We start from the raw sequence: 72,089 nt of genomic DNA on the forward strand, positions 1-72,089 counted from the left end.
AGGGTCCATAACTTAAGGATAGTAGAGGTAGTCTTGAGAGGTTGATAGTTTTCATCCCATTTAACTACGAACACCAATTCATGGGGAGATTGTACGTAATGAATGGTAGGTTGTGGACGAATACAATTGATTCTTTGTAATTGGATATTTAATCAACTTTAAAATGGATTCTAAGGGAGACAATACTATTATATGGGTCACAATGGTCCACTCTTGGTTCACTTATGTGCATAAGGGTGTTTTAGTAAGTATGCAAAGTTACATAGGAGTTAGCGAATATCATCTTTGGATTAGGCTAATTAATTAATTAGATAGCCCTATTGAGTTAATTAATCAATTATGACTCATTTTAGGCTAGTTAATTAAAAAAAACAGTTTCTACTAGATTGCTCAAATACATGAACCGATTGTGGACAACTTATCTACTTACAAGGAACCCATGACTTGTATCTTTTATGCAACTCCTAATGCACCCAAGTCATGTACAATATAAGAGACATGAGTTGAATGCTCAAATCAATGTCAATACACCACCATGAGAAACTCATTACATAGGGTGTTTTTTTATTCTTATTATTTATTTATTTGTTATTTCATTTTCTAAATTGAATAAGATGATAAATGAATAATGGTCTTTTTTATTTTCAAAATACTTCAATAAACCATTTTTTAGTAATAATAAGGGTGAAACTTTTTTTAACAAAGATTTAATTACTTTTTAGGGTTGTTTGGGTAGATAGGCCAAAAATAATCATCAAATTGTAAGAATGACTTGTCTCCTTAATTTTGCTGAAAGATGACCCATTTTGAACTCTTTTACCCTTTCAATTTCTTTCCCTCCAAAAGCACGTCTTCCCATTTATTTTGTTCATTTCATTTTTTTCCTACTCATTTATCTTCCAAACTTTTTTTTTTTTACTTTCCCACTCTAACATTGGTCCCAACACATTCCCTCTCACTACGTGACTTCATCTCTAAGTATGACTTTAAGCTTTCCTTCTTTCTCATTTCATCAGCATCCATTATATTTTTAATTTACTTTATTTTTTATTATTAATTTCTTATGAAGGATGTTCACTTTAACTGCACAGAGTTAAGTTTGGTCTACAAAAAAACCTAAATAAAGTTAAATTTTTCATCATAAAAATAATATGAACTATACTATACTTAAGTTTTATTTAGAAAAAACTTAACTAGTGTTAAGTTTCCTTTTCATCTATAGAGAATTTTATTATAATTACATAAGATGTTTTGTGGTTAAGTTTTCATTTTATCTACTAATCTTAATTAAAATGTTCATCTATTTGATCTCATTTTCAAAACTCAATCCTAATAAAAAAACAACTACAAAAAACTCCAACCAAAATTCCAACAAAATAAAAAAAAATCTAAAAAAAAAACTGTAAAAAAACTCCAACCAAAAAACAACAATAAAAAACTCTAACAAAAAATATCATAAAAGTTAAAAAAAAATGAAAAAAGAAAAACCAAAATAAATAAATAACCATAATTGAAAACCCAAACAATGCAAAAAAAAAAAAAAATCTTCAACAAAAACATCTACAAACCCTAAATGCAAAAAATCTCAATTAAAAATAAGTGCAAATATCCCCAATAAAAACAATAGCAAAAACTGTTAATAAAAAGCAACCACAAAAATGGAGAATGATAATCTTGAAGAAGAAAGAAAGATGAAAGAATTTTTGCAACTGATTTTATCCTTTGATGGAAGATTTCTTAAGGGAGCAGAGAAAAAAAGGGAGGGTCTCTGTTAGGTCAGAATAGGAGGGAAATGGATTGGGAATAAGGGATGATGTCATTTTTGCTGAAATAAAGAAGGGTGAAATTGCTAATAAGAGGTTAGTTTTTTTAAAAAAAAAAAAAAATAGATGAAGGGAGATTATTTTTCCAATTTTAAAACTATTTCAAGTCTTTTAACCAAATATCTCTATTTTTCAATATATATTTTTTTTATAAATAAAAATTTATAACTTTAATAAGTCAAAAAATTTTGTCAACAAATCTATAACCAGTCATTTTAAAGAAATATATATACTATTTAAATAAATTTTAAGTCATTTTCTAAATAAAATGAAACATTTTTTTATAATAATATAGTAAAATTATTTTTTTAAATAAAACCAAAAATCAATTTTTTTTAATTAAACCATTTTTTAATAAAAGGAAAAACCATTTTTTAAAATAAAATTGAAAACCTTTTTTAAAAAAAAATTAGAAAAAACTACTTTTGTATAAAATCGTCTTTTTAACAAAGAAAAAAAAAATATGAAAAAGCTTTTTGAAAAAATAATTTTTTTTCCTAATAAAATCAAATAGAAACCTTTTTTGAAGAAGTGGATTGAATTTTTTTTTTTAATAACATTATAAGTTTTTTTTAATAAAAAATGGCAAAAATCATTTTTTAAAAATAAAAATGATCTCTTGTAAATAAGAAATTGGGTTGAAATATTTTTGTAAAAATCAAATTTTTAATGATAAAAATCAAGCAAAGATCCTTTTTTAAATAAAAATTGAATTAAAATATTTTTTTAAATAAGTTTGTAAAAATCATTTTTAAAAACAATATATAAAAATCCTTTTTTAAAAAGGTAATTTTTTTTAAGTAAATTGTAATATATATTAATGAAAGCTAAGAAAAATGATTTTTTTTAAGATAAAATTTTGATTTTTTTTAAAAGCCAAATTCTTTCTAAGAAAATTGTTAAATTCTTTGTTTATAAAAGTCAAATTAGAATACTTTTTGTAAATAAAATTATGATTATTTTTTTTTAACAAAGTTGGATAAAAACCTTTTCTAATGTTGTTTAAATAAATTTGAAACATTTTTTTAATATTAAATTTGATATATATATATATATATATATATATATATATATTTTATAGAATCAAGATAGTTTGCAAAGTTCTTTTAATAAAATTGAAAAACTTTTCCTTAGGCCAAATAAAAAAAAATCATTTTTGATAAATATTTTTTATAAAATCCAAAGAAAATCATTTTTGGTAAAAGGGATAGAATTTATTTATTTTTTAATCAGAAACAAAAGATGTATTAATTAATGTGAAAAAAATATGAGAAGAATGATAAATCCTTCCCATGAAATATAAACCTAATCAAAAGACCAAAAAAAATAAAATCGTTTTATAAGGAGATTTGTATAAAAAGAATAAAAAATATTATGTAAGTATTACAACTCCAAAAGCTCATCTAGGCTCCTCACAATATAGGCCCAACCTTAAGGAGCACATACCAAAAGCCAATTGAGCTGAAAGATACTCAAGTGAATGAGTTTAAAAACATCAGTATAGTAGACCCAAAAAGAAATAAATAAATGAAGCAAGTCCCACATCTCAAGTGTTTTCCATGTATCTTGAAAAGCACAAGCATTCCTCTCTCTCCACACAATCCACATCAAGTAATAAGACAAGTAATCTTTCAAAGAGTTTTGCCTCTAGTAGAGTTCCCAAAACACATAAGGGAAATAACCATTATATTGCAAACACTCCTTAGTTGAACCCACACCATCCTAGTTTGTGAGAATAACTTACAATATAAACCTAAGTAATCCCATAATGTTGGAAGAGATGATCAATCATATTTTCACTCCTATATAGGATGCACCAATCAGGACTAAGGATTTTAAATTATCTTTTTAATTGTAACATATCATTGGTATTTACCTTTTTATGTGTCATTAACCAAACAAAGGTCATAACCCTATAGGGACTCTTGATTTTCACAAAAATTTAGTTGGATGGAAAGGAACTAATTTTGATAAATTAAACAAGGTTAAGAAACTTTTTTTTTTTAAGAATACTCCTAAAGAAGAAAGTACCCAAGCTTTCACATTTGGAATAGATGGAGACAAATGTACATGTGAAATAGAAGTAATAGTCTTTTGAGATTCTCAATCTCCAAATTAGTTAGGTTATGATGGAAAATAAGATCCAAAGAAAAAATGTGTCATTAGCCAAGATAATTGAAATGGAGAGATTTCTAGCTAAAACGACTCTATAAAGTCTTGAAAAATTGTGAACATAAATGTTGATCCCCCCCACTACAAATCTTCCTAAAAATGAATTATGGTCTCATCACCCACCACAAAGTGAGTGTATGTAGAAAACCCTATAAAATAAGTGCAATGGCCTTTTAGGGACAATGATGCGACCATTTGACTATGTTGTTGGCATCTAATCCATTAAGATGTATCTCATAGATACTCAAAATAACTTGCTACTAAAGCACGAAACTTTCCTTAGGATACCTCCAAAACCACTTCCTTAATAAAGCTTTATTTCCTTAAAGCAATTTTCCCAAACACTAAGCCATTGAACTCCTTAGGCCTACACATTAAATCCTAATTGACCAAATGATCCCTTTTACCCTCCTTAAAAACTCAACAATAAAAAAATCTCTTTATAGTTTTTAAATCCTTGAAACTATTGATGGTGAAATCTTGAAGAGGGATAAGAAGCAACTCAGGATGTGTGATAAACAAAATTGAATTAGAGTAATTCTACTTCTTAAGGACAAAAAAGCTTTTTTTCCAACCATCCAACATCTTAGAGGCTCTATTAATCAATGGATCCCAAAAAGAGTTTGATTTCAAATTCCCCCTAAAGGATGACCCAAATATGTTAAAGACTAATCATAGATTGAATAATCAAACATCAATGTCATCCTGGAGATTTGATTTTGATTAATGTTGATACCAAAAAAAGAGTGTTTTTATTTATATTGATCCTAAGCCTTAACAAATGCCCAAAAACCAATAAGATTAGCTTAAGAGTTTGTAACTCTTCTAAGGAAGCTCTAGAAAAAAGATAGTGTCATATACAAATTGTAAATGAGACACTCTAATCTTATTTATGCCCATTAGAAACCCCTTAATAGGGAAAATAAGATCTCCTTTTCTTAAGCTTCTAGATGCCTTAACTCAACACTTGACATCTTCATTCACTAAGAGTTTGTATGACAATGATTCTAGATAGCGCTTTTAGGCTAAAAAGTGTTTTTGAAAAAAAGTTAAGTATTTGGCAAATTTTAGGAAACATTTTCAAAAATTTGAAAAATCACTTGCAGTGTTGAAAAATTATTGATAGTGTTTTCTAGAGAAATGTTTGATATGTGATGCTCTTAAAAACACTTTTAAAGAAAACACTTCTACTAAAAATACTTCAAGTAAAAACATTGTCAAGCACTTTAAGATTGCAAAAATTTTCGAAGACAAACATTCCCTCTTCAAAGATCTTTATTTTGAGCTAAATTATTTACTTTCTAGTACATGGTCCAAAAAACCTTAATCAACATGGTCACAAACATTTTCAAAATCAATTTTAAAGACTAAACCTTCTTTTCTTGATTTCCTTTTGTCATTCGTCAACTCATTAGCAATCAAGACAACATCCAAAATTTGTCTTCCCAACAAAAGCTCCTTGAGATAAGAAAATGGTATCTGGGGACTTTACATAATCACCTTGATAGTACATTCGCTATGATCTTGTACAAACTAGTAATCAAGTTGATAAGTCTAAAATACGAGATTATGTTTTACTTTTTTTATACCTAATCTTTTGTAAAAAGTCATTTTTCTTATTAAAAATCATTTTTACTAATAAAATTGAGTTGAAGCATTCTTCTTGTAAATAAAATTATAAAAATCATTCATTTTTCTAACAAAAACAAATAAAATTATATTTTTTTTTGAATGTGGATAAACATAAATCAAATCATGTGTTGTGAATGAGTTCAAATATTTTTTTTAAATAAATAAATTGAAATCATTAATTTAAATATGTTTTTAATGTAAATACATTCTTTCGAAATTTCTTGAAAATGTGTTATAATATTAAGAAATAATCAAATCATTTTTAATTGTTTTTTCATAAATATGTTTTTTTTTTCCTAAAAGGAACTTATAAATGAATTTTATATGCAAATAAATTCTTTTTAATTTTTTTGAAAATGTGTTGTAATATTTGGAAATAATCAAATCATTTTTAATTGGTTTTTCATAGATATGTTTTTTTTTCTCCTAAAAAGAGTTACAATTGAATTTTATATGCAAATAAATTCTTTTGAAATTTTTCGAAAACATGTTATAATATTTGAAAATAATTAAATCATTTTTAATTGATTTTAATTTTTCTTAAAAGGAGTTATAATTTGAATTTTATTTCTTATTTTGTTTTTCTTTTTAAAAAATAAATTAAAATAATTGAGGATTATAACTTTTCAAAAATCATTTTTTTATAGTAAAAATAAGTCCCACTCCATTGAGTTGGGTAGGAACTTACAAAAAAAAAAGAATAATCACATCTCTTAAGTCGATTTAAACTAATCATATATCTATTTATTTATTTATTTTTAATATTATCATTAACAAGATTTTAGAAGTAGAATAAATATTATCATATATTCAAACTTAAGGATTGAAAGTTTTTTAATATTAAAAAAAGGCACGAAAATAAAAATGAGTGGTAAAAATAAAAATAAAAAAAGAAAAGGAAGGAAAAAAGGGCAAGGAAAAATGAATGGAATGATCTGGCTTTTGTGATAGAGAGGCAGAGAACAAAGCCGAGGCGAAGGCCAAGCTGTTGTGCTCATTTTCTGCATTTGGTTGCTTAGGGTTTCCTCAATTCATCCTTCTCTTCCGATTGAGGCCCACACAATCCCCAATTTCCTCCAAATACTTCAGGGCAGATCTCACATTTTTCCCAATGGCGCAGGTCATGAACATGCCCCTCGACTCCCTCGAAAAGCCCGACAAATCCCCCTCCGCCACCGCTGACGCCGTCGCTGACGATGACTCTGCGCCACCACCGCCACCACCTCCGCCTCCGTCGCAGCCCCAACAGACTTTGCCCGTTAGGCGGAGGGACAGAGATTCCAGGGAGAGGATGGACGATAGGGACGGCGATCGCCCTCGTAATCGCCGCGGCAGCGGCGCCGATCACTACGACCGGAACCTGTCTCCTCCGCCACGGGACCGAGAGAGGGACTTCAAGCGCCGCCGTAGCCCCAGCCCTCCTTACCGCGACCGCCGCCACTCACCGCCGCGCCGCTCCTCTCCGCCATTGCATTTCAAGCGCTCTCGGAGAGATGATGGCGGCTATGATAGGCGGGGAAGTCCCCGTGGTGGGTTTGGCCCAGATGACAGAAGGTTAGTAATGCTTTCATGTTTAGTTCCATGTGTTTCTTGACTGTTATTCTGATGACATTTTTGGTTTACTGGATCCTCTAAACACTTAGAAAGAAGTTTATCATGCTGCAAATATCTATAGCTTGTGGGTGATAGCTAGCAAGTTCGTGTTTTGATAAAATTTGCTCTGCAACTGGAATTTTAGGGGCCTTTTTTTTATTTTTCCTATCTTGAATGAGAATGAACAATATGACTTTTTTTTTTTCCTTCCCGTGTGTGATGTTAAAGCGCTTATCGGAAAAACCTACGTGAGGAAGTAGGCAGGGAATACCTATGGAATAAAAGAAGGAAGTACTACCAAAAAGGGAAAAAACGACTGAAGGTCTTGAGGATTAAGATAAGCAACCACCCTCAAAGAGGTCCTGGATCATGAAAACCAAGACTTTTATGTTATGTTTGGTTCCTGAAAGTATTAAGAAAAGAAAAAAATGTTGTGTTTAGTTGTACTATAAAAATAACAAAGAAAATCAATTTGATATGCATATTTTGTTGTGGTGCCAGGTCTGTTAGGAGTTTTACTTTTTTTTTTTCCCTAATAGGAATAGGAATTCCATTTTAGAAAGTAAAAGAAATAAAAATAAATTACCAAAATAATTCCTTATCAAATAAAAAGACTCTAAATAGAAAATGAGCAGCTAGTCTAGTCCATTCCATCAATACATAAATGATTGAATTATCCTTGTTGAAATAAACATATAATAAGACCTTAATTAATAAGACCTAATTAATTTGGGTCTCAAGAGGAACTTAGATATTTGTATCTCAAATTAAAACTTGGGCAATGCGACCAACATTTGTTTTCACTTTCTATAAGTCTTAAAAGGTGCTTTAAATGATGTTCCCCATTAAAAATCCATTATTCCACTTGTTGAGAATGTTAATTAACAAGGTGGATTGTGAAAGCTAAAATTGGATCATTCTTTGAGTTCTCAATCTACCAAAAGCTGAAGGCATGTGATAAGGTATTGATTGTGAGTCTTTTTTTTTTTTTTTTTATAGATATTATGTCTGCTTTAAAATCATCTTCTAAATTTAAGAGTTTCGTGTTAAGTAGATGAATGTGTTATGTTGTGTTGATTTGAGCATTAAGCTCATCAATTGCGATTATGATGGTTCTTGGTGAATTAGAATAACCTAGTGTTATAATAGTGGATTAAATAGCAAAGTTCGTATGTTATCCTTTGTATAAAGGATGTAGGTTTAAGGTTAAACCACCATAAATCCTTGTGTCATTTTTGCATGTTTGTGTTAAGCAAGTTTGAAGAGTTTGACTAAGTTATTGGCTGCTGAGCTTGGCTGCAAAGTGGGATCTCTTCCTTCCACTTATTTGGGGCTCCCTTTGGGTGCTTCGCATAAGTCGGTGATGGTTTGGGACGGAGTGGAAGAGCGGATGCGGAAGAAACTTGCCTTGTGGAAGAGGCAGTTCATTTCTAAGGGAGGAAGAATCACTCTCATCCAGAGCACTTTGGCGAGCATGCCAACCTATCTTATGTCATTATTGCGCATGCCAAGAGTGGTTAAATTAAGACTTGAGAAAATTCAAAGGGATTTTCTTTGGGGAGGGGGAGCATTGGAGAAGAGGCCCCATTTTGTAAAGTGGGCTGTCGTATGTACTCACAAAAAGATGGGTGGATTGGGGATTAGAAATCTCTCCATTCTCCATAGAGCCCTCTTGTGCAAATGGAGTTGGCGTTTTGCGGTTGAAAGAAACTCATATTGGAAGCTTATTATTAGTACGAAGTATGGGGTTGAAAGAGGAGGATGGAGCACTCGTGGGGCTAGGGAGGGCCTTGGGTAGGGCTTTGGAAGGAAATCAACAAGGAAGGTTTGTTACTGCTCAATAATGTTTCATTCTCGGTGGGGGATGGTAAAAGGGTGAGGTTTTGGAAAGACATTTGGTGCGGGAACATGCCCCTTTGTGAGGCCTTTCCCTCTTTGTTTGATTTAGCGGGTTCTAAAGATGCGTGGGTAGCGGACTATTGGGACCCAATGGGGGAGGAGGGAGGGTGGACTCTCCATTTCCTTAGACCTTTCAATGATTGGGAGGTGGAGAGATTCCTTTCGTCCATTCAAGGAAAGAGGCTGGATGCTGATGTGGAGGATAGGATGGTGTGGAAAGAGACGAAAAATGAGATTTTCACTGTAAAATCTCTTTATAAGTCTCTTGATCATAGTTGTGCAGTCTCGTTTCCGTGCAATATTATTTGGAGTCTGTATGTTCCTACAAAGGTGAGTTTTTTTGCTTGGGAAGCTTCTTGGGAGAAGGTCCTTACTCAAGATCAACTCAAGAGGAGGGGCTGGATTTTAGCCAACAGATGTTGCTTGTGTTGTGTTGAAGAGGAAACGATAAATCACATCCTTGTTCATTGTTCTAAGGCGAAGATTTTGTGGGATCTTGTGTTTTCTCTATTTGGGGTTAATTGGGTTCTTCCGTTTATGGTTAGAGACACTCTATTAAGTTGGTATGTTTCTTTTAAGGACAAGAAGCATAGAAAGGTTTGGCGGGCAGTCCCTCTTTGTTTATTTTGGACGGTTTGGAAGGAAAGAAATAGGATAGTCTTTGATAATGAGATTTTGTCGATTCAAAGATTGAAAAATTCCTTTGTTTGTAATCTCTTATCCTGGGCTAAATCTTCTATAGTTGTAGGCCCCTTAACTTTGTTTAACTTTGTGGAATGGTTGGGTTCTTGTTGAGGGCCGGTGAGTGCTTGTGTTTTTGTTGTTTTTTTTAGGTGACGCTTGTATACTCCTTGTATGCTCAGGGTCGCCCTTCAAGCACCCTTTTTCTAATATATCTTTGTGCTTTTACCTATCAAAAAAAAAAAAAAAAGTTTGAAGAGTTTGAGTGATTGCCATGAAACTAATTGATCATATCTTGCTTGGTTGATCATCTCTTCATTGTTACTATTCCTTTCTCCATAAATCGCTCAAGGTCAAACTTAGAAAAGGAATTTTTGAAAAGTCCTATTCACCTCCTTCTATGGCATTCTCTAGTACTAAAGAGGATTTCAACACCTAAAACAGGCAAGAGAAATATAGAAAAGGTCCAAATGCTTTGTTACCACTTTTTTGACTTTTAGGTATTTGGCTCTTCTATAGAGACATTGATCGAGTTTACCTAGAAGTATGGTAGGTATATTGATCCTCCTTTAGGGGTACTTCGTAGAGTTAAGGTCTTATGACATATGGCTTGTATCACTTAGGTTTGGATTATTGGTGGATTGGAGTGCCAAGAATTTTAAGGATAGGTAGAGGATGTCAAAGGCAATGTAGGATTTTGTCTCTTTGGGTTTCTTTTGCTTAAGCCTTTGTAGGTGGTCTCTCTTGAGCTTGATATTGCTAATTGAAATTGCGGTCTAAGACATTTGGTTGAGGAGATGCATATCATATGGAAACCTACTTTTGTAGGTTCTATGAACTTAAATTTTATGCGGTGTTCTTTGGTCATTTTTGGGTTTGGAGGGGTGCTTTCAAATCATGTGCTACAATGTCAAGAGCTTTTTCTAAACCTATTGAGGAAGCTTTGGCCTATTATGTTGAAATACAAGCTCTTTTGGTAGGGTAGGTGCATGCTATGTCCTTAAGGCTGTTCATTTTTCTGGTGGAGACCCAATTGTGCTCTTGTTATTTTGTTAGTATCTACAAAGGTGAAAGTTTCATGGACATTTGATGGTGGTTTTGCTGAATTATTGATTAAACTAGCGATTTAAGTTACTCTTCTTGAACATCACACTCTTGCTAATAGTGTGACTCATTATTTAGCTATGTGAGGAAAGTAGTTAGTCTCAAAGATTAATGTTTTGGTGATTTTGCTGAAATTTTGTGTTTTAGTGTGCATAGGTATGATTCTAGGGACAAAAATTTAGCCTAAGGAATTTTGTTGAATTTTTGACAATTTATTGCTTTTTTTTTTTGGGCAAAATTTTTTATTAATAGCCGATTTTTCCAATTAATTGCTGATATTTTGGCAATGTTTTCCTTGAGCTTTGCTGCATCAACGCTAAATTTAAAGGAGAAAAATTGGGTTGCTTGAACTTCAGCCTTATAATGGGAAAAGTTGGCTCCTTAGCCACTAGGGCAACTTTGCCCTTGTTGTTATATATGCACATATTATCTAACCCAACTTTGTGATGTATCTATGCACAAAATTAAATATTAAAATAAAACTTTAGTAAATAAATTAATTTTAATTATCTTATTTTTAAATTTTATTTACTTAGTTCTTAAAAATATAAAAGTTATTATAATAATCTTCTTAAGAAGTTTTTTTGTTTATTTTTATTTTTTTATTTTTTATTTTTATCTTTTGTACAATAATTAAATACAAGAGATAGATAAACTTATAAACATTTTTAAATAAAAATAATTATTTATATATCATAATTTCTTTTATATCCTTAAATACATCCAAATAAGATAGATCATCAATCCAATATTAAATATATTTTCAAGTTATATATGTATTATTGTTGAACATGAGAAATTTTATCATACATACATTGATTTTTCAATAAAACTTCTTCAATATATGTATTATTGCTTATTTTATTATTTCTTAAAGTTTGTTTCTGATATTTTTACGAGTTCTGATATATATATATATATATATATATATATATATATATATATATATTTATGGATTTTTGTATGATATTACCGATATTTCCATAAAATCCAAAGATTGAAAATTTCACATTTTCTAATGTTTTGATCCTTGGTTGGTCTCACTTATGGCAAACATTGGGAAGTGTGGTCCTAGTAAGTGGCACATGGTCTTAGGTTCAAATCTGATGATACCCTGAATTTATCTGGTGCTGGTTATTGTGAGGCGATCAATACCCCGAGGTTTAGGTCCCCATGAAGAGTCCTAAGGGTTTGGCCATGGAAGGTTCTTCGGTTGTTAATTAAAAAAAAAAATTTTTTTTGATAGGCAATACAAAAAAACCTATATAAATAAATATGGAAAGCATTTGAATCAAAGGTATGATAAAGTACACACAAAGTATACTAATGTTGCTCAAAAACAGGCAAATAGAAGGAAGAGGAAAGGAACAAAAACCAAAACACCCCTCACCCTTTTTCGAAAGAGGAGTGTTGAGTGGTTGGATTGCCCTTTTTTGGAAGAGGAGATTCACAATGCTGTGTTGCATTTAAATAAGGAAAAGACCATTGGACCAGTTGGTTTCACAATTAGTTTTTATCAAGAGTGTTGGGAGACGATTAAGGATAATCTTTTAAGAGTGTTCTAAGAGTTTCACAATAATAGGATAATTAATCAAAGCACAAATGCTACCTTGATTGCTTTAGTGCCAAAAAATAGTCAAACAAGTAGGATCTCAGATTATAGATCTATTAGTTTGGTTACTAGTTTGTACAAAATCATAGCCAAGGTACTCTTAGCGCGATTGCATAAGGTCCTCCAAGACACCATTTTTTTTTAACTCAAGGTGCTTTCATTGAGGGGAGACAAATTTTGGATGCTGTCTTGATTGCTAATGAGTTGGTGGATGAGAAAAAGAGATCAAGAGAAGAATGGATAGTCTTCAAAATTGATTTCGAAAAGGCCTATGATGATGTCGATTGGGATTTTTTGGACCATGTACTTGAAAGAAAATGGTTTAGTTCAAGATGGAGGTCCTGGATGAGTGGATGTTTATCTTCAGCAACTTTTGCAATTTTAGTGAACGGAAACACTAAGGGGTGGGTTAAGGCATACAGAGGCTTAAGACAAGGAGATCCCTTTTCCCTTTTTCTCTTCACCATTGTGGTTGATGTTTTAAGTAGGTTGGTTGTGAGAGCGGAGGAGAGATGTTTATTTGAGGGGTTTCTAGTGGGCAAAAATAGGACTAGAGTGTCTCATTTACAATTTGCGGGCGACACCATCTTTTTTTTAGAGCATCCTTGGAAGAGTTGCTATCTCTCAAGCTAATTTTGTTGGTGTTTGGGCGTTTATTAGGGCTAAAGATTAATCTAAATAAGAGCACTCTATTTGGAATCAACATTAGTCAAGACCGCACCGTCAAGTTGGCTTCTCTGCTTGATTGTGTAGTCTCTGATTGACCTTTAACATAATTAGGTCTTCCTTTAGGGGGGAACCTAAAATGGATTTCCTTTTGGGATCTAGTGCTGGATCGAGTCTTTAGGAGGTTGGATGGATGAAAAAAAGCTTTCTTGTCCTTAGGAGGTAAAATCACCCTAATTTAGTCTTGTTTGTCACACATATCGAGCTATTTTCTATCTCTTTTCAAGATCCTAGTTTCAATAACCTTGAGGATTGAGAAAATTCAAAGAGATTTTCTATGGTCGGGTTCTAGAGAGAATAAGAGAGATCATTTGGTCAGGTGGGACATAGTCTGTAAGCTTAAGGAGTCTGGTGGGTTAGGATTTAGGATAATTTCTCTGAGTAACCAAGCTTTATTAGGGAAGTGGCTTTGGAGGTATCTTAAGGAAAGTTTTACCCTTTGGCATCAGGTCATCTTGAGTATCTATGTGACACATCCTAATGGGTGTGATGCCAACAATATAATCAGATGGTCACATCGTTGCCCCTAGAAGGCCATTGCATATATTCTCCAAGTTTTTCTACACGCTTTGTGGTGGGTGTTGGAACCAAAATTTGTTTTTGGGAAGACCTATGGTGGGGGGACCAACCTTTTTGCTTACAATTTCCAAAACTTTTTAGAGTCACCACAACTAAAAACCTTTCTATTTAAGCTATCTTGGGTGATAACACTTCTTTGTCTTGGGATCTTGTCTTCAAACGCAATCTAACTAATGTAGAGATTGTGGATCTTGAAAGAGCAATGTTCTTATTTTCCCTTGTTCATTTGACTCCTTCAGTTCTAGATGCAAAAGGTTGGGTACTGTCCTCTTTGGGAATTTTCTTAGTAAAATCGTTTTTTTCAGCCTTATCCAATGTCTCAAATTCTATTCCTTTCTACCCAACTATTTTTTTGTGGAAATTAAAAGTCCTTTCTAAGGTCAGGGCCTTTGCATGGTTAGTGACACATAAGAAGGTAAATATCAGTGACATGTTTAAGTTGAGAAGGTCTTTCAAAGCCGTTAGCCTTGATTGGTGCATTCTATGTAGAAGGAGTAGAGAGATGATTGATCATCTCTTCTTTCATTGTCCGATTACTTTGGGATTGTGGCATAGGATATTTTCACAAGCTAGGATGACGTGGGTTTCATCAGACAGTATTTGTGATATGATGAGGATTTCTTCCAAGTGTTTTGGGAATTCTATTAGAGTTAAGACTCTTTGGAGGAATTTGTGTCTCTCTTTGTTGTGGATTTTGTGGAGAGAGAGAAACGCTAGGATTTTTGAGGACACTTGGAAGACGCCGAAGATGATGTGAGATTTGCTTCATTTCTATGTTTCTTTTTGGGCTTACTATATAGACGTTTTAAAACCCTATCCTTTGAGTGTAATTTAGCTTAGTTGGCTTTCAATATGTACACCCTAGGGTTAGGTCTACAGGGTCAGGAGTTGTTATACTTGTATAGGCCTTTTGTACTTTTTGTATAGCCATCCGTAGTTGAGGTTTACTTAGTTCTTTTGATTAGGTTTGTACATCATGGGGAGGATTTCTCATCCTTCTTATGTTTTTATTCTTAATTAATATATATGTTTGTTTTTGATTTTTTTTTTTTTTAAAAAGCACCCCTCACCCCTTGCCCTTACTTTGAATGAATTCAATCTACAAAGCTTATCTTAATCATGGGAAATTCAACTACATACAACCTAACCCATTCCAAAAAAGTATTCATAAAAGAGAGTTTGATTGCTTGTTCTGTTAGCTCTGAATCTTCAAACACCCTTCTATTTCTTTCCTTCCACAACTTCTAGAGCACACAGATAGGAGCAGCCCTCCAAGCTTTTTTCCGCTTCTTATCCATGAAGGAACCATGTTAGCTTAACAATTTTATCTTTTGAATAAAACACAAGATTTATATATTAATATTAAAGAAAACATGAGAAGGATGAGGAGTCCTTATAATTAAAAAATACTTGACTAAATTATGAGTAAACTTCTCCACCATACAAGGAGTCTATACAATAGGTTTAGACTACAACACAATATACAAAGATGTCATTTCCTCTGGTTTTGACGAAGCTCCTCTCAATGATGTCAAAACCCTTTTGATATACACATTGAATGCCAATTAAGTTGAATAAAATTGAGAGGAATGCCTTTAAAAGCCTTGGTGCATGAGGCTCAAAAAGAGGAATATAAGTGAAGTAAATCCCACAACCCCTTTGCCATTCTCCACTTATCCTAAATTTTTTTGGCCTTTTTCTTTTGCCACACAATCCAAAGCAATGTGAGACAAACAATTTGGCAAAGGGTCTTGCCTCTAATGGAGCTCCCTAAACCCTTATATGAAATGATCATCATATCACATATATTCCTAGGTGGAACCCAATCAATCTTGACTCGTCTGAATAGATAGTGCCTAAGTTACAAAGTTATTAGACAATGAAGAAAGAGATGGTCAATAGACTCTTCACTCCCCTTAATAAAATGACCAATTAAGTTTAAGGGATTTGAAAGGTCTTTTTAATTGTAGTATATCATTGACATTTACCTTCTTGTGTGCCATTAACCAAGCAAAGGCCTTGACTTTAGATGAGACTTTGCTAACTTAACACAATTCCTCTAATTGTTGAATGCATCACCCAAACAACACTAAACAAAGAGAAAATCAATTGCCATAGGATACTTACTATAAGGCAATGGAGGAGCAAACGATTAGCCATTGCCTTCGTTTTACACATATAACACCTATTTGGCGTACTCCATCCTCTCATTTTTAAGTTGATTGATCATTAAAATTCTGCCCCATGATTCTTCCCAAGCCAAAAAACCCACCTTCACAAGAACCCAAGGATTCCAAACACAATTTACGAGGAAAGGCTCACGACTTCCATGGATTAGTGAAGGGTGGAAGGATTTGATAGAGATTATGCCACCCTTGGATTCCTTCCACTCCAACCTATCAACTTCCTCACTCCTAATGAGCAAGCTTGCAGTTTATGGAAAAAGTCCATCACTCCATCAAGCTCCCAATCATGAAACTATCTAGAAAAGCAAGGGCTCCACCATCCACTTCCCTCACTTGCTCCCACACATCTGCAACCCAAGCAATTTTGTTTGAGCTAAAGAGAACAAAGACATAAAAGATTGTTTCAAAGACGAGTGTTTGCTCCATTTGTCTTTCAAAATTTGAACCTTCTTCCATTGCCAATAGAGAGGTGAACTTTGCCCTTGATGAAGTCCCACTTTTTTCTGATTGCCTTCTACACACCCACCCTATAACCATCTCTTACTCCCCTTGAGTACCATCCCCCTTCTTCTTTCGCAAATTTAAGGGTGATAACTCTTTTCCAAAGAGATTCCCTTTTAGTTGCAAATCTCCAAGAACACTTGCCAAGAAGAGCTTTGTTTAGAATAGAGAGATTTCTAATATCAAGACCTCCACTCTTTTTGTCCAAGCAAACTCAAGGCCATCTAGCAGGATCGGATTTTTATGCAAGCTCTACTCCGCCCTGCCTTGTAGGAATTCTCTTTGGATCTGCTCCAACCTTAGGCTTATCACTTAAGGGGGATTTTTTATCCTTCCTTACTAGTGTTATGCAATTCTTCAATTGCATAGGTTGCAAATCCATTCTAATGTGAATCTTGTTTTGCTTCATATGGGGCTTACTTTTTTTCCCTTTTATTAAATTATGTAAATTTTGAGAGGTTTTTCTTCTTTTTTTAAATTACATTTTCAATGCAATGATTTGTTGTTTTTTATTAAAGAACAAAATAAGGAATAAAAGAAAGTCACTAGTTTTTATCTTGTTACATTTTTCTTCTTTGAGAGTAGAAAGGTATTGAAGAGAGAGGGAGACAAATGTTTAGACTATGTTTGGTTCTTAGAAAATTTGAGGGAAAATGGAAGGAAAGAAAATGGAGAGGAAAAGTAAAAGGAAAGAAAAGTGAAGGAAAATTTGTGCTCTCAATTTGTTGGTTTTTATAGAGTTATTTCTGTGAAAAACCTCACTGTCTCAAATGTCTTTGGCAATTCCTTTCCACTGTCTTGGAATTTTAATTTTCGTCGCAATCTTACTGATATAGAAATTAATCTCCTTCAGAGATTAATGTCCTTCCTTAGTTCAATGCTTTTCTCTCATTCTTTGGCAAATTCAAGAGCTTGGTCTTTGTCATCATCAGACTTGTTTCTAGTGAAATATTTTTTCTTGGCCTTGTCAAAAGTCTCAAATCCTATTTTGTTCCTTCCGGCCAAGTTTTTGTGGAGTTCAAAAGCCTCCTCAAAGGTTAAGGCCTTCTCTTGGTTAGTAGTACATGGGAAGGTAAACACCAATAACAAGTTGCAATTGAGAAGACCCTACAAATCCCTCTGTCCTCAATGGTGCATTCTTTGCAAAGGAAATGGAGAATCGATCGACCGCCTTTTTCTCCATTGTCCTATTACTATTGGACTCTGGCACAAGTCGTTCAATCTAGCAGGTTTGGCTTGGGTCCCTCCAAGGAGTATTGTGGATATGATGGTTATTGCTTTTAAAGGTTTGGGGAATTCATTAAGGGGCAAGACACTTTGGCAAATCGCTTGCCTTACTTTGTTATCGATGGTGTTGCAAGAGAGAAACAATAGGATTTTTGAGGATAAGGGGAGAACGGAAGAGATGTTATGGGACTTGATTCTTTTCTATTTCTCTCTTTGGGCCTCTTGTACTGCAGCTTTTAGCGGAGTTCCTCTTAGTATTTTACAACTTAACTGGACTGCGGTTTGCGCTTCAAAAGTTTGAGAGTGTTCTTTGTTTTTAGTTTTCTAAAGTTGGGTGTTTTCTCTTTTGCTCAGTTTTGTTTTTGTGGGAAGAACCTCTCATCCTTCTCTTGTTTTCTCATCTTTCTCTTGTATCTCTTCTTTCTCTTATATATTTTCTTCTTTTAATATAATTTTCCTCGTTTCTGATAAAAAAAAAAAGAAAAAAGAAAAAAAAGAAAAGTGAAGGAAAATGAAAACTAAATTTAAAGTCAACAAATTATTTTTATATACTATTTTAAACTCATTTAACTTATTTTAACTTTTTGATATAAAGATTAAATAATTTGAAAATACGTAAGTTTCTAATTAATTTTAATTATATTTGATTTGCTTAGGTATTTTCCTTAAAAGAACCAAACATAAAAAATAATTTTTTTTAGCATTTTTTTTTCCTTAGTACGTTTTGGGAACCAAACATAACCTTAGAGTTTTCTTTTCCCTAGAGACATAAAGAAGGGGGAGAAACAGGAGATGGAAAAGAGTTTTGTCCCATTTTGTGGGGATTTTCTAAAATGAAAGCTGTGGTTATGCATCATTTTTTTGTGGGTGGCTTATTCGATGGTTAAACATGAAACTGAAGCAAAGGTTATTATTATTTTTTAATTTTTTAAGAAGGAAAAAACATGTAAAGGTGCCCCTGTTGTACACCTTGGGCCTCAACAGAAGTTATGCTTCCCTCATACATGGTACCTGATTCAAGTCTTTGCTCAGAACTGTTGGTAACACTTTGTTTATATCCAATCTCAGTTTTAAGCCCAACCCTGCTTTATTTAGATTACCTAAAAGCATGGGCCTTAATCTCCCTGTTCTGGCTTGCCACCTTTGCTACATGAGGCCCCATTGTGCCTATGACATTGCCAATTTTCTTATCCATTTAGAAGCCCATCTATGGACTTTGGTTCTTCTTTATCTTGCCCCTAATTGTTTCTCCACATTTTCCCCTTTCCTCGGAGAGGTAGGTGCTTTTCTGGATATTGCTCGAGGCTACTGTTGAATTTATTGAGTCTTTGATAGTGCCTTTGTAAACTCTTATTCTGTTTAATAGAATATGCTGGCAATATGAGATATATGTGTCTTGTTAGCCTCTTTTTCTCTAACTATTTTGAGGGCGTGTTAGGCTATAGTACAATGGATTTGTTTATTTTATTAATCTTTATTTGAGTGCCTTCTGTTCATGTTTGAATTCTGATATTGGTAAACAAATCGCACTGCTACCTCATTTTTGCTGATGATTGATTCATTGGAAATGATTTTGGAGGTCCTCCTACTTTTATTTACCTTCTAATGAGTGGTTTATACCAATTGGTTCTCATGAATGGATACTTGTTTGACAAATTTTGATCTGTTATCTGAGCTGAATGTTGAGGTGCTGCAGGTTTGGCTATGATTATATTGGTGGTTATGAACGGATGGGAGGCCGGCCTGGATATCCTGATGAAAAATCTCATGGTCGGTTTATGAATCGTTCAGGTGGCTATCAAAACATGCCTTTTGGTAATTGCTTCATTACTTTTCCATGATGCCCATTGATTGCTAACTTGGCATTTCTTTTGGGTTAATTAATCCTGTTGACAAAGAGCTTATTTTGAAAGTTTAGCTATCCATGTTCTGAGATTCTAGATTTATCATTAAAGTTGTCCAACCTGTTCTGATGGAGATGCTGTTGTGGCATGAAGGGGAATCAGAATGGTGTGGGTTTTCTTCTATCAGCTGAAAATCCAATAGATTCTGGTGATTATGGAAAATCTCAGTTGGTTATCAGGCGTGACCACTTTGGCTGATCTAGTTGAAAAAAGCTGGGCATTTGGCAATTGTAATGTCTCCATGCCCACTGGCCATGCTTGGATGCTGCATCTTCCAGCAACCAGTTATTGCTGAGTAGAAGAAATGGCATCATTCCTTATCCTTACTCCTATGTTTGACAATCAAGTAGCATCACTAGGTTGCTGCATTTGTTGGCAACAAACCATGGTATACATGAAAAGATGGCTTCAATCTTTATTTTGGGCAAGTTAACTAAACCAACTTCAGTGCTGCAATTTCCTTCATAAGGAAACCATATTAGGACATCCACTCGTTATGAGATTTGTATGTGTCTATCAAATTAACACCTTCATTAATATCTCCTTACAACATATGTAATCAACAGGTTCAAATGTATGGCCTACAAGTATCCAATTAAGGAATTAATGTGAATATGGAGTGTTGGAGTACAATTCTTGAGATTGTAGTGGTTCAGTGTTAATATATGAACTTTATTATGTTATTTTAACATTATATTTGGCTTGAAAACTGCTCAACGGACCAAGGTATTGGGGAATAACATCAGTTTCTTATGGTTCTTGTTTTTTTTTGTGCTTACAATTCTAAATGTGAAATACAGAAATCTTATTAGAATGTTTTCTTTTGTGTATTTTTATTTTTCTCTTTTCCCTTTATCATTTTGCTTGCAGATTGGGAATCTAATCGTGGTGGTTATGCTGACTTGTTAGACACAGGAAGTAAACAAAGGTTAGCTTTGTAGTCTGCCTACTTGATGTATATGATTAATTCCTTGGGATTTTCTTTCTCTTCTTCTTCTCCTCCTCATTGCTTTCAGATTTCTATAAGTGATGTGTCCGTGTGTTGGAGTTCTGGGGTCTTCTTCTTCTTCTGGCTGATTCCACTGCTTCAAGATTCTCATTATGTTTCATAGCTGTGATGTGTGTGTGTGTGTTTTGGAGTTCTAGGGGCTTTTTCTTCCTCTTTTGGTGGCTGATCTGATTTCTGGATTTCTCATTATGTTCCATATATATGATATGTGTGGGTGGGTGGAGGGAAAGAAGTTATGTTGTTATTCTTGCAACACTTGATATCTTTATATGGGATCAAAGTTTTCTTTCTTGAATCTCAAATATCACATTGATTGGACATTGCTACCCTATTTTCTTTGAAATATTAGAAACTTTTTACTGGCCATCAAAATTTTATGAAATAATAATTTATTTTTTTATTTTTTTATTTTTAGAATTATGGATCGGATGGTTCTCAATGTTTGATTAACTCCATGTTTGATGTTTGTGATACCAGTGTTATCAACACTCGAAAGGAACTAGTGTTTTGAAACTCAGATTGGAGTGGTGGTCATGTTGCCTGGTTAGTTGACCACCTTAAAGATCACATTATTTAATTGTAAGGTATATTTAAATGTTGTGTGAGATGGTCCTCAGTGTCTTATTGAGGACATAATTGAAGTGTTATTAGAGCCAAAACAAAACTAGAGTTATGGAACCCAGGTTGGACTGGTGATGTGCTGACCTGATTCAGTCGACTGCCTTAAATAGTGGTGGTGTCAAACTTTTGTTAGGGAGGGAAAAGGGAAAAATAATATATTATATATTGTATTCCCTATCTATAAATTATAAAGTAACTAATGGTATTCATTAGGTATTTTTAAATATTAGTTATGATGATATATCAAATTAAATAACTAAAATATTAGGAACATTAAAAAAAAAAGTTTTAAAAAGATTATCAAAAACATTTAAGGAAATTTTTAAAAGATTTAGAAAAATAGTGACAAAACTCATTAAAATTTTTCAATAATTTTTGTAGCAAAAAACCTTCAAAAAATTTATAAGAATTCCATAAATTATATAATAATAAAATTTGAGATTTTTTAAGTAATTAAATATAAGATAGTTGAAACTAAAGTCGTTTCTTTAAAACTTATTTATCATATATGATAATATAAAAAATACATCATCCTTAAAACATAAGTGACTTAATAATTAGACTTTGGTGAGGCCATATATTATTGTCACATCAAGTAAAATATAAATGATTAATGAAACCTTGATAGATGTTTATAATTCAAAATATCTTGCCAAGCCATATTAGCTTTGTGACTAAAACAAAACATAAACTTCTCAATGTGAATAATCAAATAAGAATAAATTATTAAAAAATTAAATGAGTATGTAATCAAGTTGTAAATTGGTTACTCAAAAATAAAAATTTTTTAAAATCAAAATAAAGAAAATTGACCATTAAAAATGATTTAATAAACCATCAAATACAACATAAAAAAAATTTCAATTTCATTAAAAAAGTTATAATAAAAAAAAATATTCATATAATTTGAAAGAATGCAAAATAAATTAGGATAATGGTTCATGAGGAAAAAAAAAGGGATAAAACTAGAATAGAAAGGAAAAAAAATATGAATATTAAAAAAGATTTTATGAATCACAAATCGCAATCTAGTTGAGTTGTAAAACACTAAGAGGAACTCCTCTAAAAGCAATAGTACAAGAGGCCTATAAAGAGGAATAGAAATGAAGTAAATCCCATAACATCCCTTCCGATCTCACCTTATCCTTAAAAATCCTAGGGTTTCTCTCTTGCCACACAATCCACAACAAAGTGAGGCAAACAATTTGTCAAAGTGTCTTGCCTCTAATTGAATTCCCCAAGCCTCTAAATGCAATAATCATCATGTCCTCAATACTCCTTGGTGGAACCCAATCCAACCCTACTAGATTGAAGAGCTTGTGCCAAAGCCCAATAGTTAAGGGACAATGTAGAAAAAGGTGGTCAATCAATTCTCCATTTCCTTTGCAGAGAATGCACCACTTAGGACAAAGGGATTTGTAGGGTCTTATCAACTGCAGCTTATCGTTGTTGTTTACCTTCCCGTTTACTACTAACTAAACAAGGGCCTTCCTTTGATGGGGCTTTTCATCAAACGCCTAATCCTCCTATTTTTCCTTTGCCTTACAAATAGTTGACCACTTCGCTAAGTGGGGTTTGTTCACTAAGGCTCTTCCCCCCCAAAGAAAATCCCTTTGAATCTTCTCTAACCTCAATCTCACGGTTCACAGTTCATATATATATATATTGGTAGATAAATTAGATATATTATTATAAGGCAAATTTTTTTAAAATTTTTGGTGTATATAAAGTGGAGGTATTTTGATCTTAGTTAGTTGGATAACCAACACTCAATATTTACATTTTGGAAGCTTATTTATGAAATGGAGGTAATTTGATTGTGATCTTTTGGATCACCGGTATTAGTAGAACTTGAGTTTTTCAAATTTGTATTTCCTAGAATTATACCCTTGTTTTTTTGTATCATCTTCTTTTCCCTATTTATAATATTTTCTATGTGCTTTTCTAAATGATTGTATATGGTCACTAAAAATAATATTCACCATGACATGTGCATCATATGTTGGTCCTATGAGGGTAAATGATTGAAACTAAAATTTAATTTTAAAAATTAGGCATGGCCTAGGTGTATCAAACAATGCATACCTGTATCTTTTCTAGTTATTTACATTAAGCATCTCCCACATGGTAATATTTGTTTTTGATGGGAGGAGATTGTTCGATTTATGAAGGTTTTATTTGAAATTTTTGAGTGCCTATTTTGGTGCCATCTTGTACAGTTTGACCTCTTAGCCTCCTTGCATTTAGCTTGAAGAATTACTCTTCCATGTGTCTGATTTTCTACCAATACAAAATCTTTCATTTCTATTAGAGGAAATGTTTTTTTACCTCTAGAATTGTAACTACAGAACAATGACTCACTTTGAGTTGTGTATGGCTTCATCACGACCTTAAAATCTTTTCTTTTAGGTATATAAAAATGTAGTTTACTTTCTTCATATATATCATTATTCCAATATATTTTTATCGTCATGAACTGGTCAATATGAAATAATAAATAAAGTTATTTCACATAAGGGGAAATTTTTTTCAGAGAAGGTTTGATGTCCTATAAGCAATTCATTCAGGAGCTTGAAGATGATATATTACCAGCTGAAGCTGAGCGCAGGTAATACAAGTAACTTGAATAGGATGTCATGTTTGAAACTGCCTACATTGCTTTATTATACATTTGTTCAAGTAATAACTCATGCATCTGATTACTCAGGTATCAAGAATATAGATCAGAATACATTTCTACTCAGAAGCGTGCCTTCTTTGATGCTCATAAGGATGAGGAGTGGTACTGTTAGTCTTTTTGATCTTGCTGATTCCTTTCGCATGTTTTTGGTTGTCTTCTTTTTCCTAATTGGGCTTTTGTATGGATAAAGGTTGAAAGACAAGTACCATCCAACAAATTTACTTGCAGTCATTGAAAGGTGAGCCCTGCTCTATCACATGTTCTTTGATGGGATACGAACATTAGATGTCCTGATGTTTGTGTACTGGTGTTATGTCTTGGTTACCATTGTTTTTCTGTTTGGCTCCATATTTTATTTTCATTTCTGGTGTATCTCTTCTATCTTCGTGAAGCTTCCTCTCTCTCTCTCTCTCTCTACTTATATATTAGTCTTTCTGATTATTCCTGTTGTTATGCATTTTATATGTAACTTATTAGGAGGAATGAAAATGCTCGACGGATGGCAAAGGATTTTTTACTTGATTTGCAGAGTGGAACCTTGGACATGTATGATCTTAATCTCTCTCTCCACCCTCCTCTCTTTCTCTCTCTCTGTGCACCTTCCACACCTTACAATGTATGCAGATGCTTCCTAGTTTGCTTTTTTGAGATCTGTTCCTACATTTTCACATTTTTTGTTCTTGAACCCTGGTGACAGCAGCTTCTTAGTTTGTAATCCAGACTTTGATGCTAATTTTTACAATTTTGTGCTGCAGAGGCCCTGGTGTAAATGCCTCGTCATCAAACAAATCAGGGCAAACCAGTGATCCAAACTCTGATGATGAAACTGAGACTGGTGACAAACGAAGACGACATGGTAGGGGACCGATCAAAGAAAGTGATCTTTCGACTGCTGCAGTGGCTCATCCAAACAGTTCTGAGCCTAGACGAATACAAGCTGATATAGAACAAGCACTGGCTCTTGTGCGCAAGCTTGATTCTGAAAAAGGGGTTGAAGATAATATTTTATGCAGTGCTGAACAAAAAAAGACGGACAGTGATAAATCTCACAGTGGATCCATGGGCCCTATTATAATCATACGAGGTTTAGCGTCTGTCAAGGGCCTTGAAGGAATTGAGCTATTGGACACAATTCTTACTTATCTTTGGCGTATCCATGGTTTGGATTACTATGGCATGGTTGAAACAAGTGAAGCCAAGGGTCTTCGGCATGTGAGAGCAGAGGGAAAGGGTCATGAAGAAAATAGTAAAGCTGGGGCTGACTGGGAAAAGAAATTAGACTCTCGTTGGCAAGACAGGTTGAGGGGTCAGGATCCCTTGGAAACAATGGCTGCTAAAGAGAAGATAGATGCAGCAGCTGTTGAAGGTTTAGATCCATATGTACGAAAAATAAGAGATGAGAGGTATGGATGGAAGTATGGTTGTGGAGCCAAGGGTTGCACAAAGCTCTTCCATGCAGCTGAATTTGTGCATAAGCATCTGAAGTTGAAACACCCTGAACTCGTCATGGATCTGACTACGAAAGTGCGTGAGGATCTGTATTTCCAAAACTATATGAAGTAAGCATAAGCTTTGCTATTTGTCTATTTGTTGTATCTGTTGTGCACAAGATTGTAACCTAGAATCTTATTATTGCAGTGATCCAGATGCTCCTGGTGGGACACCTGTCATGCAGCAGCAGCTGCTGGTATGCTTCATTTACTACTGCAGTCATTGACATACATACACTTACAATGGCAGGAGATGATTATCAATTCTTATTTTTATTTTTTATTATTACTCATCTTTTTATATGTTTGTAGAATCTACAGCAACACGTGAGATGAACTTGAACGTTTGATATTCAATGATTGCTATCTAATTATATCCCACTGAGCAGGAGCTCACTCCTGTTGCTTCCAGATTACATGCATCCACATGCTGCTTTTTATATTAGGATCACAATTAGTTTGTGCTACATTTGACATTCTTCTATCTATCTCTTTTTTTTTTTATCCATGTAGTGCATGTTCAGCTATAATCTCATTGAACATCTATTCTCGAGTTTTGCAGTAAATGACAAGAGGTTTATGCCTCCTATGTGGTTTCTTGTTCTTGTGTGATTTTCTAAATGCATTATTTGTTTACAGAAAGACAGGCTACAGAGGCGTAGGCCTGGTCTGGATAATCGATTGAAAGATGATCGTGGTAACAGGAGGGAACATGACAGGATTGAAAGAATTAACGACGGTGAACGGTTTGATAGGACTGATAACTCTCCACCCCATGATCGACAGTCCAAAGGTGGTGGCTTGGAAGGAGGAAATCTTGATGAATCCATGTATGATACTTATGGTGGGAAAGACTTGGGTGTCATTCCGCCTTTTCCCTCAGATATGGGTCCTCCTCCAGTCTTGATGCCTGTACCTGGTGCTGGGTGGGTTTCCATTTTCTTTTATTTTCTGCCCTTCATTGGAAGAAAAATACATTTAGTTTGTCTGCTGTTATAATTCAAAGATTTGAATGACTGAATTCTTGCAGGCCTTTGGGACCTTTTGTTCCTGCACCACCTGAGGTTGCAATGCGTATGTTAAGGGAGCAGGGAGGCTCATCCTCATATGAAGGTGGTAGACAAATGCGTACTGGTCCCCATATTGGGGGACCGGCACCGATCCTTGGTGTATCATCTGCTTTTAGACAAGATCCTCGACGATTACGAAGGTAAGTGCACTGCAGGACCATTTCTGTGATACAAAATTTTTATACCTAGAACGTAATTTTTGGTGCTTTCCTCTTGAAAGAAGTTGTCATATATGACCTTTTCAATGCCTATCTAGTCATTCATATATTGTGGAAGGTGAATCTCAATAATGGACTACACCTAGAGGGAGGGGGTGAATAGGTGTTCTTGAATTATAAAAAATTTTTCCCAACAAAGATTACCTAACCTTAGAACTTCTCAATGTAAATAAACTTCTCTTCCAACAACTTTTCAACAAAGCACTAAATCCACAAGCAAGTATGTATGCACCAACACTCTCCCAACAATTTATAAATGTAATTTACATGCAAATGCTTCAACACTCCTCAAAATTAATTCAAAAGAACAATTATCTCCTTAACTCATTTCAATTTACTATAAGATATCATTAACCAAAATGAACAAAAAAATTATTGAAGATATTCCCAGGATAATCACACTTATTTCAACTCATATATCTTCCATTCAACATGTGCATCCAAGAAACCAATGATATCAACAATTGAAAATAAATCAAAGAGTATAGAGAGAAAGAGACAATTGACACCGGATTTTAACGTGGAAAACCTTTGAAGAGATAAAAAACCACGGGCCTAGAACCAATCAAAAACATCCACCATGAAGAATAAAAACTGAATACAAGGTTTTACTTAGTTCAAGCCAACCAATCCTTTCCGGACCACTTGACTAGTACCTTTCACTTTCAGCTTCTTACCTTTTTTCTTTTGGAGCACACTTGGAGTCCACACCAAGCTTGATCTCGACCTCTTCTTGAATTCACACAAGAAGAAAATGGGTTTTTGCACTACACCAAGAGAATGAGAGATGAATGTTTCAAAACTCAACCCATGTTCATTTTCATAAAATCCTTTTTAAAAAATTTTATTGGAAAACTTGGATGGATTTTCTTAGTAGGCAAATATCTTCAAAATGGTGAGGAAAGAAAAACTCTCTCACGGCTACTGCAATCACCACTTCTAGAAATGGGAGAAATTTGATTTTAAATGAGAAAGAAACCCTTAATCCAAGGGCTAAAAATTGATCTTAAAAATAGGTTAGTTGGACCGATTTGCCCCTACACCTGGATTGATCCAGAAACAGGGGAACAAAAGCCTTTCAGCAAAAATATTTCTCCCTCCTTTCTTAACTCTTTTAAAGATGAAAAACAGGGTTGATTCACATTCAATCACCATACACTTGGCTACATACCTCGGTCTCTTAGCAAAGTCTTAATCTTCATAGGTCAAGTGGTATGAAGAGGAATTGGAAAACTGAGTTAGGGGACACTTGGGAATTTTGTTCGGAATTGACAACCTAGCTAAACCCTCACAGACTGTTTTCACCTGTAACTGTCTTTCTCATTCTTCTTGTATGCAAATGTGCTTAATTTTCAATTTTCCCTTTAGTGAGGAAGAGTATCTGAGGAAAATTTTATTTATGTTCATATTGATCCAAACCTCTGAGGATGATTAGGTTAACTTAATTCTGAGCAAGTGTGTTTGTTAGTACATGCCTCATATTGTAGCCTAGATTTTATGGTTCAGCTGTGTATTTCGCCATTTTCAGAGGTTGGGTTTATGCGTATGCACATACACTCTTCTAGTGGTTGGGTCCAGTAAGGGCTCAATTTTGTTGAGATGTGCATCAAGGAAATATTATCATGGCCTGCTAGATGTGGGAACATTAACCCACAAGTTTCTTGCAATAGAACCAAATAATGACAAGGAGGCACACTTGCAACCAAAATTGTAGATGGTCACAAATTTGCCAATGAACATTTTAAGATTTAAACAACATTTTTTTTAGGGAACATATCCATTATATTAACATCACATAACAAAAAAGTGGACTAAAGCATACACGGTGTATACAAAGGTACCAAAAGGTGAAACCAAGTGGAAGGAAACACAAAAAACAACTCCCACTCATCACATATAGGTCAACTAATTAATATAGTTATCCTATGTGTATTCTAACCCACTCCAAAAAAATTATATATAAATGATTGTTTGATTGCTTGATATGTTTTTCTTGTATTCTCAAATGGTCGTCTCTTTCTCTGCTTCCATATGGTCCAAAATAGTCATAAGGGAGTAGCTCTCCAAACTTTCTTCCTCTCTCTTTCAACAAAGGATCTATGTTAGCTCAAAGGGGTCGTCTTTACAGAAGAGTGCATTATCCACTCTATTCAAAACAGAGCAAAATCAGCTGCCACAAGACTACTATTTTTGAGCAGTGAAAGAGGATGTGATGAAAGTTTCTTCTTTTTCTTTACACATATAGCATCTATTTGACATGATCCATCCCCTATTTTTGAGCTAGTCCAACATCAATATCTTTACCCACACAGCTTCCCTATCAAAAAAAAAAAAAACTGATTCTCAATGGAACCAAGGGTTCCAAACAATTCTAGAATGGAAGACCTTCGTACTTCCATTGGACAAACAGGAGTAGAGAGATAGAACTAAAAAATTCCAGACTTCGAGTTCAGTCAAACCATTTTATCCTCAATATCCTTGTCAATTGACCATGATTGCAATTTCCTAAAAAGGCCTCCACCTCCTATAGCTCCAAGTCATGAAGCTATCTTGGGAAACAAGGGTTCCAACATTCCCCTTCCCCTCTTGTTTCCATACCTCAACTGCCCATGCATATTTGGTATTGGCTATAGATAGTAGGAAAAGCCTTCCCATGGGACAATTCACCATGCCACTTATCCATCTAAAATTTCTCCTTCCTCCCATTGCTCATCCTAAACTTGATCCTACTATTGAAAGTCTCTTACCGACTTCTGATTGCCTTCCACACTGCCACTCCATACATTTCCCTTGGAGCACCATCCTCCCTATTCCTCACTATGTTTCCCCATGTAGTCACTTTCTTCTAAAAGGATTCCCTTTTTTGTGGCAAATCTCCAACACCATTTACTTAAAAGTGTTTTATTGAGATTGGATAGAGTTCTAATGCCCCAACCCCCTTTACCCTTATTCATGCAAATTGTTGACCAATTTACTAGATGAGACCTTTTCTCTATGGCACCTTCACCCCCCTCCACAAAAGGAAATACCTAGTCCAATCTTAACCTTTCTTGGGATTACAAACAATGACATGAAATGAATAGGTAAAGTAGAGAGTGCTTTTTGTTAATGTTAGCCTCCCCCCCTTTTCTGAATTACTGTCTCCTTCACACAACTAGTTGTTTTTGAAATCATTCCTCCACCACATCCCAAACCCAAGAGTATCAAAAAGGTGTTTCCAATAGTTGACCTAGATAATTGGTGGGGAGGGTGCCCGCATTACATCCTACAACCTAGCAAGGTCCTCTATAGCAACAATTGACCTCACCGGGATCAATTCACTCTTCTCCAAATTTATTTTTAATATGGAGATTGCCTTAAAGCACATAAGTGCCCAACTCAAATGCTCCATATGCTCCTTATTGGCATCACAAAGGATGAGTGTATCATTAGTAAATAGCATGTGGGACACCTCCACATCTTCTCCTCTTCTACCTATCAAAAAACTTGCTAAGAAACCTCCTTCCTTAGCCCTTCTCGGGATATGGGAGTGCTTCCATGTCCATAATGAAAAGATATAGGGATAGTTTGTCTCTCTGTATTAAACCTTTGGAACTTTGAAAAAATCTTGATGGGGTCATGTTAACCAATCCAAAGAAGTGAGACGTAAAAATGCACCATTTAATTCACCTTATCCACTTGAAGCCAAATACAATTTTTTCTAAGGTTGGCGGCACAAAAAATCTCAATTAGCACGATTGTGTACCTTCTCAATAGCCAGTTTACATATGACTCCACTTTTTGAGTTCTTCAGCCTTGAGTCAATTACTTCATTTGCTATGAGGTCTACATTCAGGATTTTTGTCTACCTTCCATAAATGCATGCTGAGTAGCCGAAACCACCTTGCATACCACTTTTCTTGGTTTGTTAGCTAGGACTTTTGCTAGAAGCTTGTATGACCCATTTCATGTGGAGTAGATCATTCCCCATCCATTTTATTATACTGGGTTGTGTGAGACTCTCTTTCTCTATCTCTCTCTCCTCTCTCTCCTCTCCCTCCTCTCCCTCCTCACCTCATTTTATTATTCTGGATTGTGTGAGAAATACTGGATCTCTCACTGTTTCCTCACTTCATTTATCATACTGGGTTGTGTAAGAGAGAATTATCCCATTCATTGCTTACCTCATTTTATTATTCTAGATTATCAGAGAGAAATGCTGGTTGCGAGAGAGATAATCCTCTCTCGCATTCCTTACTTCATTTTATATTACTGGGCTGTGTGAGAGAGATACTGGGTTGTGTAAGAGAGAATCCTCTGTCCCTCTGTCATCTACCTCTGTCTCTCTGTCTCTCTGTCTCTCTCCCTTATTTTATTTTTTAATTTTTATTTTGGGGGTGTATTTTGGGGGAAGCAAAAGTCTAAACCTGGTACTCTCTTCGAACATCCCAGCTCATCAGGTTATGGTGTAAAATTCTATTCTCAATTGAATAAATTCTCAAAGAATGTGTTGGATAGGCAAACCCTCTCTGTGGTATCATCAAGACTTGCAGACCTGTGCAGGAGTGTAAATGTCCAAACACCACTCATATTCAGCAAGAAGCTAATCCCTTTGAAAAACTATGTTTGGTTAAACCTTCCTAATCCAAGAGGAAAATTCTGAATTGAACTGGAATGGATCCTACATTGTTGATTGGCTTTCCAATGCTGCAGTTCATGGTCTAGCAGTGAACAAGGGGTGCCAGTGGCAGGTTTTTGTCCCATATTATGACAGAACAATATAAGGTTGTAAGCCACCGTGATCCTGTCTTTAGAATGCAGGGTCAAACATGTGTCATTGGACACTTCACCATCACAGCTATTCCAGAGAATTTCCCACATCCGGATGGCAAATACAATCACTTTCATGGATAAGGATCTGCTGAAGAAGGTTCAGAGTCATTATATCTCAATTTTGAGCTCTGCCTTCTGATATCCAAAGGGGAAAAACTCTACTTCAACTCCAACTTTCAGTAGGAGGTTTCCACCTGATATATTTAATTTCCTTAAGTGATTTCTGACACCAGAAGTTGGTCATATTCGACATTTGTTTTCTGTTGATTTGGTTAATTATTGCTTTGTTTTGGACTTAATTAGAACTTTTCATTTGGCTTTTATTTATTTAATAAACCATTTTGAGGTCACACCTGCCCCTCATAGAGGATTAGTGATTTTGATATGGAAAAATGCACTTTATTATTATTATTTTTTTATCTTTATATTTATTTCTTTGTGATGGACCATTCTGATTCTCGGTTTTATCTTCTTTGTTCTGATCCTGCTTTAAATTTCATACAGTTATCAAGATCTGGATGCCCCAGAGGATGAAGTGACCGTGATAGACTACAGGAGCTTGTAGGTATTAGAGGGTTTTTTTTTTCTCCAAATGCATTGATCATCAGATGGGTTTTTGTATGTGATAAACAGTTGTTCCTTTCTCCTGGTGTAGTATGCCATTGTGGGCTGTGAGGTTTCTTTACACTCTTTTTGAGGGCAAAGGCTTAAGTGACTTTTGTCGGAACGATTTTGGCTTTTAGGATTTTATTACAGGGCGGAAGGGCATTGGAGTTGCTAAAAGACTTTTATTTACTAATTGGCTTCCAGTCAATGTGGACTCTATTATTTGTACTGCTTCATTGCCGGCTATGTACTGAAGAAGAGAATTTACTTTTAGAATGGGAAAAGAAAGAGCAAAAATCTTTGGGCAATAGTTGATACTGTGAACTAATGTTTAACGGATGCCGTGTTACAGTTGGGCTAGTTTTGATTGTGGCGAACTACATTTATCATGGTAATCACCCAGTTCTGACAAATTTTTGATGCATAATTTTGTTTTCATTAGACTGGGATTTCCTGGTGTATGAATGGTCCATTTGGAATCCATCGTGTCCATGAAAATAAGCAAATGAAACATTCACTTGAAAATGTTTCTCTCGCTTTTGTTGGTTGGCATTCATCGTTTTCCTTGCTTATACCCCATTTGTAGTGACTGGTGATTACTTTTCTGCCTGTTTGATTACAACCCACTTCCACAACAAATTCATCAAAGATCAATCATTCTAGTTGTAATCTCAAGTCAACTAGAGTTGGTTCGAAATAATCACATCGTGTTGCATAAATGTACCGACTTTGTACACATTGTAAGTGGCCGTATGCAAGCTGTAGACAAGACTCTGGAGTCGGATGTTGAGAATTACCTTCTGGTGGCCCAGGATCTCTCACTCTCTTTGCTTCACCATCCTGAGTCAAGCTTATTTTGTGCTTAGACATCTTTCTAACTGTCTTTTTGAGCGGTCCTTCCTACACCTTAACAAGAAGCACAATGTAGAATTAAGAAATAGGAACAAGGAACAGGCATCGACTCTGGAAACGGCTTCTAAAGTACAAACAAATTCATGGTTGCTGATGATTTGGAACAAAAAGCATTTTCAATTTCTTAGTGGACATCACAACTTCTGTTCAGGTCATGAGTTTATTAGACCGTATTGTCTACTACTCCACCATATCACGTTACTTCTAACCTAGAGATTTCAAATACTATGAAAGAAGAAATGGCTGATCTAATTTGCTTGGCTAGTGGATCGTCAGTCTCCAAAGAAACAGCTTGAGCAACTTTGTGCTTTGGTTATGTTGCTACTCCGATCCCCTCAAGTGACAGGATAATTGTTTCCAATCCGCCTGCTCACACAACTCCGGCCAATGGAACCACTCCTTCCAAAACAACCATCCAAAGGCCAAGTTTGTGAATCAAGTTCTAGCTGCTCTTTTTTTGAAAGTAAAAGATAAAGCTGAATAGATTGTTAAAAATTTTATAAAGGTCGACCCATAAATGTAAACAGTCCTCTATTCTTCTAATAGACGCAAAAATGATGTAACAACACCTTCCCAAATAGTTCAAAATAGGCGAGCAAACAATATCAACACTGTCCTAACCAAAACATCAAAAGTAGCAACATTTATCAATACCCATACCTACTATGTTACAACATTTCATAAACTACTATTCATATCAGTGCAATTAAAGTGATCCATAACTACTAAAGATGAAGATACAAAAATTAGCTCACCAGAAAATTACAGACCTCCGGGCAAGGACCTTCATTTGAGTACTCCTCAATGGAAGACCTGACGCCGAATAAAAAAAAATCAACTAAGCTTGTCTCCATGCACGTTAAGGCAGAAAAAGCCTGTGGAAAAACCTGCAGAAAAGCCTACAGAAAGCCTGCACCTACAAGGGAAGAAGACCTATAAAAGGAAATTATAGACAACACAAAGGGGGTCCTCCTCTCTTTTGAAAAATTCTCTCTGAATGCAGGAACCTATTTTCTGTATTGAGAAGCCCTCCTTCGTATCCAAAAACTGGTGGAATAAAATCTTCAATATTTTCCTTGAAGAATTTTAGCTTCTTCATTAGTGCTGTCTGTGGGAAATTCTAAGCTTTCTCTACTTAGAATGAAAAACCATGATGGGGGACCGAGAATGAAGCTTAATCAATCCAAAGGGATTTGGATGTCAAGTGTACCATTGTTCAACATCCAACATCTTTCACTACAAGCAATAACAATAGCAAGAGTGTCAACAACAAAATTTTCCAAGGGAGTTTTCCTTTAGTTTTTTCTTTTCCTTTTATAAATCTGGCAACCTGACCTGACAAAGGTAGCTATTCTATGGCCAAATAATTAGTCAAAAGTTGCAAACCTTTGAAGAATGCAATATCCAAAAGTTGAACAACTTTGAAAAAGTGTCATTGAACAAGAAGTGACTCATGAAGTTTGAGGAGCATAAAAGGCGGCCTCATTTCACAACTAAGAGAGTCAATTATGTTTTTTTTTCCAATTGTGAAGCAAGCACAGAAGTTGGAGCTTACGAATTCAACAATTGTTGCACATTGGAAAATGATCAATAACCTATTTGCAAGCCTATGGTACCAATAACTAGACGATCTCCACCTCGGCTATCCAAATGATCTTCATCTCAGGCAACCAAAGGTACCTCATTTTCAAATGCCAACAAAGCAACCCGACTTGTACCTACCAGCCAACACACATATCCTCACAAGTGATAGCTAAACCTTTATCAAATTGACTACCCAAGATATGTTGCACCTTGTTCAGCTTGCTCGGGAGTTTGCCCAACCTCCTACCTGCTCAACATGTGTATGTTAGGAATATCTAACTCCTTCTTTCAGACAAAACTTACTTGCAGTTTTATGCTTGGTTAAAGGCACTCATATAGAATTGGGGGGCCATAACAATTACCAACAATGTATGAAGGAGACATACTTCGAGGCACCTCGAGTATTCAGGAATTATATACAACTTAACAGGTCATTTAACTTACCCAACCTTAACAGGAAGTCATAAGAAAGCACAAGCACGATCCTGATGTCAACTCACACATCAACCAAATGGAAGAAAATCTTGTCACCTAAGCAAGCGATCAATTAAAGTCTAGATAAGTCTTCTCTAACATACCTATTTTATAATCTTTGGCTCATTTGTTTCATTTTACAAAGACAAATGGAGAAAAACGAACACCCTTTATGTTAGGAAAACCTTCCAACTAAAAATCTAAGGCCGAATTAGGTGGCGTTTGTTTCTTTACTTAATTCTAAATAGAACTTTAATGCTTAATAGTGTTAAATATTATGTTGTTTGTTTTTGTAATATTTCATTTCTATTAAGCATTAAAAAGTTAAAAAAAAAATTAACATGTTGCTTTTTTCCATTTAGAAAAAGCCAAATATTTTGACTTTTTCTATTCAACAAAAAGTTTATAATAAGTCATAAAAAAGTAGAAAAACAAGCAACCTAAATTTCGAAAGTAAATTGCTTTAAGCAAAAAGCTAAAAAAATAAACACCCTCTTAGTCTCAAAACAAAAAACCTTAACCTGAAACCTACTTTCGACATTAGTCCTCCAAATTCATGATATCCTTTGTTGAATTGCTCCTTGTGGTTGTATATGAAAATTACCTTGTTGCAAGTTTGAACCCTCACTATTCTAGAGATGGATCACCTCTGTGCTATGCCAACCTCCACACCTCGGGTAAAGTTCACATTTGTACACATTAGGTCAAGCTTTGCCTTTGGGTATGGGTTAACTTTACACCAAACTAACTTCCCTCTATGAACATGTGCTATTTGTGCCAAAAGCGTTTAACCAAAATGTCCTTAGATGTAAACTTTGATGGAAAAACTAAACTATCACCAAAACCTAAGTAGTCAATTCCAACAATTCCAATGTATAAAAGAGCTCAACCTGAATCTTTTTCTACTATCTACCTTGGAAGCATTACAAATTCAATCGATTGTATGCAAACTAAACAATGAACTTGTTTGTTGACTTGTGATGTAGGAACTATTTTCAGACAACACAGGTTGAGAAAGAAGTCCACCTCTTGATAAGATCATTCAAACAACATATCGGGAATCTCAGGCTAGCATATAATGATAAACTCTTAATCAAGAGCAACAAGTTGGGGAGCCTAACCAGAAAAGCCAACCCTAGTAGAAAGGCACTCAGGATCCTCACCTCAATTGGGGAGACAAAAAAAAGCTAGATCTCTAATGCATGAAGGACTCTCGGAGAATAACGTTACAAGACACAACCTCATTATTAGTTGGCCTCAAACTAAAAATCTTTCAAATGAGAAAGCTTGAAGTCGAACAACGTTGGGATGTAACTATGAAGAGTTATCTACAGAGGTCAGTTGGTTAAAATTGCAAGTCAACTCAACCTTAGAGGTAGTGAAACATTGAAACCAAGAGTGTGCAACACCTACCATTCCTCGTTTGTTTCAAAGAGAGCTGCCTATTCACTATATGGCCTCAAGGTTTAACTTACATAGGAAACCCAATTAAACATCTTACCATTATCAACAACTCATGATACAAGCAGGCAATTGTGAAGGACTACTTTTTCGAGCTTTTCCTATCAACTTATGATGACCTACTCTCATGTGGTTCTACTAATTGCCCAAATAGTCAATACACGACTTCGTTAATTATGCGAACTATTCCTAAAATATTACAATTGTAACCCTTGACCAAGGAAAAGTGTGAACTATCTCGTTAATGTAAGGTAAGCACCTAAGGAATCCTTGAGAAAATTTGTTTATCTATTCATATAAGAAATAATGCAGATAGAAAGCAACAATCAAAGAACTATGACAAAGGCCTTCAAAAAAGCCATATCTCCAAGAAGTCCACTACTTAGGTCATTTGCAAATGATAACCTACCCCATGTACTAGATGGAGCTAGATGAACAACCTGAATTAGACCTTACAAAAAAAGCTACAATATCAAAATTCGCACAATCAACACCTGCCTACTCGACAAGGCTCAGGAAAAAATCAAACGACAATTAAATCAATGTTGATCACCACACAACTAAAAGAAAAACTGGTTTGGTAGATCCTTATTGATGTAGGAAATTCAACCAACATACTCTTCGACAATTATTTTCAGCAAATGAAGAAGTTATCACTTCGACTAGAACTATAGGCTCTTATGGAGAAACTTCCAATGCCTAGATTAGCTCAACCTCAAAGCAAAAGTAGAACTAAAACCTCTTCCCCAGTGAAAAAGTCTCACCTACCTTACAACATCATTCTCAAGCAACCTTTTGTGGAAATGATATCTCCCTCTTACAATCAAATGCCCAAGCTAGTAGTAAAAATTTTTGGATATCAATTATTGACTTAGTAATGTCATTGGTCAGTCATGCAAACAATCGCCAAATATGTGAGTTGTCAAGAGGTTCTTCTTTTTCATCCTTAAGGTTTCTAAAGAAACTTTATCCACTGTAGTAGAACTTCCAGAAGTAACCTTACCTTTCCCAACCCCCAGTTGATCTCTAGCCTAACCAAACTCCTAAAAAAAAGGTTGCTTATCACACAACTTCTTAAAGACAAAGTAAAAGGTGAGGACAACTAGTAAAACTTATCTCCAAGTCAAACCTGGTTAGATCTTTATCTATACCTAATGACAAATCATCTATAAGAAAATTGTCCGGAAATTCCATTAGATTTACTATTGGAATCAAACTCAAAAGAATTGAAAGATTCAACGCCTAATTCCAAATGCACCTTGTTCCAACCCATGACGTACCCCTTATTCTAGTCTCGTTCATCTCAAGCTAAAATATTGTTGGTCAGCTATTTGAACACCTCTTTATAAAGGTCTTTTAACACTTTAGTTCACCATTTCTATGAACAAACCAAATTCACTCCCATATGACACCTTGGCATGCCTAGTCTCCATAAAAAGATCATCTAGCTCTTGTTTTTCTTTAAACGGAATGAGACTTGTACTCTCCTAAATGCCTTTGAAATTGAGAAGTTTCTTATCGAGATTTGACAATGATATTATGCTTAAATTCCAACTCCACCTCAACTTGAGACAACTTTGTAGAAAGGTTAAGCAAACGGGACAACATAATTATCACTTGACCTCTTAAACCAACCTGGTTTAGATGAGAAGAACACATTGGAAATAACAAAATATTACTAAGAAAGAATAAGAATGGGGACCATGTGATAACTGCATCGACCTTAATAAAGCTTGTCTCGAAGTTAGCTCTCCTCTGCCAAAGATGGGCCAACTTATGTACTTGATATCATAGCTTAGGGTATAATTTTTTTGAATGCTTCTAGTGAGTACAATCAAGTCACTGTGTAAAGATGCTAGTCATGGGAAATCTCCTTTCTTGGTAAGAAAAAAAGGTACATTCATGACTACCTTTATATGAGCAATTTATATTGGGTACTTTTCTTAAAACCTTCTTTGACGAGGTTTAACCTTTCAAAACCTGAAGCAGTCAGATGAAAAAATAAGTATTTTTCCAAAGCACATATTGCCCCTAATAAATTGTTCAACGATAGAAAGGTTAAAGAACCCTTAGCCATCTTATAGGCTTACTCAACTAGAAGCAAAGGAACATCGATCGCAAGCAACAATAAGCAAGAACTTACAACCAAAAAGTCGAGATTCTTATAGGTACTAAAATAGGTATTCAAAATAACCTCATAAAAAGTGTGTATGCAATCCCGACTTGATGGCAGTAAAGTGCTTAAACCATAGAACTAAGCTCATCTAAAAAGATATTATGTTTAACCCATGCAACTTGTTTTGAACTGTTGTAACTATCTCAATAAAACCAACACTTTGCACTGACTTTTGCGTATGTACTTACTTAAATGAAAATCATGAGATTAGGAAACACTGGACATGCAACCTCTAGGAAAAGTCTTACATAGACCGTGCTTAAGCCCCAACACCAGAAAATAGCTCCCACGAGAAGCTTACCCTTAATACAAAGTTTGCCTAGTCTATAAGCTTAGAGCTATGATCATTTTGCAGGATAACCAAGACATGTGCATGGTTTGACACAAAGGACTAGTCACCTCAATAAAAGATCTTGGTCATAGTTCGACCTTACCCCCTGGCCAAGGGAGAGGGTCCAAAGCTTGTAGCAACTCACAATCGCTTTCCCAATCTCATTAAACATGCATAATTACCACATGAAATACTGACAAAGTAAAAAACACTAAGCAAATTTGAATTCCCAAGTGTTGTCTAAAATAAGTTACAAGCAAAATCCCATCACAGTAGACTAAAAGCATGGCAGACACTACCATCATCTAGGAGATTTCAATGTAGGAGTCATGGCAAGTGTAAGAGGGTCATGCTATGCCATCCCCACTAGAAAGCTTAGCCCTATCTAAAACTCTTCACACAAAGGCACATCAACCTTATGCTTGTAGGTAAGGTAAGAAGAATCGTATCACCATTTGATTCTTTTAACCACCAACTTGAGAGACTCTCAAACTACTCCGATCATAGTACCTGCCCTGTCTTGGTCATCAAACATGGTAAGATGATAATTGGAATCCCCAACGCTTGTGAGTTAGAGAAAAAGAGAAAGACACGTAGACCTCATCAACCAACATTAGACCCTTGGAAAAAGTGGGGAATCAAACATAAAGGACTTCTTTATGTTACCATTCCCAACAAAAATCAAGACCTAGGCTTGCCCACGAAAAATAACACATCAAATACTAGAGGAATCTTGTAATTCTTCGAAGGCCTGACCTCATCATGAGCAGATATCAAAAGAATTGTGTCATCACCAGCTAAGCCCCTAACAGCTACATCATATACTTTTCCAGCAATTCCAACTATAACGCCTGAAACTACCTTAACACTAGCTTAACTTTTTTGGCATCTTCATTAGATCAATTCTTGACACCTAAGTGAAACAAAAGACAAACAAGTACGAGACCAGAAAATTGAAGAAGGCTATTGACAAGGAAAGAAATCTTTTCAACGATCAAATCTGGATAGATCATCATCCTCAATCTAAACTACATCCACTTGGAACTATTCAATAGAACTTGTGCTTGACCCAAACTCAAAACAACTTAGAATTTCAAGTCTACTATTTCAAAGGGAAGACCAACACAAGAAGCAAAATAACCATTATTTCTTAAAGAAAGAGCTTCCACTCTTCCACTCTTTTGTGTAGAAGAAGTGGAGGCTAAGGGGGCAATGAAGATACAAAAATTAGCTCACTAAAATATCACAGTAAAGCTACCAGAAAACACACACCTCCATTAAAAACCTTCATTTGAGTACTTCTCAATGGAAGACTTGATGCTAAAGAAAGAAAGTCAACTAAACTTGGATTCATGCACAATAAGGCTAAAAAAGCTTGCAAAAAAGCTTGTTGAAAGCCTGCCCTTTCATAAGAATAACTTGCATCTATAAGGGAAGAAGACTTATAAAAGGAAATCATAGACAAATGGGGCCCTCTCCTCTTTTGAAAAATTCTCTCTGGATGTAGGAACCCTCATTTATATCCAAAAACTGGTGGAATAAAATCTCCAATATTTTTCTTGAAGAATTTTAGTTTTTTCAAAAGATATGGTTGGTTCCCAAAAAATTCTAAGGAAGAAAAAAACATGCTAAGAAAAATCATTTTCCTCGATTTGGATGACACGGAAAATGGGAGGGGAAACAATAGAAATGAATGCTAAAGAAAATATTAAGGCATTTTCCATAGAATGGTGAGGAAAATAAGAGCAAAAAGCAATGGAAAAGGTGAGGGAAATTTTCATTGGCTCACATCTTTTCTTTACTTCACACCTCTAATTTCAACTATGGCTTCCTATTTTCAGTGACCTTTCCAACGACGACGACCACCATTTTGATCATCTTCCATTGCCTTAGAAAACCTACCCTCTTCAAGTAGACAAATTCCCATGGATGAAATGCTTTATTGAAATCCATCAAATGTGCTTGAATCTATGTCTTCAAATTAGATATGTGTTTGTTGTCATTGTGATGCACCTCTTGACTTTTCTTATTCATCATTTCTTCATTATTTTGCTATTTTGCCCTAATTTGTTGTTTTGTGCTTTGAAATATGGATTAATTATTATAAGATAAACTTTACATATGGTTTGATTTGGTTATTAAGCATCAATTTTTATTTTTTTTTATTTTTTATTTTTTGATGATTGATTAATTGTTTTTTCTACTCTTAAGATAGGGTTTTCTTGTTGAGCATGATTTTTATTTTTGTTTTTTTATTTTTTATATATAGCCAATGGGTTATATATATGTGTGTGTGTGCGCGCACGCATGCACACAACCATTAGCCACTATTGAACTCGACAAATTGGGGGCCAACCTAAATGGGACTAGTTGACTACCCATGTTGGTGTACTTTAATCTTGCACACAAGGAGTCCTATTACTCAAGTTTGGTTCAACTTTTTTTTTTTTTTTTTTAATTTTGTAGGTTTTATCCTTGAAAGAATAATCTTATTTTTATGAATCATTTCACAATTTTTTACATGTGAGATAATTCATAGAAAACCATTTAAGAATGAGAATAATTTTAGTTCAAAAGCTTAACTTTTAGTGCTAATAGCTTTTTTTTTTCATTAAAAAAAATTACCCTTATTTGATTGCAAATTTACCTAGCTTCACATAAGGTTCTAACGCTAAAAGATCATAGTCTTTATTTGTATTTATTCTCTATGAACATGTCCCCTTCTTGGAGTCTTTAATTAATGTTACAAAAATTATATATCTACCTAACACTTCAATAGAAGGATTAAATATTGATCTTTCATTTTATTGTCATCAAAATCGTATTAGTTGGCTTATACTTCCCACACATGTTTAGGCTAAGGTTTATAGCCTCAAATAAGATTAAATGGGTACACCCATTGTAGCCCCTTTTTCAATTACCTGAGAAAGGTGGGTTAGACCTAGTGGACATAAGTTACATTGAGTCTTTGGCTACTAATGCTTGAGTCGGGTGCCTCCATTTGACAACATTTAGAAATCAAGAAAAATCAAACCAACAAAACACTTAATAAAATTCAATTCTCTTTAAATGTAAGTTATGTTCTATTCAAATTTGGTCAAAAAGCACAAATGCCACCATATTGGGCTTTTTTTTCTTATTATTTATTAAAAGAAAATTAAAAGGACTAAGACTATGTTTGACATATCGGATATAACATGAGATAAGATAAGAAAAATAATAATATACCTATTTCATGCTTACCTTGCTCTTATCTAGTATTTTGATTGAAAATAAATAATATAAGAGGTGGGATAATATATCAATCATCTTTCTCATATTCTCCACACACGAAATTTAATAATCCAAAGAGGAGCCAAAGGATATACACATTTCATGGATCATAAATTCTTCTCTCATATGCTCGATCTCTTCTATTATTTTATTCTTTTCCATGTTAGTGACACTGTGAATTTTTTTTTTATTAAAGAATTAAATCTTTGGTTCAAAAGTATAATATTGTTTATTTATAAAAATTTGAATATTTTAATTATTAATAAAAAATTATTTATTGAAAAATAAATTATAGAGAGATCTTCAAATAATTCTAAATACAAGAAAGATTATATATATATATATATATATTATTTAAATATCAAAGATCAAGAAGCAATATATTTTTTATTTGAAAAACAACTTTAGATTTTTGAGATTTATTTTTCACATATAAAATACCAATATGAATAATATATCTCACTAGACATAACATCTCAAGATATCATTATCAATTAAATATAATATCCAAGTATACCAAATCCTAGAATACCTATATTCTATTCTATTCCATTCTATTCAGTTAAACAAGTGTAACTTAAAATAAGTGAAAAACTCATTTTATATATGTAGTAAAAACGATCATTCAAAATTTTATATTTAAGGCTGTAATTAAGCAATTATATTTATATGTTGATGGCACATGCATTATGTTTCAATAAATGTTATGAAAATTAATACTCTACTACTAATTTAAATAATAATGTTTGATATTTCAACTTTGAAATGATTTTAGCATGTGAAAATAATTTCAAGTGTAATCAAATTTTAAGGAAAAAAGGCTACTTCACATGAATTACTATTATTATTATTATTATTATTATTATTTTCTAAAAGAATATTTTCAAAAAAATGATTTCAAAAAGTAAAGGTTGTTTCTCTACTAAATTTAGCATTCCCTTTTCAATCAAATTATCTTAAAATTTTAAAAATGGAAAATTTTAATTCCAAGAATTAGAGCTAAAAAAATGAAAAAAAGAAGAATAAAGAAATAAGACTACAAGGTCGTGCATCTATCATCACCAAATCCCATCTATGGTAGGAAACAACAGTTGCCTTCATTTTCTAAAACAAGGCTCCATGATTAGAGTTGCAACTGTTTATTACAATAGATGCAACTCTATTTTGGTTAGGTACAAACTCCACTTTAGGTGTGAGTGGGTGGAATATATTAAGTTATTATACCTTCATGAATTACATTAATTTGATTTATTTTTTATTCTCTTTATTTGCTAGGAACTAACAAAGTTTATGTTAAGGAGGATGATTGGCGTCGAATTTGTGCCCTAAAGGTATATAAATAATGTGAATTATACACTAATAAAGACATAAATCATTAACTTTACCTTAAATACATGTTGACTCTCCAATCAAGGAATTAACTTGCCTTCTTGAGTTGTAAGGTAGGATAGAAGAGTAAAATAGATGGAAAGTGTGGAAGGAGAGCTCAACCAAGCTTGGAAAAGAGGTTTAAAACTTATGGAAGTATAAAAAACTAAGGCAAAGGCATGAAACTCAGGTAAAGTCAAGGAGTAAAGACAAAAGCATGCAAATGAGGGGGAGGAGATGATGTTCAATCATGGAGGAACAAGTTTGGAGCTTGATTTAACTCAAGGACGAGAGCATGCAGAACAAACACATAAAGGTGAAAGGAGCAATATTAGTGACTCAATTTGAATTTGGAAAAACATTTCTAATTAGAGTATGTAAATTAGGAGATAACTAGAGCATGAGTTCAAAATCAACAAAGGATTTTGAATTGACAAAAGCTCATTTCAAACTCACTCTCCAATTTGAAATTTATTTTGAACTTTGGGGCAAAATTTGGAACTCAACTTTTTGAACTAAGGACCATTCAATTTGAAACTAATCCTAGACATTTATAACTCATACTTCCACATATTTTTGAGATAATTTTATATAATTTTTTTTTGGAATAAATAGCCAATTAGGAGGTGTCACATGTCTTGTACAGGGTTAGTTTATAAATATGAGTTTAGTTTAGGTTAAAAAAAAAAAAAGAGATTGGTTTTCAAAGTTTATGCTTATGTAGAGAAAAGACGATAAGTTTGATTCAATTTTCTTTGTTTTTGATAATAAATTTTGATTTCATTGATCAATATATATTTATTTAAGTTTTTCTTATCGATTGTGCATGTGTGACATGCATATGAGTGACTAAATAGTTGTTTCAAGATTGAAGCACGATGGTTTAGGATTAAGATGAAACGAGAATAATCAGTAGATGAAAATATGAATGAATTTTAATAAATGTTGGAGTTAGAAATGATGAGATATAGACACTCTATGTAGTTTGGATTAAGAAAGTATATGATAAATCTTTATTGAGGTACTATTGATACTTTGAAATCCTTGATTATTAGTTAACTCAATTTATCCTATTGTTATCTATCCTAAAATCCAATAGACAAGAGGAGTGAAACCCTATTGTTGAATACTTAAAATCTGAATTAGATCTATTAACCTGATAACGTTTATATATCAATCCATAGAGGAAAACTTGGATTTGAATACAATTTTGAGTTAAAGAACTCGTATTGATCAACACCAAATTTTAATATTGACACCAAATTGTGGATATTCCATATAATTCATAAGAATCTTAATCAATTTTAAAATTAGTTTTACCATAATTAATCTTTTGAACTAGTACTTAGGTAAAAATTCACTTTTCCTTGACAATGTTTCATGAGTGGATCGTTGAGGTTGACAAACCTAGATACCGTAAGCCATAATAGTCCTATCTATGTTGTTTCTTGACTAAGATTACTACTTAACCTAGGCATTAGGCCTAATACGATAGAGATCCCTAGTTAAGGTTGCGCTTATTTTGGACTTGATGCAGTGCCTAATACTTTTTAGTGAGTAACTTGACCTGTAGTAAGCTTGTCTTTCCATTTTGAGAGTCACTCATGGTTTTCTTTTTTTCTATATATATATATATATATATATATATATATTAAATAAGAAATAAAATAAATAATGACTTTAAATAACAATAAAAATAGATTTCCAAAACAAAAAAAGAATTTCTAAAGAAAGGTTTCTGATTGTGTGGATGCATATAAAAATATCAATGCACTATTACTCATTTTTCTTTATTATATACCACAACAAAAGCATAAAATTATTAATTAAAATCTTGTGTTCCACACTCAAGTAAGAATATTTATGATGAAAAGATAAAACAATTCCTAAATTTTAAAAAAAAACTCATGTCCTTTAAAACTTATAAATATAATCTTAATTAGATATAAAATTTTATTCTAGTTATTTTAGAGATTACTTTAATATGAGATGGTTATGGAAATAATAATAATAAGATTATATTTGGTTCTTGAAAAGTATTAAAGAAAAAATATATTAAGAAAAATGGTTTTTTATTTTATTTTATTTTATTTATTTTTATGTTTGCTTTCATCATGAAAATTATAAAAGAAAATAAAATATAATTTATTGAATTTTATATAAAAAAATAATTTGAAGAAAGTTAAAGAAAAAATATAATTTATTGCTTTCATCATGAATTTTATAATCTTTATATTATAAAAAAAAAATAAGTAAAATGATTTTGAAGAAATATAAAAAAATAATTTATTGAATTTAAATTATTTTTTATTTTTATTTCATTTTTTCTCCTTATTTTTCTCCCTCAAATTTTTTGGAACTAAAGAACATTTTCGTGCTTTGAAGAAGTACTTGAAGTAATCATTCCCTTGCTATCAAATACTCTTAAAATTAAAAAAAAAAAAAAGAAAAAAAAAAAAAGAAAAGAAAAAAAAAGGAAAAAAAAAAAAAATAGAGGCAAGGTTACAGAGTTACGCATTCCCCAGCGGCGCCATCAGTCGTGGCCAAAATCCATATTCGTCTTATCAATATCCGCCACTGTGGTAGCCGTCCATCTTTTCTATCGCCGGCAAGAGAAAACAACTGCCTTCATCGTCGGAAACCAGGCTGCATCACCGGAGTCGCCATCAAGTCTTTTAACATAAAAGCAGCTCCATTTCGCTCAGGTACAAACTCCACCTTTTTGGCCCATCTTTTAAATCCTATTATCAATCATTCAAGATTCTTTCTGTTTTTGTTTTTCTGTTTTATTCCATATGAGTTTGTCACTTCAATTGAATGGAAAAAGATGTTTTGGGTGTCTGGAGCTGTTTTCTTTTAGAGGAATCTATATAGTGATCCCCTTGTCTTTGTTCTATCAATTCAGCTTTGTTTTGTCTCTATTCACGCATTTCCAATTGACTTAATGCTGATTTGGGAGCTGTTTTTTTTTTTTTTCTGGGTTTTAAGAAAAAATATTTGGGGCTGATTTATCAATGGAGTCAGCTGATTCAGTTGATTATTTCATATATATTTTCGAAGTTAGTTTGGCATGGAGTTGGCTGACCCGGAGATTTCCTATTGGAAAAACTTGATTTTGAGTCTAATTTGAAAATAAAAATAAAAATTATAGGGTAAGTATTTGCAGGCTTCACTTGTTGGGGTTGTTTTGTTGTCTTCATTTTACTATTTTTTTTTTTTTTTGGTTTTATGGGCCTTTGTAGTTTAATTTTGTTTCTGTGTTTGGCTAAAAGTCTTATATTTGTGGTTCATCACACCATCTCTTCAGTTAATTAAAATGTTCAAAATTGTAAAGGAGTAGTAATTGATGTATTGTTTGTTGTGTAACAGTGAGAAGAAAGATGAGAATTTCATCCTTTTGTTCATTTTTCAATCTATTCTTTTACCAATAAGATGAAGCAAGAAGAAGTGAATCTATGCCAGATTCAGGAATGGTACCCGAAATTTAAATCTGTATCCATTAAAACCTTGATTCATGAACTTCCTGAGTCCTTTGTTGAGTACCTTCTTGATGATCATGGGCCATTCCTTCTTCCTGTTTCTGTCATAAATGAAGATGCACTTCCCAACAGAATCCATAATTCTGAAGAGGAGGAAGATTATCAAGTGTCAGAAGGGTCTGGAGATGAAGCAGAGCAGCCTCCATCACCCCCTTCTTTCCCAGAACTTGAATTGAAGATTAAAGAATCAATTGAATCCCTTGGGGGTGCTGTCTTCCCTAAGTTGAATTGGAGTGCACCCAAAGACTCTGCTTGGATTAGCACCACTGGGACCCTCCGGTGCACATCCTTCAGTGAGATTGCACTTTTGCTACGATCATCCGATTCATTGATCCATGATCTGTGCCATGCATATGACTCATGTAGTGATAAATCCTTGTCAAGGCCCCCCAATTTCTACCTTGCCCTACGCAAGTGGTACCCCTCCCTGCGGCCAGAAATGGAATTCCGTTGTTTTGTAAGGGATAGGCTCCTGGTTGGAATTTCCCAACGTGAGGTCACTGGATTTTATCCTGCTCTTCTTGAAAAGAAAAGTGCTCTTGAAGTGGTGATAAGGGAATTTTTTATGGACAAAGTGAGTCAAACTTTTGAATTGGAAAATTACACATTTGATGTTTATGTTACAATGGATGATCGAGTTAAGCTTGTGGATTTCAACCCTTGGGGTGCATTTACACTGCCATTGCTGTTCACGTGGGAGGAGTTGGAGCAGAATTGTGCAGAAGAGGGACATGGTGTGGAATTTAGAATTGTAGAGAGCCAATCTGCAGTTCGACCTGGGTTGAAGACTGCAGTTCCTTATGATTATTTGGCTACTGGCCCAGGAAGTGGTTGGGATCAATTTTTGAGGAATGCTGACCAGGAGTTGGAGAGACAGACCAGGAGAGACAGACCAGGTCTCCAGAAGCTGGTGGTTAAGATTTCATTGTTCTGGTTTTGTGGGTCAGTATTGCAATCCTCCCCACCTGCATCCCACCAAAACACATTGTTTTTTCATATATTTGTTTTTAGATGGTGGGTAAAATATTTGATACAGATGATTCATTTGTGATGTGCAAAATCAAATATTATGATGGATTCCATGTTCAGCCAGCTTTTCTTTTCCAAATTTTTCCTTATTATTGGTTAATTTGATGGATGTTTCATTTTGATCCACTAAAACTCTCATTTTCATTTTTATTTGTTCTTCCTATATTTTTTTTTTCTTATGTCTTATTACATTTTCATAGTTAACGCTTCTGGATGAAGTTGTTTCTTAGTTTCATAATTGAAAGTTGAGATGCTTAAAGTAATATTGCCTAAGCTTTAATAGCTGAAATTGGAAATGAATCAAAATAAAAAAGAAAAGGCAAACTGTGTGTGTTTAAAGGGAGGGAGAACACCTAAAAGAAAGGGGCTTTGGAAGTTTGATGGGCAGCTTTGCCAAAGTTTTTTATATTGCTTGAGGGGTTGGAATGGTTCATGTCATGTCAAATTCATGTTGTGTTAATGTAACAATTACTGAAAATTTACTCAATTCAAACATGATCCCTTTCATAATTATGTTGGAATGATATGACACAAAAACTTTCCTTTTTTGTTTTTTTTATATGGATAACACAACATGACCCATGTTACTTGCTTAATAAATGAATTGAATTGGATTGTATATGAATTGATAATTGTTTTAACTTGTTAAACCCGTTGACATGATTCTAATCCCTTACCATAATTACAACTCGTTCAACCTGTTTAAGATTTTCGATTTACAAAATATTATTTTTGTAGTATTTTTTTAGTTGTTTTTAAGTTTTAATTTCTAAATTTTTTCTGTCTTAAATATCTAATTTTAGTTATAATATGTTATTAGATAGAAAATAAAATAATTTTTTAATTTTAGACTTATTCTGAAATTTATTTAGTTTTCAATTAAAATAAAGTATTTTAAATTTTATAACTTCTAAACATATGAAAATTGATAAATTTATATGGGTTAATGGAGTCATAAACAAGTCATTTTGATACATTAAATAGGCAGGCTAAAGGGGTTTGCAATCCAACTGGAATACGACCCATTTATTAAACAGGTTGACACGATTATGGCATGAACACAATTGTACTCAAACCTAAATCCTCTAAAATTTGTGTTGTTTTCGAGTTGTGTTGTTGGATCAAGTCAAACTTGCTACCCCTATATTGCTTTAGAATTTGGTGCTCTTTCTATTGGATTCCCTGCTTAGTTAGTTACTTGGCAAATATATTAGCAAAACAAGGAGCCAAACAATTGACATCTTTTCTAGGGGGCTTTCTGCCCCTGAAATTTTATAACTGTAACCACTTTAAGTTCTGCAATTATATTTGCTTTCTAGAGTAGTTAGTTATTCTTACCTTGGGTCAGATTGTATGGTGGCTTGTGTTATGAGAGAAGAATTTTTCATCCTTCTTTCTACTTGGTTCATATATATATATATGTACTTAATAGTTTTAAGAATAGGTTAAGTGAAAACTTTTAGGTGGTTTTCAAAGTTGCAGTCCCAGTCGGAGTTCATGCTTTAAGCATAAAGTGGGAAAGCTATGAGGCATGCACCTTTGGACCTAAAGTTTTCTGCAAGCCTTATGGTTGAGCCCTGATACTACTGTCTTGGGATCTCATCTTGAGGTGATTTCCAATATATTGCTGTGAATTCCGAAGATATACTCATAATGCCTGGGTTGACCTTCACTGAGTGGAATCTGGTTCAACCTTGTACATCCTCAATTGCTATGCTTCACTTGTTTTAGCTATTAAACAAGTTGGTTGATCGGTTGGGCTAGAGTTGGTAAAAGAGTGACTTGGTATTCACTAGCTCCAGTTATATCATGTTTGCTGCTTGTTCATTTTTGATCCATGATCTTCCTCATTTAGGCTATAATAGAGTTCTTGTTGAAGTGGGGATGATGCTTTTCATGGGTCAAAATTTAAACAACTTGGTCAAGTGCCAAGAGTGGGTTACTATGATATTGATTTCTATGTATAACTCCAGCTGATCATTTTCTGAAAAGTTTTTAAGCTTGTGTCCTGAGCATAGGGACATTAAAGCCAAGGGGGCTGAAGAATCAGATCACAAGGCATTTTCAGTGGCCTTAGATACCTTCTAAGAAAGGGCAGAAGTTTTGTTTCTGATAAAAAAGAAACTTTGGAACTTACGTTTGGAAAGTTGGAGTTAAGAGTAGAACTCAACTTGAAATTTTGGAGCAGTAAGAAAGGTTAGAAGTTAGAGCTTATGTTGAAAAAAAGGGGTTTTGCAGTAGTAAGAAGGGTTGGAACTTGTGTGGAAATTTTGGACTGGCGAATTTCATGTTGAAATTTCAGAGTGGTAAGAAAGGTTAGAACTCATTTGGAGTGGTAAAAATGGTTACAACTTGGTGGAAAATTTGGAGCAGTGGTCATTTTAGAACTTATGGGGAAAAATTTAGATTGATGAATCTCTCTCTCTCGTGTTTAAAAAGGTGATAGTTTCTGATGAATTTCAAAATAAAAGAAAAGGCTCACGTATTCGGCAGATCAAATATCATTGTGTTACAATAAACCAGTTTTGGTTGGTGGGGATTGTTGCTAATGGTTCTCATAAAAGGTTTCATTAGTGCCTGGTCCATGTCTTGTTGACCTTTTCCGAGGACCCTTCTTCACAATCTCCATCTCTTTACAGGATTGGAAATGTGAGCAGTGAGAATGTTCTTGAACCTAAAACTTAAGTGGGATCTTTGTGAAGTACCCTTTTTCCTGTGCTGCTTTTGGAAAAAATAAGGTGAACCATGGTTGTGAAAACCAAACTTGGCCATATGAACCAACATGATACTTCCATTGTGACTGCTGTTATTATGTTATGCCCTGAGCGGTCTTTTTTGCTTTTGTTTTTCCTTCCCCTTTCATAGAGTGGGGAAGGAGGGGTGAGGGGTGTTGTGGGTGTGGGGGCTTGGTGGTGGGAGGGTGTTAGGTTTTGTTCAGATAGGACATTGCTAGTATCTTGCTCTATTGTTTTGCCAGGTTCTGTTATTTTCTGAAATTGATGCTTCTGTCTTTTCCTTTTGCTCTTGTTAAGAACTTCGCAATTCATGGTTTTTGTTGCATGTGATATCTTAGCCTGACTAAGTAGAACCTCTTTCCTTAATCATGATATGGTTGTGAAAGTGATTTATGGGCTATACCCGTCTAGTGCATGCCTAATAGTTGATTCATGAATGTAAAATTTATAAGTTGGCTACTTATTTATGTTGTCATGATCCTGTGTAATTAGTTTGCAGGGTTTAATATTTCTTGGGAAATATAAGTTTGAATTAGACTCTTGACTATTAATTAATTTGAGAACTTTCTGAAAAAATAGTCCAAGTTATATAAAAGAGCAAAGTAAAACTCAAAGAGGTGTAATAACATTCAAGAAAGCCCATTATAAAAGATGATAAACTTGGGAACCACACAATAGACATTTCATAGTTCAGTCTCCAATAATTTGTTTTTTTTATCTTTCCATTAATTTTATACTTATTATTTTGTAGTTGTGTTGCAACCTAAAGCAAATTAGGAAACATTTTATATAACTTTTAAACAATAATTGTTTGTTGTGGATGTAAAAGCTCTTATACCAATTTGTTGTGCTAGCAGAAGTTTTAATGCAAGTAACATTAGTTTAAGAACATAAAGATAAAATAATCGACACAAAGGTGTACGAGGTTTTAATCATGCCTATGTTCACGAATGAGAGATAATCATTTCACTGTACTATAGAGGATATCATAGAAGACAAAACTAGATACAATTATTGGGTTCCTAAAACATCTCATATTTCCTCACTCCTTGTATCCACACCCTAAACCACGAGCTCCCTTACTCCATTGGGTGTCTCCCGTTCTTTTTCATATCTTTATCCACCTCGTATAGTCTCTATAGACTCATCTCTATTTCATGACTTTTTCCCCTTGCGACCTAAAATATTTATAAAGATATTTCTAATAACTTTGTTTATTTTATAAGAAAATACAATATTATAATAATATATCAACTTAGGAAATATTCTATACAATATTCTTTAATGCTTATAACGGATAATACATGGAATAAGGATAGATAAAAGAGAAACTAAAACATCATTAAATAAATAACAAATTCCACACCATGTCATGATTTTCAAGACTCTATCATAACATGATGATGCTATAAGATCTTGTAAGTAGATAACAATCTATTAATTTAGAATGGTGTACAATTATTATCGTCAATCAAGATCTAGTTGTCTACTTAATTCTAGATAAAAATCTAGATGTGAGTGCAATATATTCTTAGGATTTAAGTCCTTAGGGATTGGAAGAATAGAAAAATTACACCATGTCAAACCACCTACATTTACAAGCATTTGGTCAAGCACATGATGTAGGATTCCAATAAAGGTTTGCTACCCTTTAGGTTGTGAGTTCCATTTTTTTAGGATTTAAGTCCTTGGACATTTGGGAAGATAAATCACATTAAAGTGGTACCCTATGCCTCAACAATAAGTAGTCTTATGTATGCAATACTATGTGTTAGACCAAATATATGCTTTATTCTATGGGTGGTGAGTAGATATAAGTCCAACCTAAGATTAGAGCTTTGAGTGGATGTCAAGCATATACTCAAGTATTTGAGGAGAATAAGGCATTGTTTTTGAAGCAATAAAGAAAGTTGTTTAGCTTAGGGTGTTCCTTATGGGACTAGGGGTAGTTCCCTTGACTATATCATGATCTTATTTTATGATAATGATGGGATAATGATATAGTCTAAAGAACAAGGTATCGCTGGAAGAGAGAAAGACATAATTCAAAGTGGTGTGTGATTGTGAAACATATTATTTCTATAGTGCCCAGTTTGTTTTTAGGGCTAGTGGGAGTTTATTGAGATTAATTCGTTAAAAGCAAGACATGATGTAACAAAGTTAGACTTAGTTTGTACTTATCTATCTATCATTTGCATTGATATTGATTTGAGTATTCAGATCTATATCGCTTGCATTGTACATAACTTATGTGTACGAAAATCTATCATAGACTCTCCAAATTTATCACAATAGATAAACTGGTATTAAAAAACAATAAGAATACCATAGAAAGCATAGATCTAGAGAATAAAATCACATACCTTTGATCCGAATGTTCTTAGATCAATTCTAATCGATGTTGATAACTCCAAAGTCATCGTAGACCTTGTAAACACCATGATTTTTTTTTATGACTCTTCCTTGTGTCCAAGCATTGAGATGGTGGAAATCTCAAGGGTGGAGGCTAGGGTTCTCTCTCTAGACTAAAGGGGAGAATGACAAGACTTAGAAACCCTAACCCCTAAAGAGGTATTTATAGGCTTCCTATTTGGCTTAAGTGACTTAAGCTGTCACTTAAGCCCACCATGGGCTTGAGTCAATTAATTTAGCCCAAAAAGGTTGTTAATTGATTAATTAACCATACAAGACTCAAATTAATCAATTAGCCCAATCCAAAGGTGTCACCCACTTATTCTTGTGCAACCTTGTGTAATTACCAAAACACCCTTATGCACAAAAGTGAACTAAAAACTCATCCAACCCTCATAAACTATGCCATCAAGGAATATGAGCTTAGAGCAGGGACCACTGGAACCCATAGGAGTACTAGCTCTCTTAGAATCAAAATTTGAAATTGACTCAACATCCCACTACAGAGAGTCAACTACACTCAGTACCCTATGTAAATTACAACGGGACACCAAGTGCTCAGGTCTGTGACTTTATTATCCACTACATGTAGACTCCCCATGAGCTGGTGTATATAATCTAATAAGGTAGTGTTATCACCTATCAAGATTACTTCTCAAATCCTTGAGTTACAGATCTCACTTATCATGTGATCAATTGACATATTCAAGTTTTAAAGAGCATATGTCAATTTTCACTAAAGAAATTACTGTGACCATAGATTTCATGATCACATGTCCTTTAGATCACCCAAGGGGGACACATTGTCTCAATCCCATGAGATATCATGGTGCCTTTATTGAGAATATTTGTTGCCACCAGCCTCCATAAATTGTAACTCAATCTATAGGGATATATGACCACTTTAGGGTCTCACCTATAGGTCAAAACCTCCTTTTGATTTTGGCACATACTCAAAATCTTCTCAAGGTTGAGAGTCCATGTTGTATAGTAGCTTATGAATCATGACAATTGGCAGTCTTGCATCATGATTCACCGTAGGCCCTGTTTAGTATGCATCACATACATTAGTGCACTCACCATTGGAAACTGATCCCAATGACCAAGACAAGCCATCCTTCCAATTGGGAGGTGGTGCACTACAATCTCTATCGAATTGCCCAAATCCATGAACCGACTATGGACAATTTATATACTTACAAGGAACCCATGACTTGTATCTTCTGTGTAACTTCTAATGCACCTAAGTCATGTACAATGTAAAAAACATGAGTTGAATGCTCAAATCAATGTCAATATACTAAGGGGATAGCAAGATGATAGTTAAGCCTACTTTGTTACATCATGTTTTGCTTTTTGAGTCTCAATCCCAATAGTGAGACCCTAAGGTGGTCATATATTCCCTACGAATTAGGTCATTGTTGATGGAGGTTAGTGACAATAAGTATTCTCAATAAAGACACCATGATATCTCATGAGATTAAGACAATGTATCTCCTTGAGTGATCCTAAGGACTTATTATCATGAAATTTGTGGTATCATAGTAATTTCTTTAATGGAATTCAATATATGATCTTTGTGAGATAAAATATGTTATTTGATTATATAATGAGAGGATTTGTAAACTCAATGATAGGAGAAGTAATCTTGAGAGATTAATAACACATACCTTGTTAAATTATGGATACTAGTTCATAGAGAGTTTGCATGTAGTAGATATTGGGTAACAAACTTGAGTTCTATCTCAGAGGATATTAGAGTGCAATTAACTCTTTATAGTGAGATGTTAAGTTAAATACAAAATTGGATTATAAGGGAACCAATATTTTTCTTGACTGAACAAGTTAGTGCAATTATCCAAATGAGAGAAAATGAAGGAAAATAGAGAATTTTATAGAGAGAGAATCTGGAAAATTCTACAATTAGAAATGTCTAAAAGTTTCTTCAAATGAGAAAATAAAGTTTCTATTTATAGGCCAAGGTCAAGTGGACACTTGACATCATCTAAGGGGTCTTCTAGAGGCTTCTTCACCAAGAAATTTGGAGTTTAGTAATAAAATGGTCATTTTGCACAAGATCCAACAATTTCGCATGAGATCCAGCAATTTTGCATAATTGTGCGAAGTCAAAAATGCATTAGCACCAATTTTCGCCTTCCTGGAGCATTTCGTATGACTGTGCGAAATTTTCACAAGGTCATGCGAAATTAGCTTTGAGATTTCCCTTTTGATTTGTAGCAAAAATGCCTTCTGGTCCATTTCACATGATTGTGCAAAATTTTCGCATGATCATGCAAAATGGAAATACATAATTTTTCAACTCCTTTTTGTCATTTCTTTCATTTCTTTCTTTTGAATCCACCTCAATCACCTCCAAATCTCGGTCCAAACCAATTGCATTACTCATTTCATTATGTATTTAGATTTTCATCAACTTTATTTGTTCTCTTCAATTTGATTCATCTCTTTTGTCACAAATTTATCAAAATCATATCTTGAAATGACTCCAAAACTTCATAAAACTTGTTAGTAATTCTTGCAAGGGCAATAACATGTTAATTGAATCTTTTAGGCATAATTACTACTCAAAAGATGTGAAACTCATGAGAATTAATATCTAAAATATGCTCTTTTTAAGTAGTAATCAGTAAGCACCCTTGGGATGTGTTTGGTATGTGAGAATGAAGAGTGGGAATAAGCATCTCATCCTTTTTCTCTTTCATTCTCATGTTTGAATAACTTAAAAGATGATGTGAATAGAATCAAAAGTAATTCCAATGGAAATGAAATCTCACTTATTCCCATGGAAATGAAATCCACTTATAAATGAGATTTCAATTCATTCCAAATAGAAGGTATTTTGATCCCCTAATGCAAGTTATTTTTAAAAATACTTTTCAAAAATTTAAAAAATAAATACTTTTTTAGATAAATTATTTTTAAAAATACTTTGTTTTTTTTTTTTTTGCCAAAAAAAACAAGTTGTTATATAATGTAAACTAAATTTAATTCACATCTTATTAAAAATAAAAACAAATTTTTAATTACAAATAAATTAAAAATAAATAGTTTTTAATAAAATATGAATATAAATAATATAATAAATCATAATTTTTTTTAATAGATAGTAACATTAATTGATTTATTTTGTAAAAACTAAATAATACTTATTCAAAATTAATGATTGTTAATACTATTTTATTTTAAATAGATATAAAAACAAATGAAATTTAATTTTTTTAAGATATAAATGATCCAAAATTTTCATTATATACATACAGTTATTACTCAATAATGAAGATAACATTCTGGATTATTTTATTTAATTTCTAATTAATTAATTAGTTTTTAAATTTCAAATTATTCTTAAAAATTACAAGCTTTATTATAGAATTTAAAGCATTAATTAAGTTTATTATTTTTTTATAGTCATTATATATATATATTTTAAAATTTTAAATTATTTTTTAAAATTATTAAATTATTAATAAATTCAATACAAAGTCTCACTTGATTTGAAATTCATTTTTTCTAATGAAAGAAGAACAATTCTCTATTTTGCTTTATTTTTAAAAATTGTTTCTAAAGAACAATAACTAAATATTTTAAAAATAATTCTATCTTTAAATCACATGCCGAAATAGGTTTTTATTATTTAAAGAAAAAAATCTCAAAGATTTTTTTTAAATGAAAAAAAAATTATTTCAAACTATGTACTATGTGAGACTTTTTTAAATAAAAAAATATTTTAAACCATAAGTATGGATATTATTGACATTTTATTTCTTTCTTTTTTTTTTTTTTCAATCCCATTTTTATTTAACATTAAAATGAAACAAATTATAATTTCAATCTCTCTCTATATATATAAATCATTCAAGAGGGAATCGTAATGGAAACATTTACATTCCTTATTCTTGTATCACAAACATGCCTAAAAGATTTAGAGTTGGGAATTGAAATATTCACGTTCCCTATACACACTGCTACTAAAATAAAATAATAAATGAATATAGTACTACTACTAATAATAAAAAAACAATGAATAATAGTATTGAAATAATAATAATAATAATAATAGTAAGGTCAAATAATAACAGGGAGGAGGAGGAGGAGGAAGTTGAAAAGTAGAAAAAAAAAAAAAAAACCAAAAAGGAGGGTAGTTTTGTCTTTCTACTAACTATAGGTTTCTACCAAATATAAGAAGAAAAAGAAGTAAAATAATAGGTTGAAAGGAGGGAATGAAAAGAAAAAAACAAAAGAAGAAAACCAAAAAAGATGGGTGTTTTTGTCTTTTTACCAAATATGGACTTCCTGCCAAATATAAAGTTTTGAATCTATAACCTTTGATTATATCACTCTCAACACCCTCAAGGACCAATTTCCCTAAAAAAGAAAAAGAGGACAAATTCTGTTTTTCCAAAGGTATCATTCTCACACGGGTCATTTCAAAATTACCGTTTTTACCCTATGTACAAGCCATCCAACTTTTTAAATGAATTCACTTCATGTTTAATTTATTTTTATCTTGCATAAAAAATTTCTCTAATTTTCAATTTGAAATAAAGATTAATATTACATGCTCATTAAAAGTTCTAATAATAATGGATAAATAAGAGATGAATAAGAGATGGATATTAATATTATACATATTATAATGGATACATAACAATTTTTTAAACAATATGGTAATCATAAATTTTGTAAACTATGAATACTAAATAATAAAAAACACAATTTTATTTTATTTTTTGTTTAAAAAGAATGATATTATTTTAGTAAATATAATAAAATATGGGTATAGTGTATTTTTTTTTTTTGTTAAAAAAGAGTAATAATATTTTAAGAAATAGTAATGGTTAATACTGTTTTAGTTAAAATAAATTATTAAAATATTTATAATTTAATTTTTTCTAAATATATAAATAAACCAAGTTTTTTCATGACATGTTACTTGATTATCGATAAGGTATTTTGGAACAATTTGGTCCACAAAAAATTGTTATCAATTGATTCGGCTTTTGAATTCCAAATTATTTTTTGACATCACTAAATTTGTGAACAAATCCAACATATTAACTCACAATTAATTTAAAGTTCATTTTGCTCAATGAGAAAATTAATATATATATATATATATATATATATATATATATATATATATATATATATCTAACATATTAATGAATGCATTGAACAATATAATAGAGAAATTAAGATTGAAAATAGTGGGTACTATTGGGGTCAAGCCAATTGGAGTTAGGTCTGTCTAGCTTCACTAAAGTCAGACAAACTTCTTCCCTACTTGATGCTTCTTGAGAAGTCTATCCAGTTGCACTGCCACTGTAGCTCCAAAACTTAAGTTAGACAAGAGTAGCTCTAACTATTTTGTGGGAGAGAATGGACATATGTGCACGCGTACCTTGTTCATGCTTTTTGAGGGGTATATATAGAGCTGATGGCATTGCCACTGTAGTGCTGACTATGCACTCTAACCTTCCTTGTAATGATGATTGTCCTTAGGGCGATTGGACAATCATCTTAGATAAGGACGGCTGGCAAGTGCCATCTGCTGACGTGCTAAGATATCAGACCGTGTAGCTGTATGTCCATTTAGCCTGTCAACATCTGTGATTGTGTGTAACAATTAATTGACATTGACTTTTGGACGTAAATGGAGTCCCATCCGTTGTTCAAATGTTAGGTGTTTGGGTCGGCGTTCAGATGTCAGGCGTGATTGATCACGCATACCAAAAGTCTTAAAGACTTGACTGGACAGAACTTCCCATCTGAGAGTCTAGCGGGCCCAGGCTGTTGATTATGTCTGGCTTTGTGGAAGAAGGGGACCCTCTCACTTTTGATGCCAGACATAACTTATCTTGGTTTGGACGGAATGATCCCAAATGGGTTACATACTTGTCCTATACGACCAAGGGGTTTTGAGTTTGAAAGGGACACGTGGAGGGAAACTCCCCATAATGCCCCATTAACCTGTCTACCTGTATTTGATCGAGTAGCCGACGGGTAGAGGTAAAATGAGTAATCTATTCTCCTCAGGTTACTTAGGTACTTTGGAACACTTGTCACTTAAAGTGGCAATGATGGGTCACATCCATCGAGGCTGGCTGTCAGACGATGCACATTTTCAGGATGTGTTTCTAGGTGGCTTGTCTCTAAGGATTCCTAGGTTCTTAGACCCTAATAAATAGGGGGCCTTTACACCATTTGGGTTACTTTTTTGGACTTTTCCGCTTTGGAGTTCCTTTATCTCAACTTCTGCAACTTTGCCACCACTACGTTTGCCACCGGTCGTTCTCCGCTTTTCTTACCATCGTTTCTATGCTTGTTTACAGTTGATTCATTTCTCTCTAGAGAGTGCTCACACTTGTTTCCGATAATTTTCTCACATTCTCTTTCGTTTACTATTTATTTTTGTTTGCTATTATCATTTGAACTGCACTAGTGGTTGTTTGGTTGAATATAAAATGGATGGTCTGGCATCTAGATTTTAGGGCTCTTCAATGTTTTTGTTTTAGGAAGGACGATTGTACCGTCGATCGGACTTAAGGCTTTTTAGGTTTCCATTTATACTCTTGTGTTGTCAGTGCACTCAACCGTCAGTCTAGGCATTTCGTCCTGCTACCGTTGCGTTGGCATGACGGGGACAACCCCTCCCCTGTCCATTGGTTAAGAGACTTGCTCTGTAAGTTTTGTTTGGTCGATCCATTTAGACTTGGACTTTCAGTATGTCTAGGTTTCTTGATGTACTATTGAGGCACCGCTAAACTACGGATGGGTCGGGTGACCGATTCTAATAAATGTGTTGTCCAGCACAGGTTTCCACATGACCCAAAACTACTTAGCATGTCGGCAAGAGAAGGTGTTGCTTCCACTAGCGGAAGTGGTAGGCCTTAGAAAAGTGGCAGAAAAGACACTAGAGCCAGGCGCCTTAGACTGGAGTGTCTAGTTGGTCTCCTGTCCGAACGGGAGTTTCAGGCACGTTTCCATATTACAGACAATATCTCTATCCATCTAATAGACGACGAGGCTTTATTCTCTGCCAAACAACCCAACAACGCGGCGTACTTTACTAAGGAACAATTTGTTGCAGGGCTTCGTCTACCATTCCCTTATCTCTTCAAGCAATTCCTTCACTTCACGTAAATCCCTCCAGCGTTCTTCCATCCAAACATTGTGCAGGTGCTGATGGGATGTAGTGTTCTGCACATGATCTTCTAGTTGGAAATCTTGTTCGTTTACACTTTAAAAATGAGTCGAAAGGAAAGATTTAGCTTATCTGTCCATATTCGTTTCCTCCAACTAGTCACTAGTCTTCCAAATTCAGGTAAAGGCGGGGCAAATGGGCATATCCTAGTCTCCAGTCTTTGGAGTGGTTCGTTTAAGGGACCAAACAGAGTCTTTTCTCCATAACGCTCGTTGGAGATTCCGAGTAGGATGTCTCTATAGCTTTTGTCCGTTCTTTACAATTATTTCTTCTCTGCTGTGAATTTACTAATGACTCTTCTGTTTGTGTGATACAGGCAAGGAGAGGTGGGGACGCCTTGTGGAGTGGGTGGAAAAGGCTTTCTTCACCCGACTCAACAAGTTGTTCGAAATTGATGCATCTGAACGGAATCACAAGGTTCTTCTATTAGACAAAAACTTACTAACGCTAATCGGCGATCCCAAGCTATTCATCATTCTCGTATTCCCCCGTGTAGCTCCTCCATCTTTGGTGCATTGCGAACACTTCGCACTAAAAGATCTGTCATTATAGGAGGTTGCCCGTTTGGCAGACTCTAAGGCACACTAAGCCCGTTTAGAGGAATGTGAGAAAAAATGTCAAGAAGGGACATTGAGGCAAGCTCTGGCTACTAATCGTCCGACCTCCAGCTCCATTGTCTGACCTTCTATTAAAAAGAGGAAATGATCTACTGTTTGGCTTGTTCAGAGGGCAAAGACTCTGCCACCTGCACCTTTGTCTTCTCCATCAACTTCATCCTCCTCATCATCTTCATCTTCTTTAGCTTTCGATAGTGAGCCAGAGATAGGGGTTGACAAAGTGGTGTCCCCCATTGTTTGTGAGGAGGAAGAAGAAGAATGAGACATGGCTTCAAAATTGAGGACCACATTTTGGGAGAGGCAGCATAAGCGCCTGTTCGAATCCATTATTGTCAATCCTATCCCCTCAAAGAGATATTGTCTAGAGCTTGCTTGTTTGGAAACTATTTCGGCTCCTCTATCAATGTCAGCGCCTTCGACTATTATTGTGGAAATCACTCTTGAGTCGGATGAGAAACTTCCTTCCGTTGATGACATTGCTCATCATGAGTCAAGGAGGCCCTCCATCAGCCTAAACCATTTCAGTGAAGAGTCATTTGAATACATGGCTTCTTCTCCCTTCCGTCCAAAGTCAACCTATGTCCCCAGTTGGGAAGAGGTAGCTGAGTTTTTGAGGCAAATTCCATCATTCACCAATAGAGAGACTCTAGTACAAAACATAGGAGTGCTCTTTTCGGCCACTTAGCGGATCCCAATCGAGATAGACAATGATCCCAATCAATCCTTCATAGCACGACTCCCATACGACACTCCGGACACCACATTTTTCCATATTATACCCATGTAGGACTACATGGCTTTCGAGACGACAAAAGTGGTAAGTTGTTTCTCATTTTCTGCTTATTTTTCCTTAGTCTTGTGTTTTACAACAATTTTCCTGTTGCTCCTTTAGGTGATAGTCGGAGTCCGGAACCTTATGCGGTAGCACGCTCAACTCTTCTACTAGCTGGAAGTAGCTGAGACCATGAGGGCATACATTGCCCATAACATGGATGGTAGTGAGGATCTCCACATCATGTTAGAGATGGTAAAGAGTGAGACCGCTGTTGCTTGGAAGCTTGTTGAGGAAAGAGTCAGTCTGTTGAGGAAGACAGAGGAAGAGAATGAGACAACTCAAGCTAAGACTCATCGGCTAGCCAAGGAGAAGAAGGTGATTCGACTCATGGTAGCTTAGCTTTAAAGGCGTATCAACAAAATTTATACCTTAAATACTATTACTAAAGTAGCCAAGCTACTATAGCATAGTGGTTCTAGGATCATTCACTGGGAAGGGTTTTCGCAAACACAAGTGATATTCAAATTAGGAAAATAGGTGATTTTCTTATGGATGTTAGCTTTAAAAGAAGATGTAAATGTTTTAGAAAGATTTAAACTAATCTAAGCTAACATTAAAGACTAAAATGAAAGGGTGTAAAAACAAGTTTCTCAAAGATAGGATAGCTATGCTCTGGCTCTTATGCAAATTGGAAATCTCAGGATAGGCTCCTCGCGTTGGGGTTGCAACTATGGTGATGCTTGCTTCCCGAACCGGTATGGATTTAGCAAATCAAGTTTTAATCCTTTAAAATGGCAAAACAGATGGTAGTGAATTTCATCAATGGTTATTCACCTTAGACTTCCTTTGAATGGCTCGTAAGAGATAACTAATGGTCTAAAGCCAAAAGCTTACCAAATATTGGCAACTCAAAGTCATTCCAAGTGATAAACTCACCTTTCAATGGCCATTGAAATTGGTTCTAACGGATTAATGCAAAACTTGGAATTGAAAACCTCACCTTCCAATAGCTCGTAGGAGATAACTAATGGATAGAAATCCAAAAGATTATCAAGTATTGGCCGTTGGAAGTTGTCCAAAGGAAATAAAAACCAAACTTTGCATTAATGAACGTTTAATAAAAAACGACTACCTTACTTCCAGGTGCGAGAGATTTCCATGGGATTGCATCCAAGTCATCACATAACATCCATACTTTGAGAAACTAAAAGTTTTAGCCAATCATCCTCTGAGGAAAAGCCCTTAGAAGCTGTTTGGCTTCCAAGAAAATAAAATAGCAAAGAGAAAAGAGAAACGAGAGAGCTCTGTATATCACTCAGTGTAAAACGTAACACGCATGTTCTATATTTTCCAAGAGGTGATTTCCACCCCTTATATAGTCTTTACAAAAGCAAAAGCTTGTGATTAGTTAGTTACAAGGATAAGAAAGGAAATTACATCACAAAATACAAAGGAAAATATCTAAAGTGGAGTCGGCAAAAACAGAGGAAAATTCGCACCACGCATGGGTTATGCGAATTTTGAAGGTGTTATGCGAATTTCGCATAACACCTTGTGTCGTGCGAAATTTTCGCACAACCTGGAGCAGTTGGCTTCCGAAGGCCATATCTTCCTCATTTCAGCTCCAAATCGTACACGGTTTGAAGCGTTGGATTTTTGACTTCCAGAGCTTTGAAATGGTATATAGCATGTAAAAAATGGACTTCGGGAAGTGCTCCAAAAGTGTGAAAGAAGACTGCAGCTGCTGTCCTCTTTGCTTCTCTTCACTTTGCTTGCTTTTCCTCTTTTCCATTGTTCTTTCCTTGCATACTTTGAACGACTTTGGAAAAGGGCTATGGAGCTCCAAAGCTTGGTTCTTCATGAATTTGAGCTTCCAAAAGCTTTGCCATAACTTGTCCAAGTAGCTCCTCCATCATTTGGCATGTTTGAATTGATTCATAAGCTGATAAAAACATGTAAACTTGCCACAAAATGGTTAAAACCAATTACTAAGGACCTTAATGAATTAATTGGGTTAAATGAATATGATTACTACTCAAAGGTGCTTAAAACCATTATAATTAGGTCTACAAAATAACACTTTTTGGTAGTAATCAGAAGGCGATGGAGGCTGGCAAGAATAAGGTTGAGGAAGAGGCTGGATGGATGAGGTAGGAGCTATAGGATCTCCGGGTGAGGTTTGCCACTTAGAAAGAAGAACTGGAGGCTGAGTACCAAAAGTAAGTGGATGACATGTTCTTCTACGACTATCGATGCTGCATGAAGAAGCATGGTATTGCCCAAGATACACCTAACTTCCCTTCGGATAGCGAGGATGAGGCTCTACGTGGCCCTGCTCGAGAAGGAGGAGATGCTTTTAGAACCAATCCCTCTAGTGAGCAGGCTTGATTTTTCGTCTGTATTTATTCCTTTCGGCCGGATATGACCTAGATTGATAAAACTTGTAAAGACAATGGTTGTCTTATTTATTTTGAATATATATACTCTATTTGTTTGCTTCTCACATATTATTTTCATAAGCACACTTTATTGATAGTATTGCTTTAGATTGACTACATTCCGTGGGTGGAGCAAGGGTACACCGTCTAGTGTTTGAAGATGGTATGCCCCTGAATCTCCAACCTTAGTTACAACATATGGTCCTTCCTAGTTAGCTTGAAGTTTTCTGGCTCTTATTTTAGTTGTATTCTTGAAGACTTTTATGAGGACTAAAGTTCCTGATTGGAAAAAACTTGGTCATGTTTTTTTTGTTGTAATGAGCGATCTCCCTCTGATGGTAAGAAGCCATCCGGATAGCAGCATTTCCTCGCATCTCATCTGCCCAATCCAGTTGTCTTATGAGTTCTTCATTGTCATCTCTTTGACCTTATATGACCGTTTTGGTGGTAGGCATGCCTATTTCAGTTGGAATAACGACCTCCATTCCATAAGCAAGGATGAAAGGAGTAACTCTTGTTAGTCGTCTGGATGTCGTTCTGTAAACCTATAAGACTTCCGACAGCTCATCTACCTACTTTTTTTTTGCTTCTTCCAACCTTTTCTTTAGTGCATTCAATAGGGTTTTGTTTTTTGCCTTCGCTTACCCATTGCTTTGAGAATAACAAGATGTTGAATACAGGTTCTTGATTTTTAACTCTAAGCAGAATGTTCAGAAGACAATACTGTCAAATTGTGGCCCATTGTCCGCCACGATTGCTCGTGGAACTTCGAACTAACACATGATGTTTTTCCAAATGAACTTGGAGACGTCCTTGTCTTTGATGCTGGCATAGGCTTCTGCTTCTGCCCACTTGTTGAAATAGTCAATTGCTACGAGCATAAATTTCTTTTGCGTCGCTACAATGGGTAAAGAGCCAACTATGTCCATCCTCCATTGTGCAAATGTCTAAGGACTTATGACTGGGTTGAGTGCTTTAGAAGGTACACATGGAATGAGAGCGTATCTTTGACACCGGTCACACCTCTTAACATAATTTTCAACATCTTACTTCATGGTGGACCAATAGTACCATTGCATGTGAGTGCAATGTGCCAAGGTTTGTCTGCTTGGATGATTGTTACACACGCCTTCATGTTGTTTGGCCAGGACATATTTAGTTTTCGGATCGCTCAAACACTTTAGGTACGAACCCCCAAATGACCGTCTATAAAGTTGGTCATTGATCAAAGTGAAGCAAGTTGCCTGTACGCGGAGTTTGTGCGCTTGTTTTTCGTCTTTTGGTAATTCCCCCGTCTGGAGGTATTTCACGATATCATGTATCCAACCGAGGTTCGCTTCATTGGCACTACATACTGGTTCTGGTGTGATTGAGGGTGTGGCTTGGAGGTAGACGGGTAGCATTACTACTTTTTCTTATAGGGAGAGTGGTAGCTATTCCGGCTAGTGTGTCCACCTTCAAGTTCTCATTCCTAGGTACCTGTCTAACAACCCACTTGTCTAGCTTTTTCAAGCGATCTTTTACCATAGTGAGATAGCAAGCCATGCGTTCATCATTTGCTTCGTACTCTTTCTGAATTTGCCCGAAAATTAGCTGAGAGTCGCTCCTAATTTCCAGCCTTGTTGTAGCTAATGTTATGGCAAGGTCTAGCCTAACTAGGATAGCTTCATATTTTGCTTCATTGTTGGAGGCAGAAAAGTTGAAACGGATAGCCTGCTCTACCAATTCTTCAGTTGGTGATTCCAAGATCAGACCTATTCCGGAACTGGATGCTCTGGATGTTTCGTCTACATGAAGTGTCCACCATTGCTCTCTAAGGGACTCAACTAGATGTGCTGGTTTTTGAGGGAGTTCAGCTATAAAATCAGCCATAATTTGTTCATTCAATGCTAACCTTGGCTAGTATTTGATTCTGTATCCACTCAACTCAATGGCCCATTTCAACATCCGTCTGGACAAATCCGGTTTGTGTAAGGTAGCTCGACGTGCCTGATTTGTGAATATGGTCACTTGATGAGCCTGAAAGTATGGGCGAAGCTTCTAGGTGGTGCTTCTCAGGGTTAGGGTCGTGTGCTCTATTATGGAGTACTGAGTCTCTGCATTTACCATTGCTTTTCTCACATAGTAGACAGGCATTTGCTTTTTGTCTTGTATGTGCTGAAATAGGACGGTACTAACCGCATAATCAAATACAACCAAATACATATAGAGTTGTTCGTCAGACTTGGGTTTACTTAGAATAGACGGTTCAGTGAGATAGCGCTTGACTATTTCAAATGCCTGTTTGCACTCATCTGTCCAACTGAACATGCTTGCTCCCCTGAGCATAAAGAAAAAATGTCTTTAACTTGTTTGTGAAATGGGCTATGAAACGCCCCAAAGCTGCTAGATGGTGTGTGAGGCATTGCAACTTCTTTTTGCTATTTGGGCCAGGTGTTTCAAGGACCGCTTTTATTTGAGCTGGATTAACTTTAATTCCCCTTTGGGTCACCATAAACCCTAGAAACTTCCTTACACTGACGCCGAAGACGCACTTAGCTAGGTTAAGTTTCATATTGTATGCCTGCATCAGGCGAAACATTTCTTCTAGGTGATAGACGTGTTCAACTCAAGTTTCGTTTTTTACAACAATGTCGTGAATATAGACCTCCATGGTTCGGTCGATCAAGGGCTTGAAGATCTTCGTCATTAGTCTTTGATAAGTAGTGCCAGCATTCTTGAGCCCGAACGACATGACTTTGTAGCAGTACAACCCATTTGGTGTAATAAAGGTTGTCTTCTCCTTATCCAGCTGGAACATAAGGATTTGGTGGTATCCAGAGAAAGCGTTTAGAAAGGAAAGCATCCCATGCCTGACGATGGCGTCGACTATCTGATCTATCCGGGGTAAGGAAAAACTATCATTTGGACAAATGTTATTCAGGTTGGTGTAATCAACACAAACTCGTCATTTCCCATCCTTCTTTGGAACGACCACCACGCTTGCCAACTAGTCCGAATACTTGACTTCTCTGATAAATCCGACTGTCAATAGCTTTTCAATTTCCGTTTCGATGATTTTCTACCTATCCAGATGGAAACGTGGAACCTTTTGCTGGACATGACGCGAGGAGGATGTGACATTAAGCTTTGAGAAGCCATAGATGGAGGGATTCCAAACATATCAGAGTGAGTCCAGGCGAATGTGTCCTTGTTTTGCTGAAGACCACTTCCGAGCAGTTCCAATTCATCTTGCGTGAGCAAGGAGCTAGTATAGGTGATTTGATCTATGCCATGTGAGAGGCATAATGGTTGGAGTGGATCAACTGCAGGTGGATCATTCTCCCCCAAATTCAGTAAATGTTATTACTCATTTGTATTTGATGATTTTGGACGTGCCTCTTCGCTGGTCGGATGTTCGAAATCTAATGCCATTTGGTAGCATTGGCACGTGGCTAGCTGGCTGCCAAGGAGATCGACTTGTCCTTCCTCAATGAGGTATCTCACCATCTGATAGTATGTAAAGGGAACAACCTTCATTCTGTGAATCCATGCATGTCCCATAATGGCATTGAAATGGGACAAGTCTTCGACCACCGAGAATTGTACGATTTAGGGTGATTGAGCCATCTTGGACAGGCAATACAACATCACCCTAAGAGGTTATCGTGGCTCCATTGAATCCAGACAATAATCGCCCTGGGTTCTCCAAGGTAGATGGTGAGTAACCCATTTGCTTGTAGGCTGACATTTGCAAGAGGTCAGTTGAGCTACCCGGATCAACCAGAACCCTTCTCACGTCGAACTCACTTATTCCTAATGTTAAGAATAGGGCATATTCGTGCAGTTGCAGTACTTGACTAGCATTCACTAGGGGGAAGGTACCTATGCAATCGACTGGGCGCATCCTTCATTTCAAAAAATTGCGTTGAACGGAGTTGACCCGCTCTCTTACAGAGACCGTGCGGAGCAACCTTTGCCTTTTCTGCTTAGAACTATATCTTTCGTCAACGGGGCTTCCATGTATGTAGCTGATGACAACTCTGGGAGCTGCCAAAGATGCAGGAGCTTGGACGGCTAGATCTTGAGTTGTTTCTCTTTGCCCGCCAATTGCACAAACATACTATTTCAGGTGTCCGACACTAATTAACTTTTCCACCAAGTAATGGAGACTCCTACATTGCTCGGTGGTGTGGCCATGATCCTTATGATAGGTGCACCTCCTGTGTTCGATCCTGTTTAGCCAAATCTGTCTTGCTCGGCTCTGGTCACTTAAAGTCGAACAAATCGCGGATCATCAGGAGGAGTCTCTCATATGAGATACTGAGGGGGGTTAGTCTCACCTGATTTTGTTGCTATTGGCTATCCCACCTCTTGGTAGCTTGCCTCGATTGGTTTGAGGGCTTAAAGCTTCCTACCTTGTCCTGCTTGGTCGGACGATTGGTGACCAAGACCTGCTAAGTTGCTGCACGTATATCGTCTTCCAACATGAAATATTTGTTTGCCCGTCTGAACAGGTTGTCTATCGTTGTAAGAGGCTTTTTTGCAAGAGACTCAAAGAATGGCGTGCCTAGACAGATGCTTCGCTTAAAGATATGTAGGATGGCGTTCATGCTATAAGACTCCACCTAGAGCACAACTTGTCCGAACCGTTTCATGAAGTCTCTGAGTGACTCGTTCTCCTGCATCTTGATGTTTTGCAGGGTGCTTATGTTTTGATTATGGCGAGTTGAACATAAATAGTGGTCCACAAAGGCTTCTGATATATCCCGTAAAGTGTTCATGGAATTCTTTAGGAGATAGTGGAACCAAGAGAGAGCCTGGTTGTGTAGGTTGGTCGGAAAGACCTTGCACAACAGTGCATTATTCCTTATATCGAGGGTCATGAGTTGTCTGAAGTGCATGATGTGATCGAACAGATCGCTTGTTCCGTCGTGTGTTGTGAATTTTGGCACTATGAACCCCTTTAAGGGCTCATAAATAATATGGGGGTCGAACGTCGTGAAGAGCATGTCATCTAGTTATCGGCTGATGGAGCCAAGTGGAGCTCGATCCGTTAGGGCCCCTACTTGTCGCTGCCTTAGCGGATGAGAGGGCCACTCCGACATAATTGCTGCAACTGAGGGACCTAGACGAGCCTCTAAGGTTTCTATTGTGCCTGGTTTTCCCTCTATGCCTGGCGTCTGAGGACCCAATCGGGCTTGCATCACATCTGATAGACGTGACCTTCTATTGCACCTTATTTTCTTTGATACTTGGGTAGAGTCGATGCTTTTCGTCCAACTGCACCTAGCAAGTTGGTGAAAACTCCTCCTTAGACCGTGTAGTGTGGCTGCCAGAGAGGAACTCTGCATTCCCGGGGAAAGATGCCTCATTAGTATGTCTTGAGGCTGTTCACTGGCTTTGTGGTTGCTGACTTTAAGAAGGGCTCGCTAATGACATTTGGGGACGTAACTCTTCATTCTTTTCTTTGAGTCACCTTGTTTGGTGGAACAGAGACTGCATTTGTCGATCACTCTCTAGTTGGCGTCTTTCCATACTTTCACACCAGGCAAAGTAGCCTTCACTACCCATACTTGATGATCGACTTCTGGAGGGCGTTGACATCCTTAATCATTCCCACAGATGGCGCCAATGTTGGGGTCGAGCCAATTGGAGTCAGGTCCGTTTAGTTTCATTGAAGTCAAGTGAACTTCTTCCATACTTCGTGCTTCTTTAGGAGTCCATCTAGCTACACTGAAGCCAAATGGACTTTTTTCCTACACAAAAGGATGTCAGGACGGATGGTCTGAGCATGCCCCTTCGAAGCTTAAGTCAAACAAGAGTAGCTCTAACTATTTTGTGGGAGAGAATGGACATATGTGTGCACATACCTTGTTCGTGCTTTTTGAGGGGTTTATATAGAGCTGATGGCATTGCCACTATAGTGCTGACTATGCAATCTAACCTTCCTTGTAATGATGATTATCCTTAGGGCGGCTAGGCAATCATCTCTGATAAGGGTGACTGGCAGGTGCCATCCCCTGACGTGCCAAGATCTCGAACCGTGCAACTATATGTCCATTTAGCCTGTCAACGTTTGGGATTGTGTGCAACAATTAATTGACATTGAATTTTGGACGTAAATGGAGTCTCGTTTGCCGTTCGGATGTCAAGTGTCTAGGCCATTGTTTAGATGTCAAGCGTGATTGATCATGCATGCTAGAAGTCTTAAAGACTTGATTGGACAGATCTTCCCGACTGAGAGTCCAGCGAGCCCAAGCTGTCGATTTTGTCTGACCTTGTGGAAGAAGGGGACCCTCTCACTTTTGATGCCAGACGAAACTTATCTTGGTCTGGACGGAATGATCCTAAATGGGTTACATACTTGTCCTAGACAACCAAGGGATTTTGAGCTTGAAAGGGACACGTAGAAGAAAACCACCCACAGGTACTGTACTTCAAGTAGGTGATGGTATTGCTTGTATTCATGGTCTTAATGAAGTAATAGCAAGTGAATTAGTAAAAATTTGAAGAAGGTACAATTGGCATTGCTTTGAATTTACAATCAAATAATGTTGATGTTGTATTAATAGGTGACGCTTTGATGAGGAGGGAAGTTCTATAAAAGAAATAGGAAGAATTGCTTAAATACTTATAAGTGAGGCTTATTTGGGTTGTGTTATACATGTTGTAGAACCTCAGGCTCTACCAACTCTCCTAAAAGCAATTGTTGTTAGGAAATGTGCATACCCTAGCCTTATAGTGCATTCATCTAAGAGCCCACGACGAACACAAGGGAAGTTGATAGACGCGACCAACCCTTCGATATGCCAATAATCTCACCCCTAACGACAAAATAGTGGAAAGACTTACACTTGTGGATTCCTTTACAAAATAGTTTTTCAAAATACTTCTGATTTTTTGAAGATTTGAATCCTAGCCTTTGTTTGTAAAAACCACATTTTTAGCTAGTTAGAATCATTTCAAAAGATTTTTGTCCGCAAAAAAAGATTAAAAGAGAGGAGGTCAACCATTAATTTTTCTTTCTTAAAATCTCATTCTCTTTTTCCAAGATGAGTTTTAGAAACTTCAACATTTGAAAATTTTTCTTTTACTTCTCCAAGTTCTTTTTCAAGTTGTTGAACTTTCTTTTTGAGAGAAGCATTTTTCAAACCAAGTTTTTCAAGATCTTCATACAATTCTTGAAAAACATCATGTATATCTTCATCGCTAATGTTAGAGTTTACCTCATCAAGTTCATCTATTACCATGAAGCACATGTTTGCCACTTCTTTCTCATTTTCTTCTTTGGAGGATTCATCTTCACTTTCACTCCAAGTGGCCATCATTGCCTTTTTTTTTCTCTTCTTGGCTTTACTCTTGTAGAAAGGACAATCATATTTAATGTGTCCCAGTTTCTTGCACCTGAAACACACCAAGTTCTTTTTTGCTTCTCATGTCTCATTGTCACCATGAGATGAAAATTCATTTTTAGAGAAGTCTCTTCCAAAAGTGAACCTTCTTCCTTTAAACCTTTCATCTCTCATGAATTTGTTGAACTTTCTTGTGATGATGATTAAGTCTTCATCTTTTTCACTTTGTTTATCTTCTTCAACTTCTTCTTCTTCCTTAGT

At 35.0% G+C, this 72,089-nt stretch overlaps 2 protein-coding genes across 3 annotated transcripts; both read left to right on the plus strand.

Annotated features, from left to right (window-relative positions):
• Positions 1 to 6,536: 6,536 nt before the first annotated feature.
• Positions 6,537 to 32,453, plus strand: LOC100266053 (serrate RNA effector molecule). Of its 2 annotated transcripts, none has more exons than XM_010660711.3 (12): positions 6,537 to 7,181; positions 19,432 to 19,550; positions 20,510 to 20,567; positions 23,803 to 23,877; positions 23,977 to 24,051; positions 24,140 to 24,187; positions 24,427 to 24,495; positions 24,705 to 25,508; positions 25,588 to 25,636; positions 26,079 to 26,365; positions 26,470 to 26,649; positions 32,044 to 32,453. In XM_010660711.3, the coding sequence occupies exons 1-12, from the start codon at positions 6,739 to 6,741 to the stop codon at positions 32,102 to 32,104; spliced, it is 2,268 nt and encodes a 755-aa protein (XP_010659013.1). In that variant the 5' UTR covers positions 6,537 to 6,738; the 3' UTR covers positions 32,105 to 32,453. The 2 variants fall into 2 exon arrangements, with proteins under 2 accessions (XP_010659013.1, XP_010659014.1); XM_010660712.3 differs by having other exon boundaries at positions 19,432 to 19,526.
• Positions 32,454 to 46,192: 13,739 nt separating this feature from the next.
• On the plus strand, positions 46,193 to 48,424 carry LOC100255674 (uncharacterized). The gene is made up of 2 exons (XM_002276102.4): positions 46,193 to 46,429; positions 47,094 to 48,424. Exon 2 carries the CDS (start codon positions 47,157 to 47,159, stop codon positions 48,312 to 48,314), a length of 1,158 nt encoding a protein of 385 aa, XP_002276138.1. The 5' UTR covers positions 46,193 to 46,429; positions 47,094 to 47,156; the 3' UTR covers positions 48,315 to 48,424.
• Positions 48,425 to 72,089: the final 23,665 nt, after the last annotated feature.

This window comes from Vitis vinifera, chromosome 13, assembly GCF_030704535.1.
Source record: "Vitis vinifera cultivar Pinot Noir 40024 chromosome 13, ASM3070453v1".
Taxonomy (NCBI): domain Eukaryota; kingdom Viridiplantae; phylum Streptophyta; class Magnoliopsida; order Vitales; family Vitaceae; genus Vitis; species Vitis vinifera.

Excerpts from the sequence above, each read along its gene's own strand:
- LOC100266053 (XM_010660711.3), top strand. The coding sequence starts at position 6,739 with ATGGCGCAGGTCATGAACATGCCCCTCGACTCCCTCGAAAAGCCCGAC. Across the intron at positions 20,568-23,802 it reads GACACAGGAAGTAAACAAAG|AGAAGGTTTGATGTCCTATA; the intron begins GTTAGCTTTGTA and ends AATTTTTTTCAG. Across the intron at positions 26,366-26,469 it reads ATGCCTGTACCTGGTGCTGG|GCCTTTGGGACCTTTTGTTC; the intron begins GTGGGTTTCCAT and ends GAATTCTTGCAG.
- LOC100255674 (XM_002276102.4), top strand. The coding sequence starts at position 47,157 with ATGAAGCAAGAAGAAGTGAATCTATGCCAGATTCAGGAATGGTACCCG.